Source organism: Cibotium barometz, chromosome 21, assembly GCF_041138505.1.
Source record: "Cibotium barometz isolate CiBa-2024 chromosome 21, ASM4113850v1, whole genome shotgun sequence".
NCBI classification, from domain to species: Eukaryota; Viridiplantae; Streptophyta; class Polypodiopsida; order Cyatheales; family Cibotiaceae; genus Cibotium; species Cibotium barometz.
The window spans coordinates 57,493,613-57,565,701 of NC_141066.1; the positions used below are offsets into that span (position 1 = coordinate 57,493,613).

Below are 72,089 nucleotides of genomic sequence, written 5' to 3' on the forward strand. Positions count from 1 at the left end.
GCCCTGATACTACTATCAGTGGGTTTGGCACAATATTTCTATTTAGGTGATCGTTGAGACTAACTTACCAAATTAGGTAGGTTTATCCCTACTACAAAAGAAAAAATTGCAACAGCTGTACAACTTACTTATTTGTTTATAGCTTGCAAATTGATAATGTCAGTGATGATCGAGATCCAAAGTTCATTGGACAATTCTCGCCCAAAGTATTCAAGAAATTGGATACTAAGTTGAGTGAATTCATCTAAGCATCTTGAGTCTGATGGCCAGACAGAATGTGTAAATCAGACCATGGAAGGTATGTTACGTGCATGTCTCTTTGAGGCAGTCTGATTGGGAAGATTATCTTCCATTAGTAGAGTTTGCTTGTAATAGTGCTAAGCATTCTGCGTTGCAGTTAATTTCTTAAAACGATAACAAGATATGCTGAAGTTTGTAAGAGCATAAAGAATGCACAGGATAGAGTGTAATTTTATGCTAACCAAAAGTGATCAACTAGAGTGTTGGAAGATGGTCAATGGGTTTACTTGATAATTCCAAAAGACTTTTAGGTAATAAGACTAGAAAAGTCTATAAGTTGTCTTCGAGACTTGCTGGAACTTTTATGATCTTGAAAAAGATTAATGAGCTTACCTATAGGTTGCATCTCCTGGATGGAGTATGTTTCCTCTCTTTCATGTTAGTAGACTGAAAAAGGTATTAGGTGCTAGACATTACTTAGTTTTTGATCGAGAACTCATGAGACTTGAGGATCCATTTATATATGTTCCCCATGAACCAATGGCTTTTATAGATCGTAGGGATCGTACCCTAATGAATTGGAATATTCATGAGTGGTTGATTAGATGGAGGGATAATTCTGATGAAGACAACACTTGGGAGAACCAGTGGCCATTGTAGATCATAGGGAGTGTACCCTTAGGAATCGAATTATTCATGAGCGGTTAATTAAATGGAGGGATCGTTCTGATCAAGACAACACTTGGGAGAATGTTGCTTCAGTTCGATGCCAATATTATCTAGACTTTGCCTCCTAGTCTCCCTATTGTTAGAAGGGAGAGAATGTTATATCCCATATAGTCAAGTAATGGATGAGTTTCATGGATGGTAAATAGTGAGAGTTGGTCATGGGCAAGCACACAAGTAAGTGGAATCTTATGTTAACATGTTTCATTATCCCCTCTGGACTCTGCAATAACCTCTCATCTTACCAGTTGTGGCCTCCATTTCGCTAGTGAAGAAAATATAAATAGGTCCTCATCAACTTTGTCTGTGGGGTATGTACCAAGGACCTCATCAACTCTATCTAGATCTATACCAAGGACTTAGAGTCCCCCTCTTTTAAAGAAAATGTTCGATTGTTTGGACTATCAAGATTCGACATACCAAAACCTTGGGAGACACTTCCCCCTTTCTTTGAGCAAAACTGAGCAATCCAATTCCTAAATGTTATGAGGCTGACAAGAAACATTAAGGTAAGACTAGGAAAGATTATTTATTTCTAAAAGGTTGCATATAAATAAGGTTCAGGGGATTTCAAACATGTAAGCAATGGTTAATAGGCATTAAAGTTAAAGTAAAAAGGAAAGTAGATGGTGCACAATGGAAGCCCAAGGGACACAGAAGTAGCCGCCCCCTTCTAGGGGTAGTTGAAGAGGCATTGGACAAGAAAAAGGCAATGTCTAACCAATGAAAGGTCAAGGTGCTGAAGTTGGAAGGTCATGCACCACTTAGGTCTATATAACCATGAGTTTATGAACTATTTAGGATATGGTTGGGTGGAGAATCAAAGAACTAGTCTTACAAGTCCTTAAGCTTATAATGCAAGGAGCATTACATTGGTATCAGAGCCAAGTTCTTTCTCTTCCATGTTTCCATTGAGCTACTCATTGTTGCTAACTCTAATCTCTACTTCTTATTCTCTTTTCTATTCATTTCCATAAGCCAATCTCTATATTTCTTAAAAATTCTCCATGCAAGTACCTCTTGCCTAATAAATAAGGCATACTTTGGAGTTTTACATGGAGGAGCAAGTGGAGTACAAGACAACCTTGAAGGATCTTTGAAGCGAATATCAACAAGGAGGAATCAACAGAATTGTTCTTCACATCATTTGCGGACAATTCATAATTACCCAACCAAGTAAGGTCATTGTGTTGCATTTTTTTTTGCTTTGGAAGAATTTTCCATTTTTGCTTAGTGTTAGAGTAAATAGCTTCTCAAGGTGGGAAAGATGAAATTGGTGAGAAGGGGGAAAACCCAATGTCCTCTTTCCACATGGAAGAGGATATTACAAAACCAAATAAATAGATATGCAAGATTTAGACCTTAATGATTATGAGGATATATAAATCAAGGAAGTGAAAGAAAAAATCTCTAATATAGAAAATAAACTTGAGAAAATGATGGGTCTTCTTAGCTCCTTGATGGGAGGGGAAGGATTGGGAGTTTAGAAATATTGGTGAGAGAAGGGAAAAAACTCTAGAAAAAGGGTTGAATGAAACCATAATTGAATAAGGTCCCAAAACTAGAGGCTAGGATATGGTATTCAAAGATTTAAAGGCACACACTTTTAGTGGAGAATAGAAGGAGAGATAAAGATGAGGTCCATATTTTTCTACAAAAATGACAAGATTTGCATCTTTTAAAAAATGTGCCTGATCATAACTACCCTATTGAAGCTAGCCTATCCTTACAAGGCAAAGCTTATAAGTGGTGGATGAGTTTAGCATAATGTAGTGGATGAGTTTAGCATAATGTAGACAAGTACCTGATTCTTGGGATTCATTCAAGGAATTATTATTAAATGAATATCTTCCTGAAAATAAAGAAGATCGAAATTGGGAGGAGTGGGATAAATGTTCTATGGAATAAAAGAATTTAAATCTCACTCAATATATAGCTTGATATAGAGAAATTGTCCTAAAGCTTAAGGGAATAGACAATTTTCAAAAAGTAAGAGGCTTTATTACAAGCCTAAAAAGGAATTACAAGAAGGAAGTTTGCTCCAAAGAGCCAAAAAAATTAGATGATACTATAATATTTGCAAAAAAAATTGACGATACCATGGATAATGGTAATCGTAATGAAAAAGATAAGAATTTTTCATATGTCTCATGGAGAAAATTTTGGCTCTCAAAAAAGAAAGGGTTTTTTCTTTAAAAAGAAAGAATCTTCAAAAAAGCAAAAATCCAATCCTAGTAAGTTTCAAAAAAAGCAAGATTTTGAGAGAGTAGTTAAAGAAAAACCGGAGAATCAGTGCACACTATTCATGCATTAACACTTAAGGATTCTCCTAAATATAAATCAGTCAAGGTTTGTCATTTGGATGAAAAACATTGTTGTATGGTGGCAAAATCTATGTGGGAACCATCATTTGGACATGATTTGGTTTGAGTACATGGAAATATTAAAGATAAAAAAGTTAGAATCCTCATATGTGATACGGCCACAAAAAACTTTTTAAATAACAACTGGTTGTGGTAAACCAAGTTGGGATAAAAATTCAAGAGTATGAAGCACTTTTGGATTTTCAAGTACATCAATGCGTCTGTCGACCGCCCCCGTAGATGTAATTCTTGGGAGAAAATGGTTATTTTCATTGGGGGAAACACTTTCGAGAAGCTATTTGCATAATACACTAACATTTGAGCATAAAGGAAAATTTATCACATTGCAAGGAGAGCACAAATGTACCATCTTCTCCTTTGATCTGTAGTATTGAGCTCCAAAAGCTTCATCAAGATAATGAAATAGAACAAATGTTTTTCTGTTATACAATGCCTCAATTTAAAAACCATTGTGAAAAGCTTGATTCAAGTATTTTTTATTAATTCTTCTTTCAACAATTTATTAGAAGAATTATCGTTTTTCAAAAAGAATTGCCAAAAGATTTACCTTTGGATAGAGGGATAAATCATCCCATAAAAGTTTTAAAGGATTCAAAGCCAATTAGTAAGCCATCTTATAGAGTAAGTTTGACTGAAAGATAAGAAGTTGAAAAATAATTCGCTGAATATTTAGAACAAGGCTTTATTAGGCCAAGTAAGTCTCCCTGGGTGCTTGTGGATAAATTATCGTGGATTGAATACAATCACAATAAAAATAAATTTCCTATTCCCATGATAGATAAGTTGTTTGATCAACTCAAAGGTGCTAAATATTTTAGTAAGATAGATTCAAGGTCTGGATATCATCAAGTAAGAATTAGAATTGAAGATGTTCCAAAAATAGCATTTAGGACATCTTTTGGACAATATGAGTTTTTAGTTATGCCTTTTAGTTTAACTAATGCTCTTGCTACTATTATGACCATGATGAACACTATACTTCATCCTTATTTAGGAAAATTTAGGATAGTTTTTAATGATGATATACCAATCTTAATTATTGAGAAAAAATAAATTATTTACTGAAAAGTCTAAATGTGATTTCTTCAAAAAAGAAGTGCAATATCTTGGACACATAGTGTCCGAGGAAGGGATTTGTGTGGATCTTGATAAAGTTGAAGCTATATTGAGATGGAAGGCCCCATCTAATATAGATGAGTTACAAACCTTTTTAGGGCTTGCAGGGTTCTATCGAAAGTTTATAAGGAATTATATCAAGATAGCTATTCCAATGATGAATCGGCTTAAAGGAAAAGGAAAACAATTTAGTTGGACTCAAGCTAGTTTTGAAAAATTGAAAGTAGCAATAGCTACTGCTCCTATTTTGTAAATAGTGGATCCAAATGAACCATTTTGTATTGGAAATGGATGCTATTTTGTAAATAGTGGATCCAAATGAACCATTTTGTATTGGAAATGGATGCTAGTAATTTTGATGTAGGTGCAGTATTATTGTAAAAGGGAAGGCCAATTGCATTTAAAAGTAAAAAGTTGGACAAAGCTCAAAGTGACTATTCAACTTATGAAAAAAGACAATTTGCAATTGTGCATACTCTTAAAAAGTGACATCATTATTTGTATGGTGCCAATTTTCAAGTACTATTTGACCATGAAAGTCTTAAATGGTTAAATACTCAAAAGAAGTTAAAAGGTAGGAAGGCTAGATGGTCTGAAATCCTACAAGAGTTTGATTTTTAAATCAAATATAGAAAAGAAAATTTAATGCCATGGCAAATGCTCTAAGTCAAGTGCCCATGATAAATGAGTTGAGTTTTACTCAACTAGAAAGTGAGTTGCTTGCTCACTTAAAAGGAAAATATACTAATGACCCTAGCTATTTGGAATTACTTGATTAAAAAAGATAACTCTCAAATAGAGAGTAAAGAAAATGCAACTGGTGATAAAAGGGTGTCACTTAGAAAATGCAGCTGGTGATAAAAGGGTGTCACTTAGAAAAGATAGTGGTTCAAAGGAATCACTTAAAGAAGGGTCAATAAGTGAAAAAGATCATTGAATTTTTTTTTTCCATCGACAATGGGTACTTGTTATATAAAGGTCATTTTTTTCCATCGATAAGGGTACTTGTTATATAAAGGTCACATTTGTGTACCCACATAAGAAAATATTCGTGAGAATATTTTACAAGAATGTCATGACAATCTAAGTGCGGGTTACCCGAGAATTTCTAAGACCTATGCACTTGTTTAAAAGACAGTTTTATTAGGCAAGTTTAAAGAAGGATGTCCATAATTATGTTATAAAATGCCCTAAGTGCCATGTCAATAAAGTTGAGCTCCTAATAGTAGGTAGAATATTACAACCACTAGAAATACCTGAGGATAAGTGGAAAAGTAATTCTATGGATTTCATAGTGGGACCACCCCGAACAAGTAGACGGCATGTCAGCCTGGGTAGTAGTAGATAGGTTAACCAAGTTGGTACAATTTATACCAACTAAAAAATAAGTAAAAACACTAAAATTGGCTAGAATATGTATCCATCATTTATATAGATTGTATGGATTGCCAATAGATATAGTAAGCGACTGAGATACAAAGTTTACAAACCATTTTTGGAAAGAAGTGTTCAAAAAATTTGGACACCAAACTTAGTATGAGTACGTCTAAACATCCACAAAGCGATGGACAGACATAAAAGGTTAACCAAGTCCTAGAAGATATGCTTCGAGCATATGTTAATCATAAGTAAAAACAATTAGGATGAGTACATTCCATTATTAGAATTTACGTAGAATAGTGCTAAACATTTTGCTACTGGTTTTAGTCCATTCATGCTAATGTATGGATTTCAACCTAGAGCACCCATAGCAGTTGGGTTACAAAAAGAAAAATTGCAGTGTAAAAAACTTTCTCAAAAATATGTAAGACATGCTAAACATTCTAAGAAGCAACGTTAAAAAAGCGCAGGATCGTTCTATTAGTTATGAGAAAGGTAAAAGAAGACGAATTAATTTTGAGGAAGGTGATTTAGTTTATGTAAAGGTTTTTGAAAAGTCAGAAAGTTTTAAAGGAGGAAAAGTTCTAAAGTTAAGTCCAAGGTATTGTGGTCCTTTAAAAAATTGGAAGTGTAGCTTACAAGGTATCTTTACCTGAAGGATCTAGAGTACATCCTGTGTTTTATGTTAGTAGACTAAAACGCAAGATGGGAAACAATGATAATATCATTGGAAAAGAAGCAATAGTTGATTTTATAGAACCACCTATTCTTCCACATGAGCTTGAAAAGATTCTCGAATATCAAGAAAAGAAAACTAGACATTCTCTGTTTAAATAATGTTTAGTAAAGTGAAAAGATAAACTAGAAGAAGGATAAACTTGGGAAAGAGTGGCTACACTAAAGAAAAGGTTTCCTGAGTTTGTTTTTGAGGACGAAAACTTATAAGACTGACATGAAACACTAAGGTACGACTAGGAAAGATTATTTATATGTAAAAGGTTACATATACATAATGTTCAGGGAATTTCAAATAGGAAATACCTAAGCAATGGTTAATAGGCATTAAGGTTAAAGTAAAAAGGGAAGTAGATGGTGCACAATAAAAGCCCAAGGGACACAGAAGTAGGCACCCCTTTCTAGGGGTAGTTGAAGAGGCATTGGACAAGGAAAAGGCAATGTCTAGCCAATGAAAGGTCAAGGGGCTGAAGATGGAAGGTCATGCACCACTTAGGCCTATATGTTTAAGAAGTAATTGGGATATGGTTGGGTGGATAATCAAAGTAATATTCTTACAACTCCTTAAGCTTATAATGCAAGGAGCATTACACTAAACATGAAGTCTACATACTTCCATATCTCAAAGTCTATAACCTACTCTTATATTAAGCGTTGCCCTAAAGCGTCAACCTTCTACACCTGTCCACATTTGTTAACCCATTCCTAGGGTTAACAAGAGCTACTACCATTATCTTACATCAAGGAGTCACACTAAATACACCAAAGGGTCATACATTCAAGATATGAAGCAATGGTGTCCAAAGCTACAACTTGGATGGGTGCCCGTAATGGTGTGACGGAGTATTTATGGCGATTCCCACGTCAAGAGCATGTGGTAGCAAGTTAGGATGAAGTCTTAAGTGATGTACTTCATGGATATATTACGAGAGTAGTCATTGTAATAGCATTAGGCCTCTTATGAGCCTAAAGTGCCCAGCTGGCCACAGTTTAAGTGAGTGTGAATACTTATGGCCATGTATATATTTGAATATCTCGTGAGGTGAGAGGAGGAACGAGTACTTGTAGTACAATGCGACGATGTGACAACGCTCACGAGAGGCAGTGGAATTTCTTCTCAAGGAGTTTTAGAGCTTAGAGACCTCAAGGTTTACGATCTCGGCCATCAAAAAGATCCTCACGATAGTTGCGGTTCACCAGGTAATCTCTCGTTGGATGTGTTTCAAGGAGAGTTCAGTTAAGCCTTAACATTTTTAGCGCCACTGCCGGCGGGGAGCCATCCCTTGGCTTTTTCCATCGTTTTTCCTTTAACCTACACATTAACCATTTTCCATTGTCTTAATTAACGGTTTTCCATGAAAAAGATGTGGATTTGATAGTGATTTATGTGTGATTTAGTGTAGAATAGCTCTCTTTTTTTGTTCTTGTAAAGAATGCTTTTTGCTTAATTTTTAGCTTAATTTGTTGTTTTTGTCTTTGTGGTTTTTCATGTTCTTAGGGCTTGCACATAGGTTGTATTAAACTTAGTTTGCATCCATTACATCAAACAATGCAATAGAATGCAATTTTTAGTTAATGTTAGCTCTTTTTATAGTGTTAAACATAGATTTAAAATCATTAATTTTAGCTAAATTATGTGTTTTTTGTTCGAGTTGTTTGCTTTAGAGTGTTAGCAAGCATTAGAAGTAGCTTAATCTTTTTAAAAAATTATTAAAATCATAAAAAATCCTTGAATTTGACTTATTTCTCTTAATGGATTGGTTTTTGTCATTAAGAGTGATTAATCTTGCTCAAGGGGATTAAAAATTAAAAAATGTGTTAATTGGTATCTTAATTAAGGTTTTTGAGTATTTTGAGAGCATCTAGATGCATCAAAACATTTCATCAATTGGAGGAATTGGACTCTCTTTGCTTAATTTTGCCTTAAAAGAGGAGACCAAAATTGGAGTCATTTATGAAGGGTGTAAGGGGTGTCATAAAAAGGTTGACTTTTTTGGGAAAATGTCCATATCTCCTTAATTTTAAATTCAAAAAATATATCCGCCAAAAAAGAAAATTTGTATTTTCCACTAAACTCCCAAAAAAAAATTTTCAAAAAATGATTCACGTCGTGAACCCTTTTTGCACTTTCACGGCCTAAGGTTTCACGCCCTAGGAGTCCGCACAAAAAATAAATAAAATTGAATTTACTTTTTCGTGAAGTCCGCTTCATGGCGTGAAACACTAAGATTTCACGGCATGAAACCCTCCGTTCACACGGTAAAATAAAATAAAATTGAATTTAAATTTTTCGTGAAGTCTGCTTCACGGCATGAAACACTAAGGTTTCATGGGGTGAAACCTTAGTGTAAATGGGGTGAAACCCTCCATTTACATGATAAAAAATAATAATCAAATTTATAAAAAATAAATAAAATCGAATTTAACTTTTTCGTGAAGTCCGCTTCACAGCGTGAAACGCTAAGGTTTCACGGTGTGAAACCCTTCGTTCACACAACAAAAAAAAGAATAAAATCAAATTTAACTTTTTCGTGAAGTCCGCTTCACGGCATGAAACACTAAGGTTTCACGGGGTGAAACCCTCTGTTTACGCGGTAAAAAATAATAATCAAATTTAACTTTTTCGTGAAGTTCGCTTCATGGTGTGAAACCCTCTGTTCGCGTGGCAAAAATAAAATAAAATCAAAATTGATAAAATTCGTGAAGTCCGCTTTACGCCGTGAACTGCACCCTGCTAGTTCACGACGTGAAAGGGGATTCGTCGGCCAAAAAAAAAAGACTCTGGAAAACACCCCTATTTAGAGGCTCGTATCTCCTAAACTGTATATCTGATGAAGGCTCTCTAGGGCTTATCGAAAAGACTTTGGAAAACACCCCTATTTGGAGGCTCGTATCTCCTAAACTGTATATCTGATGAAGGCTCTCTAGGGCTTATCGAAAAGCTAACATCAAGCTCTTCAACTTTGGAGGCCGTTTGAAGTCAAAATTGATCGTTTCGGCCTCCGACCAGTAGCCTCAAAATTCGACCCGAAAATTGAGGCAAAAAACAGCTCGAAAAGCATAAAAAATTGTTAAAAAACAGCGTGAAAACGACGTCGAACCATAGTCAAGCTACTATTTGAGGGTCTAAATGACAAAATCACGGATGACTTAGGTAAACAAAGCTGTAGTACTTCAAAAATACTACAACTCTCTCATATAGAGTTTTTCAAAATTCCTTTTTGGAACACCCTCAAAAACGTGCTACGAAACAAGGGAAAATTTTCCAGAGTTTTTTTTTTTGGTCTTGTTTGCTACTTTACATGCCTTGTAAAGAAGTGTTATATTTTATAGCACTTGAAGTTGCCACATTTTCTTTCCATGAACTTTTTTAAAGATCCTTCCATTAGTTAAAAATCAAGCCTCAATGGAGGTGAAGAGAATAGCTGGAGAATGTGGTTCCCTCAAAGATTGCCTGCTCTTAGAGGAGAGACTACATCATACAAGGAGGGGGGAGCTATATAGGAGGCCTGTAATGCCAAGTGACCTTGTCATCCCTCAATGGTGGTTGCTTGCTCTCAAAGGAGAGACTACATCATACAAGGAGGGGGGGAGGTATATAGGAGGCATGTAATGCCAAGTGACCTTGTCATCCATGCCAGAGAGAAAGGTACCTTGGTGCCATAGCACAAAAAAGCCTCTCACTGCCTATGCATGCAATCCAATCCTCTCTGAAGCTTCCCCCACTAGCTACATAGGGTATGAATGATACAAGGAGGGGGGGAGGTATATAGGAGGCATGTAATGCCAAATGCCAGAGAGAAAGGTACCTTGGTGCCATAGCACAAAAAAGCCTCTCACTGCCTATGCATGCAATCCAATCCTCTCTGAAGCTTCCCCCACTAGCTACATAGGGTATGAATGATATTAGTCCAAATGGAGTGGATGTACTCAGCTAGAGGGCGAGAATGCCCTCAATTGTACTCAGCTAGAGGGTGAGAATGCCCTCAATTGTACAGCGAGTCCAATTGTCTCGATCTTGCAATAGGATAGTCAGAGAGCTTGCTCCTCCTACCCTCCTTGTAGAAGAGGGTAGAGCTGGCCTTTACTATCACCCAAGTTACAGCCCCACAGATGATAACATGCGTAGAAAACCTCACTGTCATGTAGAGGTGAAGAATCTTCAACCAAACCTATTACGCATTGGGACAATCCCAAAGGCAATGCCACTATGCGACTCTAGGGGGTGGTTGCAACGCACACCCCTTGGAATGCGCACACCCCTTGGAATGCACACACCCCTTGGAATGCGCACACACTGTGCCGAGCGTTCTCTGATAGTCAACCAAGTGCCGTATGCGAGGCTGCTGTGGGCTAATTGCTAGAGTAAGGGTGTGACCTTCTATGGCCGATAGCTGCCCTAGAGACGCCCCACAAGTGATTTCATAAATCTCTGAGGAAATGCCCTACGAGGCCCAATGGTTTGCTACACTATAGGGGTGCTAGCACTCACATGCATCTGAACCCTGCGTGCCATTCTCACATGTGCTTTCGACACTTGAAAAAAAAAAAAAAGATTTGCATTGCACGTTGACAACTTCTTTGGGTGTATTGGAGCCCACTAGTTCATTGAGCGACTCTGGGTGGTTGCCATCCTCTCGAGCAAGTGCTATCATTATTGGATACTAGTGGGCTGACACGACCTGTGTGTCACAAGTACTATGGATTAACACTTCCAATGCATGTGCCTATGCACTGGCATATATATCGGGTTAATTCTTTGATTGTTAACTTGTGTAATGTAGTATGTGACCTTGCATCAATCATGATTATGAAGGTGTATAAGCTACCACTTTGGCGGGTTCATCTCCTCACTGTTCTGTTAAAGCTCTATCATCAGTTGCAACTATCCTTCTATAACCCCCATGCTCTTGGATTAGCATATTCTATATCCATTGTTTGAAACGCTATTTGAAGTATAATCACATAAGTGAGATCTCTAATCTATGCACTCCATTGATTAGTTCTCCACGAGGAAGCTTCTTAGCCATTTTATAGATTACATCATCATAATCTTGGATCTGGGGTAGGTGGGAACAGTCTCTTAGTATCTCTTCGGGTATTCTTTCCTCTACTTCAAAGAATAAGCCTACAAGGTTAAAGTGTCTAGGTAGAGGGTCACACACCTATAATGGTGTGGTTGTATGATCTGTGTTGCGTGTCTTCATCTTTATGTAACTCATTGATTACACATATTTTCTTAAAAACCTAACTCAGATCTATCTAATGGTGGCAATCTAGAATCTGTATCTATAGCATGAGCTAAAGGTTAAACTTGTTTATAAGAATTAAATGTAGAAAGTAAATAATGTGAATTTTTTGTCTTGTGCTTTGAATGTCTGGATTGAAGATTTTCTTCACTCTGCTTTGCATCATGTGGATGGTTACTCTGACCATATAGTCAGGTAACGGCACCTCTTCTCTATGTGAATGAGTTTGAGCTGATGAAGATCCTCTGAGAGCTGCTGGAGCTCTTGACTTCGAAGCACGATCTAGATTTTGCAGACAATCTTCCAGAGCATGGGGAGATGGTTTTACTGGTCCAGTGGAGGAACCTTCTTTGCTGAAGTGAGCTTCTATTACGCATTGGTCCGGACAATCCCAAAGGCAATGCCACTATGCGACTCTAGGGGGTGGTTGCAACGCACACCCCTTGGAATGCACACACCCCTTGAAATGCGCACACACTGTGCCGAGCGTTCTCTGATAGTCAATCAAGTGCCGTATGCGAGGCTGCTGTGGGCTAATTGCTAGAGTAAGGGTGTGACCTTCTATGGCCGATAGCTGCCCTAGAGGCGCCCCACAAGTGATTTCATAAATCTATGAGGAAATGCCTTACGAGGCCCAATGGTTTGCTACGCTATAGGGGTGCTAGCACTCACATAGGGGTGCTAGCACTCACATGCATCTGAACCCTGCGTGCCATTCTCACATGTGCTTTCGACACTTGAAAAGAAAAATAAGATTTGCATTGCACTTTGACAACTTCTTTGGGTGTGTTGGAGCCCACTAGTTCATTGAGCGACTCTGGGTGGTTGCCATCCTCTCGAGCAAGTGCTATCATTATTGGATACTAGTGGGCTGACACGACCTGTGTGTCACAAGTATATAATTCCCAACTTGATATTTTTCAAATTCTACCCTTAGTCAAACCTCTTCCTGGAACTTCCAAATTCTTACCACATGGTAACCTTCTAAAAGTCGTCCTTTATATATAACAATAACTTTCAACATTCCCATTTTTGCTAGCGAATGTTATTTTTCAGTTTCGCGAAATTACAAAATCCAAAACATACATTTTAGATCCAAAATTGCAAGTTCGTATTAAATGTTGTACAATTATGATTAGTGAGAATGTTGGGTAGACAAGGTGTTCGCTGTGGCAATGTTAGCACGGGCATTGTCTACTACTACATTGGTCTCTGCTCCACCTCTACTTCGCTTTCCTCTCTGTCTACAATGGGCTTCTTTTTACCTTGCAAAGAGGGCAAGGGCAACAACAACTACAGGAGGGAGGTGCAGTAGCTGTGCTTCTTCTTATTCTTCTTCTTCTCTACACAACGCGTGTTCCAGCTCGCCCTCCTGTGCGATGGCCCGCGGTGCGCAGCTCCAAGGCACCCTTTTCAGATACGGTCCCGATCCTGCCCAGGTAACGCTCTCACAGTGTGCAGTCGAAGTCTTGATCTCGTGCTGGCTATGGCTATGCTAAAAAAAGAAAAGTAATATACACTTTTTGGGTTAAAGTTAGTCTGCAAACCCCCTCCCTGACCTTGTAATCTACCATTGCTCAAGTGTCTCCGTGAGTTTCTTGATTCTCTATGGGAACACTAAACTTGCACAGATTTGGCTTTTGATCACAATGCCATCTTTGTCCTAATTTTTGTTGCGTGAGGTCAACATCGTCCTGCCTTCAGTTATAGATCTGGAGGGAGGCCTTAGCAATAAGGTTCTCACATGCACATGCTGTACTAGGTCTACACAGTTGTAGAGAGAACACAGTTAATTGACCTTTTGGATGAGAATTGAGCACGTTATGAAGACAATTGAATGGCTGAATTACTATGTTTTGGGCTGTGGGGGCAGCAGGACGACCGATTTCTGGTGCGTTTCTACATCAGGCAGGGTGTGCCGTTTCCTGGGCAGTTTGGGTAGCATATGGGCAGCTGGCAGGTGCCAAACAGGTCGGGTCCAAGGTTGGCCAGCAAAGGGGGATTTTTTCCATATTTCTAATTTTGCCCTACTTTGGGCAGAGCTATTTTTGTGGTCTTAGGTATGTAGAGCTGCCCTATTTTTGTGGTCATAGGTGTGCAGAGCTGGCACAACAAGCAGACCGTTCTGAGCATCTTCTGATAGTTAGTTCAGGATTCAGCAAATGCCCTTCCATACAGATTCAGACCCTCTATCAAGTCATCATTGTTGAAGCAATACTTTGTAGTCAGTTCAATCCAATAATAACATGCAACTACACTGCTTGTGGTGGGGGTCCTTGAGTGGGTGGATTGGGTGTTAGAGAGAGAGAGAGAGAGAGCGAGAGAGAGAGAGAGAGAGAAATGAAAATGAAATATTAATGTCTTCAGAAGGCCAAAATGACCTATGAGACCAAAAAGGTTACAACAATTGGTGGATATGATACAATGTCTGTGTAAGAAAAGCTAAAAACAACTAAACAACTAACTGAAACTGAAACAACTATGAGGAAAAGTACGGTACTAGGAGCTCCTAATGGATAACATCTGGGAGGAAAACTCCAGCAACAAAGGTAAGCATCATACACATCACTATCCAAAGATGTCTCTCATGGGTCGATGGCGGATATCCTCAATGTCCTCCATGGTGAGTACTCTGACTGGACGTCTCCCATGCCGTGCTAGTATGGTCCTAATCCTCTGTTGTAGTCTCCGCCGGTGTCGAGATGGGCCTCTCATCTTGGGGTGCCAAGACCGCCCCACAAGATAAACAATAATGACATAACATATCTTTGTACTACTAAAAAAGCTCTCTCTAATTGTTGATGATAATTCATTATATTGTGAGCTTGCACTTTGCGCTATATGATAATTGATAAAGATACAAAACGACACATATTGTTTCAATACGCCAGTTGATATATCTAAGTGCAAAAATAACGAGTAATGTGACTAAGGTTTTAATACTATGGATTAACACTTGGCACACCCGGTGGGTTGTTTGCCCTACGTGAATAAAGGCTAAACCCATATGAGAATCCTGCAGATAAGTGATAATATATCCAGATGGAGTAACTTCCTGATTTAAATCCTAATAAGAATATGCTAATCCGATTCTTTCTTGTTGGTAGATGTTAAATATGCACACCAATAACTTGTGCATCTAGCTATGTTCTAGAAAACATTTGAACTTGTCGGTAAAGATAAGGTTGAAAAGATTGTTGGCTCCTAGTAATAGCACCTGATTTTGCATCTACATTTTCTTCTTTAACTCTCTGAAATGCTAGATCGCTAAAAGTGTTGGCAGATGACCAACACATATGGTCTAACATGTTAATACATTACAATCAAGTGATAACATAAATAGATATGATTCTCATATATGTCTGCCAAGTCATGGGTGAAGTAGAAGGTTGTATGCGATGCCTGTGTGGGCTGTGTGGGTGCTGGTGTGGAACTCGCGAGTGACAGTAACGGCTGCAACGGACGCATGGAGGGTGGCTGCGAGTTGTGTGGTAAGCTCATCAAGTGGGATGTGGGGGTCGAGGTCGGAGAGGATGCGGTAGACGTGATCAGAATAGATGGAAGAGGTCTCTTTGGTGAAGTGGTATCTCGGGCGGTGATCAAGCAAAGCAGGTGGTTGGGTGGTTTATCGGCATGTGAGGGAGAAAGAAAGTTTGGTGGTGTATCTGCATGTGAGGAAAGAAAGAAAGTTGTATTAATGTCTTCAAAGGGCCAAAATGACCTATGAGACCAAAATGTTGCATCATATCCATGAGGTACATGATCTTGGGTACGAAATAGTAATAAAGAAAGATAACAAAAATCTAGAACTATAAAATCTGATCTAGGTACATGAGCAAAGAGCTCTCATATCACCATAATACATCCCTCATGGGTTGCTGTGACATGGTGCTCAAGGTAGTAAAACTGAGCTAGCGCGAGAAGGTCCTGTGATGATGGGAGATGATGGCCCGGATCCTGCTGTGGTGGTGTGGCCGTGGGCGAGGGCCATGGGGTCTGGGGCGTCGAGCTTTGCATAACTCAGTGGCTCTGTCGAGTGTCACACCTCTCGGCCGAGCTTCTGCACTAGCGTGTGGAATGAGAGGTTTTCCAGTATAATGCATTATGTACGTAGGAAAAGGTTACATGCTTGCTTGCCCATAGGCCATCCCAAAAGGGCTACTGACTACTTATGACCAATCTGCAAAAGGGAGAAAGATGAAATGATGCAAAAAATGCTACTTCTATATATATTATGTTTTGCTCCTGGTCGGCCAATTCTATTGCTGTCCCACGACTGAATAAAATGTCAAACAAAGTGTTATCGCTTCACATGTGTGGTCATAACTGCTACCGACTGATCAGGATATGCTGCCGAGTGGATGCTACATACCCAAAATGCACCTAATATTGCTGCATAATGAGGGATATGATTAGGGATTAGCCATGGCATTGCCTTTATTACACTTTTGTAGGGCTTGCAAAAGGTTGGACGACTTGTTGGTTGGACAGGAAATACCTTTAAATAGGTGCATTTGGACGCTCATTCACTCAACAAAAGTATGCACTCAAGGCTCTGCAAGCCTACACGTGATTGGTGAAGCAGAAGGATCTGGCAGCTAGCGTTTGCATCACGACAACAACGTTCATCACCAACTTGGATTGAGATCAGCAGATTGATCACATCTGTAATTTGAAGAATTAGTTGTACATCTTTTCAGTATATAATACAGGGATTAGGTTAGGGTTATTGTGTATGATTGTGTTTGTGAGTCTTCCGCTGCACCTCTCTCTTTGATCAGCAGTTTCACAGCAGTCGTAGTCTTACGGGCTTGAACAAACTGTGATGGAGGTCTAACACCCTCTGAAAGTAGGCGACAGTATCTCCCTCAAATCCCTTAGAAAACAGTGCATTGCTTTTTTGACTCCATTTCTACAACCTCACACAACTTGGAAATATTTCGAGCAACTTGTGCTTGTGGATCTTCCAACAAACTTGTTTCACATCTTAGGCTATTGGAGCGGGCTCTGATTTGACCAATGGCAAGCCTCATAGCATGTCGCATGCGTATGTGTGAGTATCTTGGTCTCTCAATGAAGCCTGCACAAGTGATATGCAAAAAATTGGTTCTGTAAAACTCCCATCTTTGTGGATATGAGGTGGCTTCATGTCACAAAGACATGGAGCTGAAGGATATTCATTTCTATAATAGGCTTGACATCTTGTTTGGTAAGATACTGATGATGATGCATGGATGATGTGGGAATTAATGTGGGGCCCACAAAAAATACTGATGTGGTAAGATACTGATGATGATGCATGGATGATGTGGGAATTAATGTGGAGCTGAAGGATATTCATTTCTATAATAGGCTTGACGTCTTGTTTGGTAAGATACTGATGATGATGCATGGATGATGTGCGAATTAATGTGGGGCCCACAAAAAACATGTTCATACCATTGAAAGCCCTTGACGAGTATATTACTGTGTCTGAGCCATCAATATCCAAAAGGAGCTGCATGTGTGGGATGAAGTAGTCGTCACGGTTCATGCTTCTTATGTATGGGTATTCCTTTGTGGTTCATATTTGTTAGGTATGGGTATTCCTTTACCTTGTGTGTATGCTAAGAGCTACCTACACATATGGTTGCAAGAAAGTAGAATTCAAGGGCTTTTCTGAAATCGTTATTAAATTAATGGCTTTTTAAAGAAATCATTTCTTAAATAATGCACTAACATTTTTGATGTGCAGGTTGCATTCCGGAGTGGTGATTTTAAAGCCCAAGTCATCTTTTTAGGAGGCCTCACTGATGGATTGCTTGCCACGGAGTAAATGCTTTGCCTTTTGTTGTAAAGTTTTAAACTTTGAAGTGTGCGATTCAAGTTGTTCAATATTGAGATTGCCATTGGTGGGTGTCTATGACCTGAAGCATATCAAAATCAATGATTTTCAGTTCTAACTGTTGGGCAGGTATATAGAGCCCCTTGCTCATGCATTGGAGGCTGAGAATTGGTCACTAGTTCAGCCTCTTCTTTCATCTTCATATGTAGGGTTCGGAACTTCAAGTCTGAAGCAGGTACACTCAAATGGCATGACTAAAGCTTTTGGAACTCAACCTTTTGCTACTTACCAATACATGGGTTTTAGCACTATTATGCCGCACCTCTTTGTGAGTTAACTCTAGTAAAAGGTATATGCTGCTTGAATAACCTATCCCACTCCGTATTGTTCACAACTGTTCATGAGTGGTAGGAAAACAGCTCAAGATGGATGTGAAATGAGCTTGTTTGTAATGCAAGTGAAGATGTGGAGAATCAAGGGAAGGCTTCTTTTTATAGCTGCCGCTGCCGCCCCCCCCCCCCCCCCCCCCCCCACGCGGCTGTAGCAGGACTGAGTGGCTGCTCTCTCCTAGCTGCTTTCATTATCTTTAAAGTCGCGGCCCTTCCCAGCCCTTTGGCCCCCTGCACCCTGCAAGGTCTTGCTCTGCCTGTGCTCGCCGGCAGCCATCAGTTTCTAGCGTGCACGTGTGTGTGTGTATGTGTGTAGACACTTTCTACATGTAAACTTGCAAGCACCGTGTTTAACCGCCCAACATCCTCTGCAAAGGGCACCCGGCCCGGAAAGAAGAGAATCACATCCTGTTCGGAGAACAACTTTACTTTGGGAAGAATTACATTCTTCGGGATATTGCACTTTAGTGTGGGTTTGGGCTTCTCCCACTTCGCACCCTGAAAATCCTGATGCAACACATCATAAAGAAACTACGCAGCAGGATCCTCATGCCTTGGCTTCTTGGAATTAGTGCCATCAACAGGTTACTCATGTCTTCTTTCATAGTGGATTACCTGTTCCTGTGGTCTCATAGTGTCAATAGAAAAGTAGTTGCATCCATAGCTGCAGAATTGAGAACCAGTGCTTACTAAGTAACCCTGGAAGCGAAACCCTAAAAGACAGAGATCAAAGAGAAAGAAAGGAAAAGAGCGGGTGAAAGGAAAGGGATGGCCAGAAAAAGCAGAGCTTGCAGAACGCTGCCTGCACCTGAAAAAACACAGACACACACACTCTCTCTCTCAGCTGCTTCCCCTAGCCTACCATTTTTCCAGTTCCACACTTTTATCAGATATGCCTTTTTCTGGCAGTTGTATTAGGCCACTAGTTCCTCTTTGGCCACATGTTATAGCTCGTTGTTTTTCAGTTTATGTTTTTTCATTTTCTACTTAGGACATTTAGTTTCTTTGAGTTTTGGATGTCTTGGTACTTTTGTCTCCTCTTGTAGACGTTAATATATCTTTCTTCCTTTCTTTCTCTCTCACACACACACAAGCCTAGAGGCAGATCAGGTGGCTATGAACAAGAAGTTGATGATGTGTTGGGGAAGACTTGCCTCTATAGCTCATCCGAACACACCACTGTGAGGAGGGAACAACCACCTAGCACCACAACACCAGCAAAGCACCAGATCAAAGTACCAATCCACTCTCTGACTTGACACAGTCCTTAGCTGAAACCTAGACCACTTCCAGTCCCAAACCTACCCGACTGATTTCCGACAGGTCTCTGATTGTCAGCCTAGACTTCACAAGTGTCAAACAAGACAAGACCATACTTCAACACTATCAGTTGACTAATCCAAACAAACAACTGACACCATTTGACTCTGTAAGACTGCTAACTCAAAATTAGAGCTTTTCTGACAAACTTGACCCAGCAAACTTCAGATCTTTACTCACACATGAATTCTCTCAACAATCTGAAACCAAACAACAAAAAAGCGCATAATCATTTCATCCATCCAAACACATAAGGAGCCTCTTGCATATAGATGATTAATGAGCCTATCTCAACAACCCTGAGACATGGAGTTCAAAAACAGTAGAGAGAGAGCCTCAAAAACAAACTATAGAAAATCCAACAAAACTCTTCATGTCTTTTTCTTCAATTCCACAAGAGCCAGTAACAAGGGCTCTGCAACCACACTCTACAAGCTGTCACCCTCAACCACAGCAAGAACAATTGAGCAAAGCCTTGGACCCACCCAAGTTCTAACAGAGATGCAACTCTTAGAGATCCTAGGGCACCAACCTCCTACAAGATCCTCTGTCACCTCTTGCACTCTCTTCTCTGACTAGACCCAAGCTCCTCAATCAAATCCCTCGTTGTTTTCTTCCCAAAACAAAAACTGAAACCGGCCTTCAGAAATGTGACGGGCGGTGAAACAAACACTCGCACATAAAACGCTTCAACGCCATTGAGGACCTAGAAAAGGAAAACAAACAGGGGGAGCTAGAGTGCTCCTGCAAACAATACACAGACACCGATTGGCCCCAAAACGCAGTGGCGCCCCTTGCGGTATTTCTTTAATTGATTATAAGAGCTTTGATTACAAGAAGGCTGGGAATTCAGCCGTCACAGTAGAACTCCTGAAGCCTGCAAAGACCTTGCATCATGGCTTCATATCCACTCGGCATCCACAAATAAGTCCAGCCATTGTTCACATCGAAAGACTCTCTCACATTGAGTCTGCATACATAAGCTTTCTCCTATGAGCAGGACTGCCACAACTATCCATAGCCTCTCACCCTATGAACAACATCACACCTTGACACATCCAGTGCTTCTGCATCACAACACAAACTCCCAAATTGTCTCTCAAAAGAGAACTCGTATCACAGCATAGCATACCATACAGTTGACACACTTGTACCAACCCTCTCTACCTTCCAAGGGTACTATCCATCTCTGTCATGGATTCCCTGTCCCCTGCCCAATCAGTAGCAAGGCTGTACCAAACATGTGTCCATTCCTGTACCTTTTGCCTACATGTGACCTATCTCCTGGAGAAACCCAAAAACATGTTTCCTCGAGAAACCTACGACCTGTTTCCACATGAAACCCTTAGGCCTGTTTCCCTTTGAAATTTCTGTCCTGTTTCCATACAGAACCATTCATGGCACCATTCAACAACAGTGCCAACAACGGCATACATCTAGTTACCTGTTCCCTCATGAAACATCTGGAAACATAGAGATGCCCATAACTGTAGGTCCCTCTGTTCCTTCCTAGCAGGAAGAAAACAATCTGCTCCATGAGCACGCAGCCATGCGAGCTTGCATCACTCCCATGCCAAGAAACATAACCAAGTGGCCTGTACTTGCAGCCAGAAACCCAAGTACATAGCTGAATTTGCAGCCAAACAAAAACAGCCCATAAACAGTCCTCAAACTGATCTCAAAACAGTCTCGAGCATTGCTCATGTTCATAGCCACATGCACTGCTACGAAACAGTCCATAAACCCTTTCCAAAACAGTCCCGAACCAAAGCAAATCTACCATCATCTGTTGCAATGTGGCCTTCCATCTGGATCAAATGCAAAAGGAGGGTGCAAGCCATGCAGCATATTCACATACTCCACCTCTCCTGAATCAAATGGCATGTCCATGGCCATGTCATGCATCATATTTTCATCAACACAGCTTACAACACCTCCTTGACTGCTCTGCAAGTCCAAGATACCACCTATAATCATTGATCTCACATCAAGCACTAATGGGCTCTCATAAAATCCCATGGAATCACCTTGCCTCAAAACATTCTAACTTTGGCATATTAGAGGAGTCCATAGGATCATCCACCACGTCCGCCACATCTTCATGAACATCATCATCAAGCAAAGGCAGACTAATACATTGGCTCCTTAACATAGCAATCCTAGTACATGCAGGCTGCACATTCCCTTGTACTTCTAGCTCAAGCTCCACGTCTAGCTTATTCTCACAGAAAGCATGCATGTCCTAGTCATCAGGCATACTTACCACCACATTCTTTAAGAAGCCAAAAACAAGGTTATCTTGTACATCACTCTCCACAAGCTCTTCAGGTGCATCCTCCACCGTTGCATATGCAGCACTCTCTAGGCCAATGGTGTAAAGAGTTCACAAACCCTTCCAATGCATCATCCAAAATATCCATTACTTCTTCAACAACCTCTGGCTCATCGCTATGGATATAAGACCCCACACACATACCTTGCTGCGTCTCAGTAGAGCCCAACACCTCATGGGCATCATCAAAATTACCTTCCTGGCATACACAAGGAGTAGAGACATGCTTGGTATCCATATCAAAATCGTTCAGATCATGATCCAAGATATCATCAAGCTCAGCATCAAACACATCATCAACACTTTGCACTGGGTCTACCACATTTTTATCACACATAATCCTATCCACATTTTTATCACACATAATCCTATCCATCTCCTCTCCAACTTTCTCACATGACTCATGGTTACTACTCCTCGATGAGCAATCTGACAACGTCACTTGGTTTGCCATCTCTATGGGCATCTCTTCTTGCAGACAAACATAAGGTTTCTCTGACCCGACCTCTGCACATAGCTGCATAGACAAGCCCAAAAGGTCTAGTTCCGTCTTTAGCAGTTGGACCTCGCCCCTATCATCTTCTGAGTTGACTTCCTCTGTTTCTGAATCCTCTGTAGAACTGGTTTCCTGATCTTCTTCTTCTAATGTACTACTCTCCTGAATCAGCTCCCTTCCCTTAGCCATATCATATCCAACTTGTCTTCTCACCGGCTGGTCCAACCCCAAAATCAGATGTCCTCTCCACCAGTCTCATCCTACCCTCATATCAATCAGCCATGGCCTCCAAAGAATTAGTGGGTATGCTTCTGACTCTGCTGGCATCACATGTACATCTAGTTCAACGTCTTGTCCCAAACAGTTACCTGCAACTTCTTTGTAATTCCCAAACATCTAACCTTTGCATGCACTGTTTGCCATTCTGACTCTAAATTCAGATGGTGCTCCAACCTTCAGTAGCAAGGTCTCCATTTTGTACTGGGTCATTACACATACCTGTGCACCACAATCAATATATACTTTAGGGACTGTGCTTGTTCACCCAGGCATCCATAACTGGGAGATAATCTTTATCTCCTTTTACTTGCACTACATTAATTTGACCTCTTTTTCTTTCTTGGACCTTCTTGTGCTGACCAACTTACTCCACGTCCTCCTAAGTCTAGGGCACAATTGCAAGAGTTGGGGCCAAGTTAGACTAGGTGCCTTCTGCTGAAGATCTCTCATCAGGTCATACTCCTCCTCATGAACACCTAAGGGAAAATCTTGCATGCCTATACGTCTCCTAGACATGGTCTTCTTCTTACCCTCCTTAGGATGATCTTTCACCTACTTTCCTTTCCTCCTAGATGGTCCTGGTTCATCCTCAACCATTGCACCTCTAGTCTTTTTATTGGCTAAAATTTCTGCTTCTTCATCCACTCCTATTAAGTTTACCTCCTTGTCTAGGTCCATTTCCTGATTGCTGTTGAACCTGTGGCACCTGCTGATTCGGCATCTCCTCCCCTCTCCTAGCATCCTGCCTTTCTTTCCTCCTAGGTGCCGAAGGATAAACAGGTAAAGTCACTGAGGAGATATATGACCCCTCTCCATATAGTGAAAACACTGAACATTCATGGTGGGTCCTCCTCTTCCCCTACCTCTCAAACCATCCCTGTCTCCTACCTTGGGGGCATTCTGGCCTCCTTGCAAAAGGTTCAAGTTCAGATTTTCCATCGGCTGAGTCAGATGATTGATACCTTGCATGAGTTGATCAATAACCACTGGGACTACTGGAGCAAATCCTTATGCCCTTCTCTACTCAGGCATAGCTGGCCTTCCTTCAGCATGTACTTCCCTTTGCTTCAGAGCCATCCTCTGCAGTTTTCACTCTTTCTCTCTAGCAATTCTCAAGGCTTCTTCAAAAGTTCCACTTTAGCTCCACTTTCTCCCTTAGATCTATGTGAAGGGACTAGATAAACATATCCTTGAGAAAAACAGGTGGGTGCTCTGTACCCAGGGAAGTGTCCCATCTTCCCTGCAGGTCTTCAAAATGATCCACAAACTTGTCAAACATATCATATAGATTATGCTTTAAATTCTGAATCGCTTGCCATAGTGCTAGCATCTCGGGATTCACTCTACTTGTAATGCTACACCAAAGCCACCTTAATGTCCTCATATGCTTGACCTTGATTTGGCTGGGCTCTCCATGCTTGCAACCACCTTTTAGCATCTCCCTTCAGCAACATAGACAACAATGTCAACTTATCTTCATTCCCATCCTTACCAAAGGTGAAGGCTGCCAATTCCATCCCTACCAAAAACTCCTCTGGATCTTCACCAACATGACGATGAAACACTGGCAATCCCTTGAGGGGGAGTGTTGGAATCAAGGTATTGCCTATATTCATATATGTGTGTCCCAACTCCCAATTGAGGGGGGTGTTGGAATATGTGCAATTGTGTGTTTGTGTATCCATGTGTGTGTGTGTGTGTGTGTGAACATCCTTAAAAAGCGTGTACACACTCATTTATATGGTTGTGTTTATGTGTGTGTGAACCACCTCTTATGGTGGTGGATAAGCATGCATTAAATAAGGTCAAATGGTTTGGTATTGGGAAAGGCCTTTATATACATGGGCTTGTACTTCATTTCATATCAATCAATCAATACAACATATCATTGAGTTCGTGCATCTACTTGGTCTCTCCCCCTACACTACACACAGCCAGCCATGTCTTTTATCTTTGAGCCCCCATAGGCTTGCACTTAAACCCTAACCTTAGTAGGCTTGAACCAACAGTCAACTTATCTTCATCCCTATCCTTACCAAAGGTGAAGGCTGCCAATTCTATCCCTGCCAAAAACTCCTCTGGATCTTCACCAACATGACCATTAAACAGCGGATATGTCATCATGGCAGCCATCTTCACTACTGACAACTTTGAGACTTGCAAACAGACTGAAGGGTGCTTCAAAGCCCTCCTCAGTGCGGGCACCAAAACAATGATGTGTCGGGGAAGACCTGCCTCTATAGCTCGTCCGAACACACCATCGTGAGGGGGGAAAAACCACCTAGCACCACAATACCAACAAAGCACCAAATCAAAGTACCAATCCACTCAGCTGATGTCCCCTAGTCGTCAGCTAACACAGGCGGGTACTTGGGCACTCTCCAAACTCTTCAAACTAATCCAGCTGACTACTCCAATTGTCCTCCCGAGTCAGTCCTCCCACAACCCTGGTCTTCACTCCCAAATCTTCAGCTGACTAGACCAAAAGCACTCCCATCTGACACAAACTGATCAGTTGTTGATTAAAAACTGAATCAGACGGTTGCTGATGATCCCAGTCAGAATTATGTCCGCCAAGCTTCCTCAAAGTTCCTCCAGCCTCAACTATCTTCAAAAACTTGCTTCAGAACCTCATAGGACCTGCCAACACACCCTTGCTGACTCCCTGCTGATCGAGATGTGACCTATCTGCTTCAGCTGACTCAATTCTGAGTCAAACTGCTGCCCCGCGATTTCGACAATGTAAAGGCCTTTGCTGGTGTGTATAGCTGCTGCTTTAGTCCGCTCAGTGTTGGTTCATGTCCCTTCCCCTGCTTCACCTCTGATTGAAGGCGAGCATTACTTGTTCCTAGGTGCTACCTCTGAAAAGCTGCTCAATAAACTGTTGTGCCAATTCAGTTGTTCTCATGGTTGTCCTTGTTGGTAAACATCTTGCCACCTTTGTCAACCTGTTTACCATCCCCAGATAGTATTGTGCCCTCTGTTGGTCCATGGTAATCTGAAAATAAAGTTCACGGAAATACTTTCCCGTTTATTCACATGACATTGATGACATTCTACCATGTAGTCGTGGACTTCTGCCTACATATGAGGCTAGTAAAACGTCTGTTTTACCAATTCATAAGTCTGTTGTATCCTCGGATGACCTGCTGTAGGAGTCATAAGGAATTCCTCTCCTAATCTCATCACAATCCGGCACACAGACTCAATCATCTTGTAACCATAACATGGAAAAGGCTTTTGCACAGGTAGACCCACAAACTAAAGGCTCCTATTGAGACTATTCAATTGTTCTGCTAATTTTTGCCAGCATATAGTCTTGGTTTTTTCACATATGTTTTCTTGCAGTGAACCTCCCTCTTTCTTTGTAGGATGCTATGGAGCTTGATCAGCTTATCACATACATGATAGATAAAGAGGGTTCAAATGGTGTAATGCTTCTGGGACATAGTACTGGCTGTCAAGTAAGGGATTTCTTGTGATTGAAAGAAACAATTCCTTAAGTTACCAGAATGTTTTCCGTTGATGACTTTGCATGCCTTTTGGTTACCTGGTGACGGGTCAGTGTCAGCATTTGGTTAACTCGATAAATGAAAAGAGCGTTGCACATGAAAGTATCACTGAATCAGATAAAATCTATTACACAAGTTGCAAAAACACTTTTTTAGAATAGGCAGCTCCCTGCCTGACTTTGTTTTTCTTGTAATAGGACATTGTACATTATATGCGGATGGGAACCCACTACTCCAGAGCTGTAAGAGGTGCAATTTTACAGGTGACAAAATGTCTCATTCTAACATGCTTCTTTTATGTATAGAAGTCTTCTTATCCTCCCACTTAAGTAGGTATATCAGGTTGATAGGGTGTGGTATGAGCAGTGAAGGTGTTTTTTCTTCTTGGGCAGGCTCCTGTTAGTGATAGAGAGTACAGGGCCACCTTTCCTGGAACTGCAGCCATGATTGATCTAGCTGCTGAGATGATCAAAGGAGGCAGATCCATGGACCTCATGCCTCGGGAAGCATCGCCAGAGGCTCCAATCACAGCATATAGGTAAGCGTTTGTACCATAAAATTCTCTTGCTTAAGGAAAAGTGAGGCTTCAAAGGATTCTTAATTCACACTTTATGAATGTCCCTAAGCTGACACAAAGATTAGGCTCGTTTTGGGTGGTGGTGCCTGGAACTTGGAGTTCCGATGTCTAACTTTTTGATAGTTTTGTTCTTCAATTGAGAGCTTGCCATATCTTTTGACATGGGCTAATTCTAGCATTGGATTTGAAGGTACCATTCTTTATGTGCCTTCTTGGGGGACGATGACATGTTCAGTTCTGATTTGACAGACCAACAACTCCGCTTGAGACTTGGACACATGGCACGAGTCCATTGCCAGGTTTGACTGTGAAATAGTGTAAAGAATACAACAAATTTGAATAGTTGGTTTTTTATGCCGTTTCTCATACACCTTGGTGGAATTCTAGAATTCCATTGCACAAGGGCTTTTTTTGTGTGTAAGTGCCTGTGTTGTGGTTGGCCATTGGTGAGCTGAAAATACATCTGAGAGGGGTGAGGGGGGAAAGGCCACAGGGGGTCGGTAATGCCAAAAAATGCCACATTCGTTTCTAGACAAGAAAGGACCAGGGTTCCAAGTACAAAGAGAGGCCAACTGCCTTTCTGCATGGGCCGGGAGCTGCCCTGCATGCATTCCGAGTGGCACAGAGAGTGTAGATGAGGTCAGTCCAGATTGCACTGATGACCCTTGCTGGAGGTGTTGCTGTGCCATTGATGTTCTTCTGGTAGCGATGTGCTATGCTGCAATGCTGCTGATCAGCCCCCAGTGAGAGTCAGGGGGAGCCATCGGGAGCCTTGGGCAGGCTGGAACCTGGGGTGCTGCCATGACAGAAAAGCGCTGGGCTAGACCCTTGCCGTCATCCTCGTAGTGACTGGCTCGGCCCATCTTCATCACCCATGCATGCCCCACATGATATATTGATTCTTAGAGAAGATGGGCGCCACTCTTACCATGACAGGTATGGTACTCGGAGGTAGGTGAATGGATTCATGCACATGGATTCTTTCCCCCCATCCCACCCCATTTTAGTACAGCCTAGACTCTCCGCACCTCGACCACTCATGACAGGAGATCAACTGAATCATCGCCCTCACAAAGAGAGACACACGCCTTAGTGTAGGTATTCTCTAGTAGGCCTAATGTCAAACGTTGAATGAGCCCGGCAGACCAAGTAGTTGGATCTACTCAGCCTACACATACACCAAATTCGGGTGTCATGTTCAGAGATTGGGACAAAACACGAGTTCTACTACATAGAGCATTTTTTGAGATTCTAGATCAATTTCCTGATGCCGTGCTTTTCTCAATTGAAATGATGGATCCAGTGTGGCAAGACATCATGGAATATCTCACCACGGAGATGTTTCCAAAAGTATTACAACAAGCATTGGTCTTGAAGGTTGATAGATACATGGTGGTCACAAGAGCACTATATCAACTTGGAGCAGACACAGTTCTAAGAAGATGCATTGTTGGAATGATCATCTCTAGCCCCGTTTGATCCCTTTTATGCCCCCTTTTATTCAGCATATTTATCTGATATTTTTGGGTATTTTTCCCACCTTTGTTTTTTCCTAGTCATGGACTTTGTCCATAGTCATGGGTTTTTATGTTGGCCGACCAGCCCCTTCATGATGTATATATAAGAACAGGCTTTGTTCCATATAATTCATTCATCATTTTTGCTCAAGTGTTGGATCATTGCTGGCTGCTCCAAGTCTCTCCTCTGCTTCGGCGTGTTGCCTTGAACTATTCTCTCATGGTATCAAAGCACTGAGGTTCTCAGGCTGTACAGGAAGGCTGTACACGAAGACTATTAGCAGTTGTTTTTTTTTCCAACCCTCCCTCTGTGCGTTTTTTTTTCCAACCCTTCCTCTGTGCAATTTAACGCAAATCGTAATTTGTTTTGCAATCCGTATTTTGTCCCTCCCCGGCCTAATATAATTCATTCATCATTTTTGCTGGAGTGTTGGATCATTGTTGGCTGCTCCAAGTCTCCTTTGCTTCGGCTTGCTGCCTTGAACTATTCTCTCATGGTATCAGAGCACTAAGGTTCTCTGGCTCTACAAGAAGATTTTTTTTTCCAACCCTCCCTCGTGCAGATTAATGCAAATCGCAATTTGTTTTGCAATCCGTATTCTGTCCCTACCCCGGACTAGTGGCAGGACGATACCTCCCTCCTTGCAGTCTAACACAAATCACAATTTGTTTTGCAATTTGTATTCTATCCTTACCCTGGACCAGTGGCAGCACTGTACAGTTGCTCCATTAGCCTCTCCCTTCCTTCGTCGCGCATCGGGCGGCTCCCGTCTTCACTCGTGTGCCTTGATCTCTGGAAGGAGTACAGTTCTACATCTTTCTTTCACCTCACCTAGCGTTTAGGGAGGGTGGCAGCCCCCGAGTACCTACTTTCAGCCTTTCTGTTGTAAATTCAAGAGGAGGATTCCATGTCTTCTACACCGACTGTCATCTCTTCATCTATTCCCCAACTCCCCAAGGAATCCATCCTAGATTGGACCAACTACCTTGATTGGTTTTTGCAGATGAAGACTTTACTCCGGTATCATTGGCTATGGGGTATTGTTACCAAGGCCAACACCCAGCCAACTGCAACTTCTCCTTGGGTTGAGATTGATGCGTGGCTTGATAAGGATGCTCAGGCACTTGCGTTTATCATCTTCAACATTAAACCCTCTGTTGCTCCTCAATTTGATGATGAGGAGACCGTAGAAGAACATTTATCTCCTCTCTACATTTGGATGAATCTTATTGGTCCATAGGAACCTTAATTTAAAATTTTGAAAAAATCTTGACCCCTAGGATAAGGCCTCTTAAACAGATTATATTTGATTTCTAATGCACCTTGTGAAAATCTTTTTGAACTTCTGTTTCGGGGGAACTTATTTAAATACAAAGAGATTTTTCCATCCAAAAATATCCAAAATCTGAATAACCTCTCTCTAGAATATTTTCTCTCTCTAGGCCAAACAAGGCAGAAACAAGATCTTTTATATTTCTGAAGAGGGATTTGACTACAGGGGAAGATACTGGACATTCTGAGAGGCTGGGGAGGAATCTTACAACCACTGATGACCCTGCAGAAGTTATGGCAAGGATAGATGAGCCATAGCTTGTGAGAGGACAGACAGAAGATCAAGGGTTTCCAACTGTGGAGCTGGGAGAATCAAGCTACCCCGTCTACTTCGTAAAAGATCATAGTGATGAAGAACCCCATTCAGAAGACCAGGATGCGAGGGTAGATGAACGGGAGAAAGCAGGTGTTCTTAGTCTAGTGTCCCTTTCTAAGCGACATGCTCGCCAGAGTCTCTCTGTTAAGAGGGATTTTGATTTCTCAACGGAGGCTAAGGAAGAGATGCCGAAGAGGAAGAAGCAGAAGAACAAGGAGCAACGTCTTAGCACTGACATGTCTTCACATATACAGTCACATCCATTTTCATCACATATCATCCACTCATATCCCATATCATTCATTTACGTCCTGATTCACATGACATCAACTCTACTCAAAAGATTGCCTTGGAGAATCAGCCTGCCAACCTGAAGACCTCCGATATTGCCAACATTACGGACTCCATCACGGAGTTTGTTACCATCCAGAGATAGTTGGTCTCTTCGGGGAGCAATACTACCGATGAAGACTTTGTTCATCGGCTCCTCACCAAATTGCCCGAAACTTTCTCATCTTCCTGTGATACCATTTTCCTTCTTCCCTCTACTGTTGATTTACATATTGTTGTTGGCATGCTTTAGGATAGAAGAAGCTGGGAATTGGAAAACAGCACGGAAAACAACACAAGAACCGGAATGAAAAAACCTGGAAATATGGAGGTTCAGATGAAGAACATAAAACAATCTCATCAAACCACATACAAATGTGGACAACATTGGGCAATCTTCTTTCTGGCAATAATTGACAAGCTTCCTTGGAAGATAATAGTCGAGAAAGTAGTATACCTAAAGAGCATCCGTGACATGGGCATAATTTCTACTAAGGCAAAACAAGGGAAGAAGAGGAAAGAAGAAAAGCTAGCTAAGAAGGAAAGGAAAAGGCAAAGGTTGGCCGAGAAAGAAGCAGAAAAAAGAAAAAAGTAGAAAAGGGAGTAGTAAAAAAAAATAAGAACGCTCCCGCACCTGAGGCCGAGAAGCATAAGAAAACTACAGTAGAAGCGCAAGGCGAGAAGACGGGAGAAAAGAGCCGAGTTTCAATTTGTGAGCAAGTGAGGTTAAGGAAAGAAGCCAGAGAAGAAGAGGAGGGAGCCAGAATGAATAAAGAAGACCAACAAACTGTTAGAAATTGTGCATCTCAGTGTATTTGGGGAAATGCCTATTTATGGGTTTTATCCTATTTTTCTTTCTTTTTTTTAGTTGGTCGTGGGCTATCGGCTAGCTCCTAGGGGCAGTCGGCCAACTTCCCAACATCACTATAAAAGGGGCCCTCCCATTTTCACTCGTTATCCATCTAACCTATTTGACAGGCACATGTTCTACACCATATGCTGGCTGATATTGCCATTGTAAAAGCCTCTTGCTACATAACATGACGTTCATTGTCTGATGTCTCTCTCTCTCCTTTGCTCTCCCTCTCTCCTATGTTTTGCTTCCGCATTGTGCAACTTTATCATGGTATCAATCGCTTCGGTGTTGGCATCCACATCTCATTCCCTCATCTGCTGAACTTGGCTTTTTTTGCTGGAAGAGGAGGCCTGTGTTTTCTTGCATCTACAGCAGTAGGAGGCTGCATTTTTACTTCTTCACAGGTGGCTCCGTTCTCTTCATCTACTGGTGGTTACGTTTTACTGCTGTGTTTCCATCGAGGTGGCTGCGTTTTCCCCTGGGTGCTGCGTTTTCAGCATTGCAGCTGTGTTTTGGTGGGTGGCCGCATTTTTCTCTCCTTTCGCCATCTTCTTCATCAGTGTTTTCAGTTGCTGGTGGCTGCGTTTTCAGTCATGGTCAGCAGTTGGTGGTCTTCTTCGAGTTTGGAGCACCCCCGACTAGTGGCATCTTCAGCTTGCCTCTTTTTCAATGGATCTACCTACTTTGTGGGTGCTTTCGGGCAAGATTTGTGGGCTTGTTTGCTGCAGTCCAGTCCCACTCTACCTCATTTCCTAGAGGGGGCTAATCGGTCCTTTCATTCCGTGGCATTGGAGTTTGTGGGAGAAGTGTGTTGGAGATTGGTTGTGGAGTGTTCAGATCATCAGTGGCACAAAGGCTTGCTTGTAGAGGTGTGTTATTGCCGTGAATATGGGTTCCCTCTTGGAGGAGGCATCTATCCTTGCTTCTCAAGAGCAGGTAAGGTTCCCTCCTAGTGGATAGGATCATGCACTTGCTATAGTGTAACAGACAAGACGGTGTCACTGCTACTCTTTTGTAAAGCAGGTTCATTTGGCCAGGGATTGCAAGACCAAAGGTACAACCCAGGCCAAGACCAAGTTTTCAAAGACATGCAATGATCATATACATGAGGATGACTTTGATACTTCTAGTGTCCCCAAGGCTGCACAAGCCAGGGAGGACTTGCATGGTCAGCTTCTATAGTTATACAGATAGTTCTCCCCCATGTGCTTCCAGCCAGAGGAGGCTTGTGGGCGGGAGAGGGGGTTGTTTGTAGCTCCATTTCTGGTACATGGGATCCATGAGTCGGAGTTCAAAGCATTAAAAATATCTGGCGAGACAAGTTCATTTTTTTGAGCTATGGACTGGATGTGTTCCAAGTCTATTGCTTGGTGTAGCAGAGATTATGGACTGGATGTGTTCTAAGTTCATTGTTCGAGGTTTTTGGGACGTGATGTGTTCACAGCATAGTAGCAGGGGAACGCCGTTTCCACCCCTTGGGAACGGTGGAACGCGTTCCCCCAAGGCTGAGATGCCTAAACCGGGTGGAACGTGCATGGGGGAACGATTTGGCATGGGAACGGCCAGGGGAACGTGGGGGAACGTGGGGGAACGGTTTCATGGAACGTTTGGCTGCCGTTCCCCCTTTGGGGAACGTTTTTTATGTTTGGCCAAGAAAAATAAAAGGAGAGAAAAAGTGTACCTGTTGTTGTGAGCCGCCTGTGGATATCCTTGAAAGACGTACCCTACTGTCGCCTGCCCGCATACTTCCTAGGCCCGTGCGGCGTGCGTTCTTGACAGCTCTGAGTCACGAGTGGGCTTCTCTCTCGAGTCTCTTTAGACTTTGACTCCTACTTTCTAAGGCAAGGCAGCAAGGCTACTTCCTTTCCCCTCTCTCTTTCTCTCTCGTTCCCCCTTACCGTTCCCCCTCGTTCTCGTTCCCCTTGTGGCCCGTTCCCGTTCCATTGATGGGGCTTTCGTTCCGTTCCCGTTCCCGTTCTGTTGCTACTATCGTTCACAGTCCACTGTTGGGGATTATGAGCGCGATGTGTCTAGCAACTCATCATTTTATTCTTGTAGTTCACCACACACTTGTGTGGAAATTCGGAGTCGAGCAAAGTTCATTGCTGTTCGTGGTGGCATTTTGTTTTGAGGAAACAGGTTGGCAGGTGCTCTTTCCGAGGTGTATCCGGTACTGCGCAATACTGGAGTGTCCATGGTTGCATCTTCATCAGCTTATCTTCTTCAAACTCTTGCACACTATGAGCTGCAGAGGGGGTGTTAGAAATTGTGCATCACAGTGTATTTGGGGAAATGCCTATTTATGGGTTTTATCCTAATTTTCTTCCTTTTTAGCTGGTCGTTGGCTGTCGCGGCCAGCTCCTAGGGGCAGTTGGGCAACTTCCTAGCATCACTATAAAAGGGGCCCTCCCATATTCACTTGTTATCCATCTAACCTATTTGACAGGCACATGTTGTACACCATATGCTGGTTGATATTGCCATTGTAAAAGCCTCTTGCTACATAACATGATGCTCATTGTCTGATGTCTCTCTCTCTCCTTTGCTTTCTCTCTCTCCTATGTTTTGCTTCCGCATTGTGCAACTTTATCACAAACTCTGGCAGAGCTCAAGAAAGAGCAAGCAAGAAAAGCAATTCTGGTTGAAGTTGAGAGGAGAGAAAGAGAACAAGAGATGAGGGCATAGGCACAACATAAAGCAAAAGTAGAGGAAGAAGCCCGAAATAAACAAAACGCGGTTGAGATTTCACATGGCAAGAAGCCAGTCCAATCAACGTAGGAGCTACAGCTACTGGTTAAATCAACATACAAGGATACCCTAGCTCGGCAATATGACCAAGTGAGTTAGAAGGTGGGAGGCGGCTACTTGAAAATAAGAATGATGCTACCTTAAGAAGGCATCGTGCCTTATAAGCATGTGCTAGTCATGAAATCGGTGGTGCAAGCCTTGCCACAAGAAGAACTAACCCCCAAGTAGCTCCGAGAAGCACATCTTGTGAGGGCTTGGATGACTAGCCTCAATACATTGGCTAGAGTAGTGGCAGAATCATGCTAGTGAATATCTACGAGCAAGTGTGAGAGGAAAAGATCATATTTGAAAAAGAAAATGAATACATCAGAGCACAATTGCGAGATGCTCAGGTGGCCACTGAGAAGGCAGAAAGCAGCGGGAAGAAAACCAAGGAGCTGACAAATGAGCATGTGCGAATCAATGAGAAGATACTGTAGGAGAGATGAATTAAAACATGCTTATTTGTAGCTACAGAGAAGAATAGCCAGAGCATATCCTGAGCAAGTGATAAAAACAATTAGCAAATAAGGGGCCCTATTTATAGATGTAGACTTGATGGAGTCATTGTTGCAGAACATGAAAGAATAATTATTAAAAATACTTAGCTCGTCATGGCAAGACCCTGAGCAGAATGTAATTGCTACAACAAAGGCAAATAATGCTTAACAGAAGACTGACGGTAGCTGGTGCTTTAATTGAAGACGATGACACAGCTGAAGGAGCAAAAGGGCCCATGAACTCCGAGAAAATTCTGGAAGGCTCCGAGTTTGAGTCAAAACTTCTGAGGAGAGAATTAGGACTCAGAAGTGACTGATATAGAGAGGAGGAAGATGATGGGGAGGATGGAGATCACAGTCATGAATGAAAAGAATCAGACTCGGAGGATGAGGATGATGATGATCAGGGTGGAGAAGCTGAGCAAGGCAAAGAAGCTGAAGGGGTAAGCAAGAATTAGCAAGAAGATACAGGAGCTGCTAACCCCGCGAATCGCAAGAACATTGTAGAAGCAAAGCAAGATGATGGGAACAAAAGTTCCGAGACTCTGAGAACACCGCCAGAGGAGAACAGAGGTGGAGAAACAGAAACACCTAGGGATACTTTTGCTACAATCGAGAAAAAATTGATACAACAAAGACCAAGCGTCCAGTTTCTTGTGGCTAAGCATTGCAGATCTAACCTTGGTGAAGAAAAATGTAGACCTCTAAGCAACAAGACGTTGATGTACGGGACAAATTGGCTAACATGCATCAATAGGTCTTGTGGATTTGGAAGAAGGAAAAGGAAGGAAGAAGAAAAAGAAATTGCATGAAATCAGCAAGAAGCCTTCAAAAAGTTTTGGCCCTGGAGTTCTATTGAAAAATGCAGTAGGAATGCAAGCAGGATTGGCTGAACTTTGAAAGATAATTGTGCAAGAAAATGATATTCTTGCTAGGATCATCAATACCTTTGTCATGTGCACGCTAGGGGCAGGCAGATTGGCGAGCTAGAGTGTGGATATGTTGTGGGTGGACATGTGCTTTTTGGTCCGCTATTGATAGCGTGTGCTTTTTGTGCGTTCCTTATTTATTGGGGGGTGGGGTACCAGTTGGGCCAACATTGACACTGTGGCTACACGGATATTTGATAGAGGGCATCTAGATTAAGTTTACATGTTGGGATTCATTGTCAGATTGTGTGACAAGACGGTTATGCGACAATACCCAATATGTACCTTTTTTGCCTTACAATCCTTAAGGTTTTGATGGTCCTCTAGTGTTATGTTCATAGCAAGAGTGTGTACAGATAGATATTCACGCTATTCCAAGTATACCCGCCTATTCTTATACCAAGACTAATGAATCATGGTTATTCAAGAATTTGCGATATGTGCATAAGTTTTTGGAACCAAGTTTTGGTTTCCAAGATTTTCTGGGATGCTTTGAGTGGGACGCTGGTCAAGGTTGTTCTTCTTTGCTGGACCGAGTTATGATCACTAGTCTCGTTTGGAGTTCTTCCTTTCAAGAACTTGTTTCAGTTTGTGGCACATGGTCAGCCATTGACATTTATTGTTTCTGATAGATCGCGACAGATCCACAAACTAGTGTTTTGTAGTAAATCATAGCACAAGTATGGGGTGTATCATGGTGGTATGGGACGCCATGATCCATCGCATGTTATGGGGCTATGCCAGATTGTCCAGACTTCATTCAGACTCTGTGCCTACAAATACAAGGCTATCTCAACATTTTTGAGGGATAGATACTTTACTTTTGATACAGACAGTTATGATAGATGCGCGGCACAACCAAGTCTGTTTGAACAATTGTTCTTTTCATGTCCAAGGTACTCATAGACTTTCCGAAGTTTGTTCGGGAAGTTAGACTTCTGAGGTGACGAAGTACAGATTGATGATCTTTTATAGAAGATCGGTTCTTCTCTTGTTTGGGAAGAGACTACTGTTGTGTTCCACTTGGTTCAGGCTTCAGTAGTAGGTTCTGGGTTTTCCCAGTTTTGTGGTTTTTTAGTCCTCCATGGTGAGTACTCTGACTGGACGTCTCCCGTGCCGTGCTAGTATGGTCCTTATCCTCTGTTGTAGTCTTCACCGGTGTCGAGATGGGCCTCTCATCTTGGGGCGCCTGGACCGCCCCAGCTCTATCGCTCGATCAATGAGTGTACCTCTCGTGCGGCTATACATTGGGGCTAGCTACAATGCCTGCTGCCCTGACTGCTCAATCTCTAGTCGAAAGAAGTCTGTAATCTGCCTCTGTAGGTGTCTCTCCCTCTTTGATCCGTGTCTCTCCCTCTTTGATCCCCTCCCTCTCAAGAGACCCTCTTTATGTCTACACAGCTCTAGCAAGTATAATCCGAGGCATCTCTGATCCTGGTATCTCATGACTCTGGAAAGTGGTCCGAAACCCTCTCTGAACAGGCAGTGAAAACGGCCTCGTATCTCATAATATACTGGACAGTGACATATGTAATGTAACTCTGTCTCTGGCTCCATTTGGCACAACTGACAAATCCTGGCCTCAGCTGGTACTTTTCTGAATCTGCCAGTCTCAATCTCTAGCTGGTGTGAGGATGTGTGCATCTGACCAATAGCACACCGTACCCCATGAGAAAGATGAGTATCCATGTAGCTGGGTCTAATCACAAACCCATCCTCCGTGAGATGGAGAAGATGATCTCTATAGAAAGCCATCTTCGTACCAAGCTCGTGTGTCGGCTGTATCCATGTCCTCCTAGTGTCTAGCTGAGTCAAGTCCTGCTTGATAAGTCTAGTAATCTTTGCCCGTGTGAGAGAGAAAGAAAGAAAGAAAGAAAGTTATATTAACGTCCACGGGAGGCCGAATCCGACCTATGGGACAGATCAGGTACATCCATTTACATTCCACTCTGGGTATCGATGCCAAAGAGGCATAAAACTGAAAAAAAAAAAACTCAAAATGAACTCTTAAGACTCTTAAGAGTTTAAATTACAATGGGTTCTATTGCATCTAGTTCGAAATTGAGGTTCAAAATAAAAATAGCTATATTTCATCCATGGATGGATTTGCTCTTGAGGGGGGTGGGGTACGGAATTCTTTAATGATTGCTTGTCCTCCTCTGTATATTGCCCATTTGCCATTCTTTCTTGCTTCTTTAACTTTATTCAGCTCTGCCGATTTGTTCTTGAGTTGTAGCGGGGTGAGTTCATTAGCTATTCATACCTTTGTCCCTTGGAGAGACCTTGTTTGCTTCATCACTGCTATTTTCTCATTGTTGTCCATATAGGAGACTTTTGCCTGTGTACCCTTTACTATAATAGAGATAGGGTCTCCTAAGTCCACGAAGGGGACTACTTTGCTCAGTTGTGCTGTAAGTACATCTGTATCTAATATGTAGTCTTCTCGAAGCTCTTGAGCTATGTCTGCCCTATCCCAGCCTTGAGGAAGACCACCGACTCTGATTACCTTTTTGTTACTTTCCATTCGTTTCTTTTCTTTGACCGCTGATATGACTTCTTTAACAAAATCTTGTGAGTTAACTGAATTTACCTTTGAAACATGGTTTGTCGTTTTTGTTTGTAGTGTTGTAGGTATGGGTCCTTCTCGTGCTTCCTCTTGCTTCGTCTTCATGGCTTGCACTTGCACTTTCAGTTCGTTGATTTGTTCATCTTTCTTGATAGTCTCGTGTTTCAGTGCTGCTAATTCTCCCTGGAGTTTCTTCAGTTCTTGCATGAGGTAGGCTTCCCATGGTGTCGGCTTGCTCACGGGTGGAGAAATGGGCGGTAATCGTGAAGCGGTGACTAAGGCAAAAGACTTCTTACTTTCCATGTGTTGCTGCTGATAAAGGAGAGGGCTGTTGGTGGAACGAGTCCCCCCTCAAGGGTACCCTCTCCCCTTTGGGGGAGACTCAAAAAATGCGACCTACAAGATGCTCAGCTACAGGTGCAGGGGAGAGTTATGTTGCTGCCTTGGGGGCCTGAGCAAGGGTGCAGGCGGGCGAAATGCAGAGAGAGAGAGAGAGAAGCGAAGAGAAAGGGGGCGAAGAGAGAGAAGGCGGGTGGGAAGAGAGAAGCGAAGAGAGAGAAGGCGGGCGAAATGCAGAGAGAGAGAGAGAGAAGCGAAGAGAAAGGGGAGAAGGCGGGTGGGAAGAGAGAAGCGAAGAGAGAGAAGGCGGGCGAAATGCAGGCAGAAAGAAAGAAAGAAAAGAAAGATATATTAACGTCTACGAGAGGCCAAAGTCGGCCTATGAGACAAAAAATAATACAACTGTGTTCTTCCGGTCATCGGAAGAAAAGAAACAAAAGAAAAAGTGTGCATGTGTCTGGATACAACTGTGAATCATCATGGATCGGTGGAGCCCATATACAAACAATATAAGGGGGGTGGGGATGTGGATGGAGTGCTAAGGCAAGATGCATCTCTATATGCTGAAGGGGTAGTACAAGCATGCTATGTAGATCTATGTCTAACTCCATCCAGTGCCATAAGAGGGATATAAGATATCATACATCGCCGATGCTGAGGCTGTGAATGGCATGAACATGTACCCTGAGTCTGAATGAAAGCGAGCTAGCCTCTCCTGTGTCTCCATCTGGTGTCTCATTCGGATAGCTGCTATCTCTCGGTGACGGAGTCGGGGTGCTCTATGTCCAGTCTGTCTAGGTCTCCTCCTGGCTCTCAATTCCTCTGCTCTATGTGCGGTCACCCCACGTGGTACATCAGCTGGCACTGGCATAGCTCTCTGGAAGAAATCTGTGAGCTGGGACTGTCTCCCACCCCTAGTGGGAGCGGGTGTCTGGAGGAGTCTCTCTCGAGAACTATGAAGCTCTAGTAGTAGTCTGCCAAGCTGTCGCTGGTCCGAGGCCTCCATCAACTGATGCTCCTCAAACAATCCTGCATATCTATCTCTGACCCCCTGGTGGGCTCTACATCTACATACAAAGTGATCCTCAGTCTCCACCTCCTCGCGGCACAATCTGCATATCCGCTCAGCTCTAGCCGCTCTCCCAGCCTCTATCTCTAGTTGATGTGATGAGACTCGTAGCTGTCCAATAGCAACACGAGAGCTGTGTGGCATGTATACATCCATGTACCGCGGTCGATGTATAAACCCATCCCCTGAGATGCTCATAAAGTGGTCTCTGTAATACAGCATCTTCGGTGGTAGTGGGCTCTCTGGTGCTGTCCATGTCTCCTGTATGTAGTGCTGCCATATGTCCTGTCTCATCACTCTGTTCCTCTCATTGAGAGAGAGGTAACCCCGTGGAGCAGACTGATCATACTGAAAAGGTGGCAACCGCTCAATGTCTATACCATGATGTGAGAACCACTGTAGCATCTGTGCATACCAAGATCCAGTGTCTCCAGCCTCGGCTAGCTGTCTGGATGCCTCAAAAGCTCGGCGGGATAATCTCCCCATGGGCATCTCCCTCATCCTGTATATAAAGGAGATCGTCTGGAACAATGCCTCCATTGCCATAGGTGGTGCAGCAAACTCAGCTCGAACAATGTCGTGCGGGACGGATGGTTTGCTGCGTATCATCCTCGAGAGCATCAAGATCTGTGGTCTCTCCAGCTGTACCCATGTGGAGGCTGCAAGCCCTGGTGCCCAAACCGCTGCTGCATACATCAAGGCTGGTGTCACTAATGTATCAAAGAGCCACCCCTTCGTGCGGGGTTCCTGAAAATGTGCCTGATGACACTGACGCTCAAGGCCAGCAAGAGCTGCATATCCCCGGGTCACTCTGTCTCGGACTGCCTGAGCCATGGAGAAGCGTCCAGCTGAGCTAGTAAATGTGATGCCAAGGTAAACATAAGAGCTCACCACCTCGACCCGCCCTCCTGCTAATGTGAGGGTAGTGTGGCTCCTGACTGCGGGTGAAGTGTGGAAGATCATAACCTTGGTTTTCCCAAGGTTCACTGTGAGCCCCTGCTGTGCGCAGAAGTCATCAAGAGCCACAAGGTGTCTTTGAAGCCCAACCTGCGTGTCGGATACCAAGACGATGTCATCAGCATAAAGCATAACATGGACAGTAATACCTGATAGCTCAACCCCAGAGCCTCCTCCCTGTGTGATGTAATCGACCACCTCATCAATATAGAGCCCAAAGAGCGTGGGGGAGAGCGGGCACCCCTGCTTCACACCAATGGTGCTAGCAACTGTGTCGGACAAGCCTCCTGGGCATCAGACTCTCCCAAAGACCTGCTCATATAGCCTGTATATGCCCCACATCATGTCTGAAGGTATGCCTAGTGTCTGTAGTCGCCGAAAGAGGCGCTCTCTGGGCACAGTATCAAATGCCTTGCGGAAATCCACAAAGCAACAATAGAGCCGTTGCCTCCGTGCCTTGGCCTGATCAATCAGGCACCTCAATGTAAAAATGTGGTCGATGGTCGAGAAGGCTCGACGGAAGCCTGCCTGGCCTGCTGCTCTCAATCCCCCAACCTCTGCATGAGTGCTCAGCTCTGCCTCCAAAACTGCCCCGTATAGTTTGGCCAATATATGGCCAATCATGATGGTCCTGTAGTTCCCGGGGTCTAGTACATCTCCCGCTTTATGGATCGGCACAATAGTGTGCATCGTCCACTCAGCCGGAAACCCCTCTGACAGAGCTCTGTTGAAGAGATGAGCAAGAAATGGTGCCAATGTATCAATAGCATAGATGAGATGCTCTCCCTGTAATCCTGTATGATCTGTCGCCCGTCCATGTTGGAGTCGGCATATGGCCCTCCTAACCATAGGTGGGGTGAAGAAGGTGGAGACTGTGGGGCATGGCTCTGTGGGCTGTGGTATAGGGGGCTGTGCAGGCACATCATAAAGTCTCTCTGCATATGTCTGCCAGGTCTGAGGATCGGCAATAGGTGTGGGAGGACGGGGCTCTCTGAGTCTCCTCCAAGCAGCAGCAGCATCTCTGCTCATGAGCATGTGATATGTGTCCCAGTACTGAGCCTCCTCATAAGCTCGCCACTTACGGCGGGTGAGAGTATGCATCCTCCTACCTGCCTGCCTCCGGGTGATCTCCCCGCGAGCCCTCTGCACTCGGAGACTGCGGTAAAGGTTTCTGCACTCATCATCATACCATCGGTTGGGGCATGCTCCCAGATGTAGGTGGCCGTCCTGTCTGTATGTGGTATGGGAAACTCCTCGCGGCTGCAAAGTGCAGTACATGTGAGAGCTGGGAGGTGAGCATGGCCATGGGTGCCGATGGATCTAAGGCAAATAGCTGATCATGAACATGATAGTCGTACACCTCGGCTAGGTCCTGAGTGAAGTGAAAAATAGTGCGTGGTGGCTGTATGATGGGTGGGTGGGTCTCCAATAAGCTCCTGAAAGTGAGGGATAGGTATGTATGATCTGCCCCAATGGGGCATGGTGGTACGGTGAAGTGAGACACCATATCTGCTGCCTCCCGAGATCCCATCACATAATCCACTGTACTACTACCGCCTCCCACTGGAAAGCAAGTCAACCCACCTGAATCTGGCCACTGAGTCATCCCGTTATAAATAACGAGATGGTGTCGGGCCCCAAGCTCCAGCAAATGTTGCCCATATCCAGTGCTGTCAGCTCCTCCATCAGCGGAGATTCGAGTGGTCCCTGTATCCTCTGTAGCTAGCGGCTCTAGTCTCAGGGGATCCTCAAAGTCATAGATCTCGCACTGTCTGCTCTGAGTCCGTGCATTGAAGTCCCCCATCAAGAAGACTTCTCCCAGTGTCGAATAGTGTAAGATCTCCTCAGATAAGACAGAGTATGGAGACTCACTAGCCTCTCCTCCACCCGGCTCCTCGGTGGTGGCAAACCGCGACCCCTTTGGAGGAAAGTAGCAAAGGGCGATATAAATCCATCTGGTCTCCGAGAGGCGTAAGCTAATCCACATGTATCTTGCCTCCGAGTCTCGTGCTACGACTCGAACATGCTCATGTAACCCATGCCTGAAAAGCACTGCAATACCTCCTGAACCTCGGGAGGTGGCCTGTCTCATCCCCTGTCGGTGAGCTGACTCCCACTGATAACCCTCAACCCGTGGTAAGCCCCTCTCCGGGCTCTCATGTGTCTCTGTCATCAAGATGATATCCCGGCCCTCCATCACCTCCTCAAGTCTCCCTGGATGTGTCCATAGGACTCCATTACAGTTCCAGATTGCTGTGTGTATCTCTTTGTCTTCATGTTGTTTCCTCCGTGTCTCATAGGCCAGATGGCGCTATTCGACCCTCTTCCCATCAATGTAGATGTGACCATCCCTATAATGTGCCTTCTTCCCTTCTTTGCGTGCTGCCTTGATCTTCGGCAGAGAGAGAGAGAAGCGAAGAGAAAGGGCGAAGAGAGAGGGAGGGTGCATCCAGGGAGTACTGAAATGGAGGTAGCCTGTCCATACTAAAGCTATGCAGTTGGAACCAAGCTGTCATCTGTGCATACCAACATGATCCGTCTCCCGGTGATGCCAACTGTCGTGACGACTGCAGGGCTAAGCGAGCATATCTGTGTATAAAAAAGACTGATCGAGTGAGTGCCTCTACTACCAATGGGGGGGCAGCCATCTCTGCACGGATAATATCATGTGGTACGGAGGCCTTGGCCCTAATCATCCGGGAAATCATAGAAACCAAGGGCCTCTCCATACATCTCCATCCATCAGTGCTACCAGCTCGGCTATGGTGATCCACTGAGGGTCCCTATATCTCCACTCCATAGAGCATGGTTGAAGTGACCAAAGTGTCAAAGAGCCAGAGCTTTGTTCGAGGTTCCTGAAACTGGGCCACTAAAAACCACACCAAGGTAAGTATATGCATCTGTATACTCCACTGTCTCCTGACCATATGTAAAGGTGGGTACCGACCTCCTAACCCACTGTGCTGTGGTGTTAAACACCATCACCTTGGTTTTACCAAGGTTAACAGACAATCCACTATCCTGTGCAAATGTGTGCAATGCATCCAAATGACGCTGCATCCGCTCTGCAATATCATCAGCATACAATAACAGCGGAATCCATGTCCCTGCTAGCTGTGCTCCTCTGTCACCCTCCCGCTCTACATAGTCCGAAACCTCATCCACATACATCCCAAATAAGGTGGGAGAAAGGGGGCAGCCCTGCTTCACCCCAATAGTGGAGTGAACCATCTCAGATATACCCTGAGTAGTACGTACCTGGCCTAGAATTGTCCTGTATAAAGCCATGATTTTCCAAATCAGCTCTGTGGGCACTCCTATCTCCTATAGTCTACGCATTAGTCTGGCTCTCGGTACTGTGTCAAAAGCTTTGCGGAAATCCAGAAAGCAACAATAAATCCTCCTGCCATATAATCTGCCCTTCTCAATAATAGCTCTGAGTGTCAAGATATGGTCAAAAGTGGAGAAACCTCTCCTGAACCCTACCTGCCTTGATGCACGTATGCCCTCTCTCTTTGCCCATCTACTCAACTCTACCAATACATGTGGGATGGTTGCCTTTTTCTGCATAGGCATTCTTGGTACGAGCCAAGTATGCACGTGCTGCATCCCTTGGTTGCATGTGCAACTTTTGAGCTATCATTGCCATAGCATGATCCATAAAAGATTCAGCTTTCTTGGCCTCCAAACGATCATGTGCCAATGGATTTTGGCGATAGAGCTTCAATTCTTCTTGTTGTGCATTAAGAAGAGCTTGCATACGAGTAAGTTCAGCCCTTAAGGCTATGGACTCTTCTTCCTGCATTTTCTCTTTACCATGGGACAGCTGTCCCGCATGTTCTTGTTCCCTGGAATGCACCACATGAGTTTGTTCTTCTTGTAAAGCATTGGAAGCATGCATTTTATTGTCCCCACCTCTTGTGTTGGCATCTTCAACACTCACTGTACGACTGTCCATAGTTCTAAGTACAGAGATAGCTAGTGTTCACGATGATGGTCTTTCACGATAGAAGTGAAAGAGAAACGTATGCTCGGATACCAATGTAATTCCATTGATCAGTGTGGAATGTTTGGTTGAATACAAAGCTAATCAATACACTTAAATACACCAAGCTTGAATGGACAAGAAGCACAACGGAAGATGTAATTTGTTGAATTGATAAGAGACGTACAATGAGCCCGGAACGGCCGGCCCCTCCCTCAAATAATGTTGATTGATCTTGGGAGAATGAAGTACATAGTGTCATGGGTATTTCTGGTGAGATTTCCATACTAGTGTATATGAGTACAATATTACAAACAATATGGTTGTTTGTGAAGATCTGCAACTCACACTTCCCTCTTAAGTGTCCATGTTTCCTACCATGTGCTCTCTATTATTCCACCAACACACAATAGAAATAATCTGCAAGAGAGCACGTAGGACAAGAGAACACTACATAGGGTATGTGAACATGGAGTCCTGCTCCTCCCTCTTGCTACTTGCTTCCATAATTGAGCATTAAAGCTTACCAATTGCAAGTAGAGTTGATGACAGTGGAAGTCTTCGTGATGGAACCATCTGGAGTGTTGAAATCTTCAATCTATCGCGATCCTTCGGGACAAAAGTCTTCAAGTGGATGAAGGGAACCCTGTGAAAGTTTTCCCTATGGTTTAAGTTGAGAAAGGCAGACTGAAATTAGGGTTTTTAGAAAGAAGACTAAAAGTTACAGCAAATATAAGAGCTATTTTGCTGAATTTCAGTCATTGGGAGTGTGTAGGAGTGTGAATACCACTTGGAAGCACTCTTGGAAGCTTGGAAAATATACTAGCAAGCTTGGATATGGTGTTGGGAAGGAGAATGTGCAGCAAATACAGCCAAAGAGCTTCATGAAGGAGGATGCCAACTTCTAGAGAGAGAAGGAAGAGAGAGATGATGAGATGTCTATCCTGGGTGTCAGGCAACGAGGGCAAATGAGTTGGGGGGCAAGCTGGGATGCACACATGGTTGGTTGCTCTCTTTGAACAAAGGAGATAAGGTCTGGGCAGTGGGCATTGAGCTTTGTTCACCTTGGGGCATTAATATGTGCGAACATAGGGCTGTTCATAATTTATAAGCGAGTTTTGGTCGCCCAAAACTTAATAAAGTGTGTACACATTCATAAATTAATGCTAATTCCTAAAGCTAGGTTTTGACCAATACTTACCACGTGTCACATGCCACATGACCATATCGTCAGGTAGTACGAAAAGTTCGATTCAGTACAGTACGTTCAAATACGGTCTTGGAACGCACCGCTAAATTTTAAAAATAAAAATACGGTGGAGGTACGGTCCATTAAAAATACGGTGGAGGGGACTCAAGGGAGAGGATAGACTTGAGCACTTGTGAGGGGAGGGTTGAGCAATGAGAACTTGTGAGGATGGGGTTGGGGGAGGGCCTATTATATAGATAATAGGGAGAGCCTAGAGGCTCAAGGCTCAATAGTCAAACCTCAAGCCTCAAGACAAGCAAGCAAGAGCCCCAAAAAACGCCCATCTCCAATCGGCCAGAACACGGCAAAAAAAACGGGCAGAAAAAAAAAACGGTCATCTCATGTTCGAGTCGCACCGGATCGAACCGGATCGAACCGAACTAATCGAATCGAACACCTTCGGTGGTGCGCGAACTGCGTGCAACTATGCACATGACCATGTTAGCGTGCAGTTTCACACGCACGGTCAAGCAAGCATGAAGACATCATGCAAATTCAATTTCCAAGCGAGCACATAAAGATGCTATGCAATGTAGCATTGGTATGGACAATCCCCGTTCATGAGACTATACCAAAATGGATGTGTTCCAGGCAATTACACGAGGTACAGACCCAATGGAACACCAACCTCGAAAGCCAAATCCACAGTACCACATGAGTGGCATCAATCCCCGGCATATGCAACTGCCATGGATGCCAGTCCAATGTACATACATAATAAGAAAGCACGGGTGGACCATTTGGGTGGCCAAATGGTGACACTCTATTTCACATTACAGGCTTGATGTATATGAAAGAGCTACACATGATGCACTTGCAATTGCTACCGCATCTAGAATGACAGATGCTGAGCTATGGCATGCTCAGTTTGGACATTTGAACTTTGATAGTCTAATTTCCCTTCAAAGGCATGATATGGTTTTTGCTTTGCGTCCGCTTGCAGCACGCATCAAACATGTATCTGAGGGTTGCATATTGGCAAAATGCATGAGACACCGTTTCCCAAAGATGGTTTAGAGATGGCTGTCCAGAAATTACAGCTTGTGCATAGTGATGTATGTGGCTAGATGAAACACCATCTATTGGAGGATGCCTCTATTTTGTTACATTCATTGTTGACCTTTCTAGATTTAGAAAAAATCAGAGGTGTTTCAGGCACTTTCAGCACATGGCTGAGAAGGTGTTAGGGTGCAAAGTGCAAACCCTACGTACGGATAGAGTGGGGGAGTGCATGTCAAAACAATTTAATGCATACTTGTCTGAGAGGGGCATTTAGTACCAATGTACCGTGCCATATACACCTCAATAGAATGGTGTAATGGGAAGGAAAATAGGTCTCTTATGGAGGTGGCATGATCTATGGTCAAAGGGCAAAATTTAGCTTCAGTTTGGATGGAAGCTGTTATGTTTGCAGCATATGAGCTTAACAGGGGTCCAACAAAAGCCTTAGAGTCTATCACTCCTTACGAAGCTTGGCATGACAAAAAGCCATCAGTGGCTCATATGCGTGTCTTTGGTTGCTTGGCTTATGCTCTTGTGCTTGAGCAACACCGCACGAAGCTTGATGACGGTAGTGAAATGTATCTTTATGGGCTATAGTTTGGAGAGTTAAGGGTATCGTCTCTACTATCTTGCATCTCAACAGGTTATGGTTAACCGAGATGCTGACAATCAGCAACCAGAAATGCCAAATCCCCCCACACTGAGGACAGACTTTATTCTTGCTCCAAGGCTGTTTCTGATCTTTATTTATTGCTGCAAAGAGGAGAACAATGGGATCTTTACCAATCTTTTATGGAGGATCAAGTGAGAATGTTTAAGACTTTTTGGATGAGCTAGAACTCTTCTATTGTCAGTCAATAAGGGATACAATTGAAGAGAAGCTAAGGACTATACACTTATTTTTGAAGGAGGATGAAACCAAAATATGGTTTAGAGCCTTGCCAGCTGATACTCGGAATAGTTGGCCCCTATTTTTAGAGCCTTTCATGACAAAGAATGGGAGAGGAGAAACTTCTAAAGCTAGTGGACTCAACTCCAACAACTCAAATAAAGGGATTTAGAATAGTATTACACATCTGAAGCTCAATTTTTTTAGGAACTATAGGGAAAGTGGGAAGTTCACTACAAGGAGTTGCACCTGTTTTTTTTTTAAAAAGACAGATTTACATAAGGACTAAATCCGATTCTGAGAAATAAGGTACAAGGTAAATGATGAAGCCATAACTTTAGCCAGGCAAAAGGAGAGGAAAATCAAATTTAAACAAGAAATAACTAGGAGTATCATCGGCTGTTGCAAACGTTGCGGATTATCAATGTAGTGGCTTCTTTGGTAGGTAGAACACGTGCTAGTTCTCACCATGCATGTGGGCATAATCATAGCATGCATCCAATTTTGATTCTCTTATGCTTCTTCAAATAAAACTGGTTCCTCTTCATTACACAAGTTGCTAATAAGAGCACGGTAGGTATATGATTCCATTTTGAAGAATGGCACTTGGGATTTAGTTGACTTGTCTTTTGGCAAGAAGGCTATTGGTACGGAGTGGGTCTGTAAGATCAAACAGAAGTCTGATGGTAGCATTGATCTCTACAAAGCCAGACCTGTGGCAAAAATTTATGCACATTAAAAGGGCATAGATTATGATGAGACCTTTGCACCCATATTTTGTATGACCACCATCAAGTATATCATTGCTATGGTAGCACATCATGGTTGGAAAATGTATCAGTTGGACATCAAAATTGCCTTCTTGAACGGTGATTTGTATGAGGAGATTTATGTTTCTTAGCCTCATGGTTTTGTTCAAAAGGGTTAGGAAGCCAAATTGTGCTAGTTATGGAAAGCTTTGTATGGCCTTAAGCAGGGTTTGAGAGCATGGTATGAGAAGATACATGCCTACTTGGTCACACATGGGTTTAATAGCAATTCAATAGGGAGCACTCTGTATGTTAGGAAGACTAAAGAGGATTCGGTGGTCATCGTGTTATATGTTGATGACATGCTACTCACAAGCCCGGATGTCGAGAAGATTTCAGCCTTACAAGCTTGTGGCTACACCAGTTGAAACGGGTGCCATGCTAAGCATTCAGGATTTTGGTGAGCCTTTCGATCAGACACTATATCAGTAGGGTGTTGGATGCTTGATCTAATTATGCAACATGTTGCCAGCCATTCAGTATGGGGTCTCACAGTTGAGTAGATTATGCATTGCCTAGGTACCAGGCATTTGACAGGATGTCAAGTGGGTTTACCTACAGGGCACTGTGTTCCTTGGATTATTGTATCGCGGGGGTGAGTCACAGCTGCATGCCTTAAGTGATTTGGATTGGTCAGGACATTATGACACCAGTGTCCACTAGCGGATTTTGTTTCTTTCTTGGTGGTTCATGCATATCATGGCTCAGCAAGAAACGACCGATAGTGGCCACATCTAGTTGTGAGGCTGGGTACAGGGCAACATTTACAACTACCATTGAGTGTGTACGGCTTAGACGCATTTTCGTAGATCCTATCTACACTGACAGACTCTTAGAGCACATTGGTAGTTGTGAGGGTCTGAATGTTTCATGCTCACACAAAGCACATTGAGGTGCTTTACCATTATGCCAAGGAAAGGCTCCATGCAGGAGACATCAACTTGGTGTATGTCTCTACACAATACAATGTGGCAGATTTGTTCACAAAGGCTCTTCCTCTTGAAAAGCTTAAAGCTTTCTGCAAAGCTTTACGCTTATTGCCTTTTGGGGATGGATCAGCCATATCTTTGTACATGTTGACGTCATCACTCTAGGGGCAGTTTGTAGACATCTCTGTCGTGGGCGGTGTGTGAACACTCTAGGACCAGTCGGGACACTCTCTCTCACTAGGAGGATATTTTCCGTGCGTAGGAACTCCCTCTTATTTCTCTTATGGCATGTCCTTATCTTTGTATTTGTTTTAGGGCACACTCACTAAAAGGAAATCTAATCGAGCTGTGTGCCATCTCTCCCTCATAGCTGCTTCACTACGCGCGCGCGCGCGTGTGTGTGTGTGTTGTGTATTGTAAAGGTATGGTGGAGTTCATCTACGACCCTGTTCGTCTGCGACCTTACTCGCATGCAACCTTGCTCGCCTGCGACCCTACTCATTTGCGAGCGTGTGACCCTACTAACCTGTGAGCCTGTGACTCTGCTTGCCTGCGACTCTACTCGCCTGTGACTTGCTTGTCTGCGAGTGCAATTTCGTCAATCCCTCCTCCATACTTGCTTTGTGTGTGTGTGTGTGTGTGTGTCTCTTTGGTGTGGTTCCTTTTCTCCTTCCTCGTTTGCCCTTTCTATTGCAAGCTGTGTTTGTGTGTGTGTGTGTGTGTGTGTGTGCGCGCGCGCGCGCGTGCGTGTGTGCAGCAGCAAGAGGTGTGCGTACAACAGTGACCGTGTGTGCGTGCAAGAGCAGTTTCTAAAAAGAAAAGTGTGCGCATAGGAGCAACTGTGTTTTCTTCCTTTTCGTAATGTCTTCCAGTTCTTCGTAGCCGACTGTAGTGTACAGCCGAGATAATGAGCGTCGTGCCCTCTCAACTGGTGTGGAACCTAAACGCCGACAGGTTATGGAGCAGGACAATTGCCCCGACACTATTGATGCTCAGATAGTCTATGATGCAATGCATGAGGGTTTTGCTGATATTCGCAAATTATGGGATAAGCCACTTCTTGAACACACTGTGTCGATTGCATTGCCCGATATTGTATCCCTTGTTAAGTGGAGAATGCAATCATTTTGTTTTTTCCGTGGAAAATGCCCAATGCAAATGATGTTGCTCAATGGTTAAACTTAGAGTTCGGTGTATGCGGCATTGAGGGTATTTACTTTGCAACATGAGGCTTTTATGATGTTTTGTGTTTTGAGCCTCGTTTTAAGCAAATGCTGTTGGAAAAATCACCATTGTACTTTGGGGCACAAATGACTCATGTATTGCCGTGGTCACCTACAAAGGATTATCAGATCTTGATGCGTCATAAATGCCCAATGTGGGTGGAGGTTGTGGATTTCCCCAAATGCTTGGGGGCTGCTTTGCCACAGATTGCTACCAGTTTGGGAAAAGTTATTTGTCCTCCGAGGCCTAATGGCAATGGGAATAGGTTTTGCATTCTCTGGGATACAGATGTACCCTCTCCTCCCTTGATTATGCTATAGATTGATGACCTTACCATGGGTCCTGCGTTTTTTGAGTTGAAATGGGGCACATTTGTGGGTGCTTGTTTTACATGCAAAAAATTTGGACACATGGCCTCGAAATGCCCTCAGACCCTCCTGCAACCTCCAGTTGCAACCATGCATCCTTCAAAAGTGGCTGAAATTACTCAAATGGAGCAGCAACAAAAGGGCAAACCGGTTGCTTCTGGGGATCTAATTCATGATAAAGGAAAAGGCAAGATGCCTGCAGTCCCACAGGTTATTTCTACTTAGGCCAAAAGTGCAGAGAAAGATCATGCATCAGCATGGCAACGGCCTAAAAAGCCAATCCATGCAAAACCGTGTGTGGTCCCCACTCGTAACTGGACCGCTTCAATACCCTCTAATGGTCAATCTAGTTGCTCTGCTGAAATTAGTGGTGTGGGAAGGCTATGGGCTGCGGTCGTTAAAGAGGGTTTGTTCTTTGTGAATAACATTTACGATGTGGGCAATGTTTCAATGGGCTTTGAGGTTCCTGTCCCCTCACATGGTGATGCAGGGAGTCAGGCACTTATGCAAATGGAATCATGAGCTTCGTCATCCTTCATCATTTCCATATGTATATACTGTTGAAATGCATTAGCTTTAACATACAGGGCCTTTGCGACCCCAATAAATGGAGGCTCTTTTGGGCATATGTAAATAGTATGCAACCGCATGTAGTGTGTGTGCAAGAACACAATCAACACCTGTTTGCTGGTAGAAATGGCGCTTTCTCAGGGTATCAAAATTTTTATGCTTGTAGAAGCAACTTTTCGGGTACTTTCATCATGGTTAAACACGATTTGCAGCCATGTGTCGCATACAATGACCCACATGGATGGTGGATGGTGGTGCAGTGTCTCATTGCTGGCGAGGTTTACGAGTTTGCTAGTATATATGCTTCACAGACATCGCTTCGTAGAGCGGAACTTTGGCGCTCCATCCGGTGTTACCCATGGGTTACAAATGCGTTTCTCATAGGGGATTTCAATAACTCACCTAGCCATGAGGATAACTCCTCACATCGTTTCCATATGTTGCGGGCTGAGCAAGCAGAATGGCCTTGAGGGTTTGCATGATTTGGATCTCTGGAGACGGCTCATGCCAGACACTCCTGGATTCACATTTCAGCATAATGCTCAGTCGCACTATTTTACCCGTCTTGATCATGGTATTTGTTAAATGCAAATCAGTATGATGCCTTTACATGCCGCATATGGATTGACCACACAATGTGTCTGTCTAATCATGCCCCGTTGTGGTTAGCTCTATACTTTGGAATGGGGGTTCATGACCCACCTCTGCCGCATAAACGATTACTTCTCATCAACAATAGTTACCTCACTCATGTACGCTCGGTTGTGCAATCCCTTTTGCTACAGTTGAATGAGGATGTTGACAATGCATGGCGTTGTTTTGTTTCACGCATGCAAATGTTGATAAGGGACTATGGCAAGTGGTACATGGGTGCTTTATGGGAGAGGGTGGCAGAGGCCAAAAGGATTGTGTAGTCTTACACTGAACTTAGTCATACAAGACCACTGACTGTTAAGGAAAATGTCACAGTAATGGATGCTGAATCTTGTATCAAGGACAATGATAAATGAAAGATTGCAAAGTGGCAAGTGTGTGCCCGGCAAAAATCAATGCTTGATAAGGGATGCTCTTCCAAGTCCTTTTTCAAAGGTGTCCATGCCTCTAGACAAAAGCAACGCATATCACGTGTTATGTTGTCTGATGGCACGTGGACCTCTACCAACCAACAACTTGCGGAAAAGTGTCACTCTCATTTGAGGGATTTGTTTACCCCCCCTATGCCACTTACATAGGATGCATTGGCTGCTCGCACTATGCTTTTGGATGAGGTTGCACCGATCCTATCACTTGCTGAGGCACGAGGCTTGGAAGGGTCCTTTATGGAGGAAGAACTACAGGCTGCACTTAGAGGTTTGGGCAAATGGAAATCTCCCGGGTGGGATGGTTTGACGATTGAATTCTTTCACACATTTTGGCTGGAATTGAAGCTTCCATTGCTATGCATGATTAATCAATGTTGGCGTGACGACATGTTGCCTCATTCTTGGAAGGAAGGCTTGCTGAAATTGCTCCCAAAAAAGCAACTCTGTGAGAATTTAGGCGACTTGAGGCCCATCTCTCTTATGCTAGTTGTTTATAAATTGGTCACAAAAATGATAGTTAATCGCATTAAGGGCTACCTTCACTCAGGATTGCACCCGGCACAATACCATAGTCACACAGAAACGCGTTTCTGGGCTGAGAAACTCCAAAACCCTGAAACGAATGAAACGCGTTTCAGAAACGGGGATTTCTTTTTGTTTCTAAAAAAAACAAATTGTTTTTTTTTTTGGTCTAAGTGTTTTTTTTAAATGTTGGGCTTTCACTCTCTCTCTCTCTCTCTCTCTCTCATCGGTGGATTAGAGCCACATCACCTGCCACAGGAGACGACTGCCCTGCCACTTTAGTTTCTCTATCTTACAGCACCCCATGAGAGAGATACTGAGATGAGCAGATTACACCAGCCTTATGCTAGTTGTAGATATTATACACTTTTGTTGTACCTCAGTAGGAGTATTTTCCTTTCATAGCTGTTTAGGAGTGTTTTAGGACTTTTTTTAGTCCTTTTTGTCTTACCTTTGATGAGACACCATCAGCTTTTGATGAGACACCATCAGCTGTGTACTATGTTTTGGTCTCATAGGCCACTTTGGTTTTTCGCAGACGTTAATATATCTTTCTTTCTTTCCTCTCTCTCTCTCTCTCTCTCTCTCTCTCTCTCTCTCTCTCTCTCCGCGTGCGACCTGCAGCCCAAACATCCTCTCTCTCTTTCTTGCACGTGATTTGCAGTCACCTCTTCTTCTTCTTCTTCTTCTCCTCCTCCTCCTCCTCCTCTCTCTCCCAATTTCTCACAAATTTCCCAATATTCCTAATTCCCTAAATTCTCAATTGCCCAATTTCTCATAAATCCCCAATTTCTCACTAGTCACAATTCCACAACTCCCCAATTGCCCAATTGTGACCACAATTGCCTAAGCTTTTACCGTATTTTTAGTGCCTAGCTAGCACTAGGTAGGCCTACAAATAATTCTACAAACTACAAGTTCTAAACCATTTTATTGTATTTATATAGAAATAACTATGAACTTCGCGTTTCTTAGCCGACAAGTGAAACGTTTTGTCCCGAAACCTCAAAAATCCCGAAACGTCAAAAACCTTGAAATGTTTCTGGTGACTATGCACAATACGGCTTTGTTCCCAGGCGGCAAATTATGGATAACATAGCAAATGCCTACATGGGTATTGAGTATGCCAAGTACAGTGACCAAGATGTCCTGATCATGCAAGTGAATATTGCTAAGGCATTTGACACTATCCACTGGGATTTCATAGCTGGGGTGATGGATCGGACAGGCTTTGGACCCAAAATGCGAAATGTGATTTATTGGCTATACCAAGGGGGTACTGCTAAATGCATTTTTGACCGGGAACTTTCAGCCACTTGGACTTTGGGTAAATCGGTACGTCAGGGTTGCCCACTTAGTGCACTGCTTTATGCCATTGCCACACACCACTTGCTATTATATATTGACAAGCTTACCTAGCAGGGCAGCTTGCATGGTATTTCGATTCCGGATGGTTCTCACTTTGTGGCACAGGCCTATGCTGATGACTCCTCCTTCCCTAGAAATACCCCTATGGATTTGCAATGGATTATGGATGCCCTTTTGCTTTATGGGTTGGCAGCTGGGTTGCATGTCAATTTTCGAAAGTCGAAGCTGTTATCAGTCTGCCACTATCTTTGGCATTCTAATCTTTGGCCAAGGCAGATTGTTCCACCCGGTTAGTTGGTCAAGCATTTGGGATACCTCATTGGCTGGGATGTTTCTTTGAAAAATGAGGTGGCATGGGTGCTTACTCGATTGGAGTGCAAAATTGATTACTGGAAGCTATCCACTTGGCCTTTGCATGTCCGCTTGCGAATTGTCCAGGCGATCGTCATGGCGTACATTCAGTTTCACCTTCCTTTGTTACCTTGGACTAGCAAGCACGTTGATACATTTATGTCTCATGCCATTGCCTGTCTCTGGCAAACACAATCGGATCGCAAAGGGCTTCATCTGCTCAAACGTGCTTATTTGTGCTCGCCCAAAATGCATGAAGGCTTGAACATTCTCGACATTCACTATCACATGTTGGTACGTAAAGCCACATTGCTTATTAACTGGACAAAGATGTTGGTAGCCATGTGTGCACACATGAAAGTAGATGCTTATGGCCACTGGGTTTTGGATCACTCGGATGTCATTTTTGGTCATATTACTAGGCGCATACCAGCTTGCCCTTATGCCACTTCCTTGATTACAGCTTGGCAGCAGATCTTATGTTTCATCCATTGGTCAGGTAGACCTCCACATATAGGGAACTCACTCCAATCCTAGAGCATTCATTGGAGTCAAGCCTTTCCTCGGCCTTTAGCGCTGGATCACCCAAGAAAGGCTTATCATCTATCGACTTTGGAAATATGTATGGTATAGGATGTGGTTGATGAGCATGGTATGGTTCTCTCTTTCCCCAGGGCCACCAGGCAATGGCATCTGGGCATGCATCATAGGTAGAAACAAGATGCACACCTGAGTGAGCTTAAACAATGCTCCGGATAGTTAATTGCACTGATGCAGGAGTGCCTAGATTTGCACTGAACTCTGGAGTGCCTAGGATGCCTAATCCAAAAAGTATCTATGAGAGAAAGCCCTAAAGCAAAAAACCCAATACCCAAAGTTTTGCCAGCGATGAACAGCTGATGATGATGGCGAAGTGGAACTACCGAGGAACGTGGAGGATGGAGTGTCAAGGCAAGGACAGAAGAACGAGTAGCACAAATGTCCGGGATGGAAAAAAAATTCGGGCTGCTGGTTCTTGGCGTGTGGTGGCAGAAGTGATCTGAGTGCCGCTGGGTTTGGGCGGAACCTCTGGTGGATGTGGCTTTATCTGCAGTAGTGCTGCCGGCAAGGTGGGCAGCTCTGCTCTTATGGCTGGATAGTGGTGGTGGCTTGCTAACCACTAGCTCCATCACAAATGGTGGCACACATGGGGCTCTGAGGCAGTGGCAGGCTCTCGACATGCGGCAGCGAAAATTGACAGAGGCGTAGTGGGAGGCGGGGTAGCTCTGATACCAGATGTTGGGATTAGGAGTTATGACAAAGGTTTAGAAGAGTGATTAAGCAAGAGGGCACGAGATTAACTTGAAAAGATTAGGCATACTCATAACATTATGATAATGGTCCTTTCATAGGAGAGACCCCCCTTTACAAGGTGTATACATATGCTGCCACCACATATGCCACAGGCCCACATGTCAAACTATGATGCCAAGTGTCCCTAAAAGTGTCACCTACATACATCGATGCTTACATAAGATCCTCTTAAGAGGTGGTTCCCACACACAAAGGAACCCACACAGTTGTGGATGTTCACACACACTAGAACTGCTTGATTTTAAACCTAGATATAGGTGCCAGTTTATTCCACCACCTAGCACCTGTTTATCCCCACATTTATCACTAGTAATATTTAACCTCTTACCATAATAAATCAGCAAGTAATGCACACCTAACCACGATTAACTTCTGCTACTCCTATCTATAGCTCTTTACAATGCCACACATCTTGGAACTCGCTGATTTCCTGAAACCTAGTCCTTCTGCATTCTCTTTCTTAGTGCATGTGATTTGAGGTTCAGGGCCCACTGCCTCCTTACACTAAAGGCATCTGAGGGCGGCTGTCAAAGCCTCGCTGCCGCAATCTTTATGCAATGCCGCAGGGTATTGAGCCACCTGAGGGTCCTGGCAAGTTGCACTCAACCCTCGCTTCCGTTAACTCATCAGCTTGCTGGCGGACTTCTTCGAATACAACAGCCAGAGGTCTGCTTAGTAAGAGGGAAGCTGAGGGTGGCCTCGTTTGGGAATCAGGAGCAATTTCCATGGAGTCATTAAAGGCAAGGGCTGTGGAATTAACGAAAACCCTAAAAAGGGAGCAGCTAACCAAATAACAGAAGTAGGAGGGGAAGGTAAGAATGTGGGCTGGGGGGGTGAGGAGAAAAGGAGGGAAAATGAAACCATTACGGGGGAGAAGCAGGAGGAGAAGAAGACAGAAAAGAAAAGATGGGGGCAAGCTGAAGAGCAGGGCCAGAGGTTTGCTGGTGGCAGAAGGTGTCAGGCTGGACAGGCTGAGGAGGTGGTCTTAGAAACAGGGAGTTTGCACCAAATGCACTCTAGCAAGGTAAAGAAAGGATGGAGCAGCTCGCAGCAGCACCCAGGCTAGCTGAGTGCACGCCCCCTTGGGGGGGGTGCGGGGGTCAGGGGGGTGGGGTTGCACTCCAGCTCCACTTCTTTGTGCGATGCGGTGTTTTCATCATCAAATCCCCCAAGTTTTCAAGGGTTAGTTTTTTAATGTCCAAGTTTGTATCTTTGAGGCATCATTTTGTAGGAGAAAGGAAGCTAGTGCAATTTGGATGCCTTTAGTGCTTAATGTGATATGAATCATGATTATTGAGTTCACACCTTCCTATTGGACTGGCAGCTGATTATATATGTTCTCTTTATGCAGGTTATCTTCTCCATGGCTGACGAGTATGTCCCAGAGTATGTGGACAAACACGCGTTAGTTGAGCGGTACATGATTTATCCAATCACATTTTCTCCGTTGTCCTTCTATGCATCATTCCGATACAGTATGATTACTGGGGAACACTATTTAAGGTTTAGCAGAGAGCACTGGGCATTGTGAGCTCCATTTGCAAAAGGATAGATGCCTGAGTGCAAGTGCAGTTTGGGGTGTGCATGGATAGTGTAGGTGCACATCAATAAGGGCATGTGGCTTAGGAAAGTGTCAGGCCGGGAGCAACACCAGAAAAATACAGACATTAAGTATTGGAACAAAATCCAACATGGACAGCAAAGGAGGAGCAGGGAGTACCTGTTTGGGCAGCCTTCACCCCACCTTGGGCATCCCCCCAAAACAGCTCCGGGGCGAATGCTCAACAAGGGGCTGCCAAGCATTAGGAAAAAAGGGGGAAGAGGGGGGTTTTTCATAAAATGCCCCCATAATCCTCCATTTGTGCATTCTTTGCATCCTTGAAGAGTGCCAGATTCATACTTTGGGAGCCGCACTAAATTGTATAATCCTAGTTTGAACACTTGTCCAGGGTTTTACCTTTAAAGTATGGCTTTGTATCTTTCCATTGTGATAACCAATGCATGAGTCTCATTTGGTTTCGCTAAGGTTGGTGGACATGTTGGCAAATACTACTAAAGCATAAGGTCTTTGCTTATGCTATTTTAGCATGTAGCTGAGCCATGGAGCTTGATTCACTCCTGCGTTGACATGTTGTGCAGGCTGTGCAAGGCGATGGGAGGAGCGGAGAAAGTGGAAATACAATGGGGCAATCATAGCTTATCAAACCGAGTTCAAGAAGCTGTCCATACCATCCTGGACTTCGTGAAAAGGGAAGGTCCAAAAGGCTGGGATGATCCATGGGGCTGATGGTTATGGCCCTGGGCCATCACTTTGGGGGAGCATAGCATGCGCTGGTGAGCAACTTGTTGTAAAGTAGCGTCTGTGGAGGAGGGTCAAAGCTTCTTCCAACCAGGTTCAAGGTTGTTATGTAGGCCATCCTATTTGTCGAAATTGGACCTTGAACGTTGAACAAATGAATACATGCATATATATGCTCAAGTGTGGTGTGTGGGGGTAGATTCTTTTTGGTAAGACATGAGAGTCTTCTGTTTGATGCCTTACCAAAAATATAGTACTTTTGAGAAAGGTATTCTAGAAGGCTTTAAGCACGGGGATTCAATCAGGGTGGCTTCACAAGAGGCTACCTCATCCAGGCCGCAATGAAGTTGGGTGGCACCCAGATTGTGTCCACCCTCCAAATGAAGAGGGAGGGATGTGAGCCAACAATGTTTTGTCAGGGAGCTTCATCCATCCACATCACCTGAAGCGGGCCTTACGTCTCTATGATCCAGAATTACTGATGAAGACTGGGTTCTTGCAAGCAAATTTGTAGGGGTATGTCATAGGAATATGATGCTACACGTGTGGTGGAGTCTCTTAGGTCTGAAATAAATTGTGAGGACACTTCAAGAGCACACATGCATCAGGACTATTGTTCCATCAGTAATGATCTCAATAGGATGTAAGCTGACTTCTCTTTGAAGAAGTCATGCACGGCAATTAATTTAATTCTTCGTTATTAAAACAAACTATACAGCTGCTTGGGTAGAGTTCCATGTGAGGAGAACCCATGAAGAGGATGTGAGCAACTTCCTAATTGATTAGAATAAAGGATTATTCAAAGCTTATGGTTGGCTTTTGTTGCATCATTGGGCCCATGGTCATGCATAATGTGAAACGTTTAGCAGGGATTCTAGATGTACATAATGCTTGAAGGAAGCTGTGAATGATAAGCTTTTAGCATAAAAAATCCAGCCTATGAATATCTTTGCATTAAAACATACCTTCACTGCTCACAAAATATGCTAAAGAGGAGAGCCCAGGAATGCTGATGCTCACAAAATCTGATGAAGATGATCACTCACAAATATATATTGATGCTCACAAATTCGGATGCAGAAGCCCCCAGCCCCACCCCCCCCACCCCCCCCCCCCTCCCCCCCCCGCCGCGGCGGCCCAAACGAATATTGATACACAAGTGCCCACGAATGTTGATGTTCACAAATCCGGTTAAAATGTGCACACAAAATCTGAGTCTAGAGGAGGACTGCATACAATATCAGATCTGAGAGATGGATTGTCCACAAATTTTGAGTTGAGAGGAGGGGCAACCATTAGGGGGCAGCCAAAAGATTTCCCACAAAAGATTATGTTCACATAGCCATAGGAGCAGTTCACACAAACATTTCCAATCACGCATCACTTATGCTTACATAGGAAACCCCACAAACTCCTTAGTTGAATGCAAGACCAACTACCTTGCTATGTAAACATGTGTATGGATAGTCTTTACCTGTGTGTATATTGAGAGGAGCTATGTCTATAGAGAAAGCATATACAATTCATTGTAACCACACACACACACACACACCCCTCTTGGTTCTAGCATCATGCAAACACACTAAAAACCTCTCGTTCTGTCACGCATTAAAGAGGAAGATGCAAACTCCTTGTTGGGTGAGTGGAGGAGCTAGAAATGGAGAGAGTAAGTAATGATGCTACCTATAACAAATGACGAGGAGTGGGAGGAAGTTGGAAATATAAAACTTGGCTTGGTCCCACTATGTTCTATGATGTTCACTTGCAGAAATATAACTTCGTTGTGTAGGGTCTCATCAAAGCTCTCAAGAGGAGCCATTTCATAAGGGCAATTATATTTATACTTTTTAGTTTAAAAGGAGTACTCTTCATAAATCTAACATATATCTTATAATAAGTGATATTCTTATAATTTATATTATTTTGATGAATCAAATACATGTTCTTATAATTTAAAATTTTGTGAAGGTGACATACAATTTATACTTATAATCATTTATTCTCATGCACAAGTTTTTTAAAGTCCAACTATAATTCTTCGATGCGTGTACTTTTGTAAATTCTATAACTTTTCATCTGACAGAAGACTACTAGTCGTATATTCTTATTGAAAGATATTTATTTCTATTTTTTCTTTGATAACAATTGTTTTTCCTAGCGGCTCCGGTAGGTGTTATCCGATTTATAGTGTCTTGCATGTTGCGCTAGGGTTTCTTTTCGCTGGAGCTAAGAATTATGTTACCTGAGAAGCTAGGGTTTCTTTACTCCTGGCATTCATTTTAAGCTAGGGTTTCTTTACTCAAGAGCTGAGGATTGCATTGCCTATTTAGCTAGGGTTCCTTTACTCTTAGCATTCTTTATATTATGTCGTGCAATTCTAGCTTTATAATGCCTCCATACGTGAATATTTCTTCAGGGAACAATGAGGTGACCTTGAAAGATCTTAAAGAACACTTTCAAATAAGAACAGAGATGGTAGTTCTCTTAGAGGATGTAGGATTTGATGATATAGAGTTGCCTTTTCCCACTGATGCAGCTAGAGGATGGAGGTATGGGTTTCAAGGTAGATGGTAGAAACAACACAGAATATAAAATAGCTATAATGCCATCTACTCCTATGGTTTTCTCAATAGAGGAGGTGAGTGTTTTGACTCTACTAGAAAAGCTCCCCTTATATAGTTCACTTCATGTTGCCTTCTCATCAACACAGCCAATACAAAAAGTGAAGGTGCTTCCATAAAATTACGATGACTACTGCTTGCTTGAGCTGCCACCATGCAAAGAGGGATCTACTATGCAAGGAATGGATAAAAAATTGATGGTCATGTTTAGACAACCTATATAACAAGTACACTAGACTCATTCAAAGGTTAAAGAGGAGGTTGAGATATCCATTTATTCATTGTGCATTATTTCCTTGTCAACTAGCCCAAGCAAGCCAACCCCATATTTTCAAGATGTCCACTATTGAATCTACATACACTTTGATCATGTCCACAGAGTAAAGTGCTGGTGTTGTACTGCGACACAAAGTTGGGGTTTTGACTTCGGTCACTTCTTAGAATAAAAACACACTTGTATAAAACCTCACAGCCTCCTCACCTCTCTCTCTCCTCCCTAGGTTAAGATAAAGATAAACACATCAAAGGTGAGATCATAATTCATGGAAGGAAAGATGAAAGGCTCAGGAGAAGCAAGAATTTCTGCCAGTCTTGCAGCTCCAAACAAGAGAGCAATTCTTTGTTGGAAGAAAATCTTCCGACTCAGGATTATGTGAATGAAAACATACGGGGAATGTTGATAAGGTTCATCCATTCGACTTGGGTGATTTGGACGGAACATCTTAAAGTAAAAGAATATAGCAATCACTTTACAAGAGGATAAGATACATGGGATTTGCTTTTTGATAACAGATTAAGAAGAATTAATCATTTATTAAGAAGAAATAATGGCCAAAAGTCTATAAAAATAGAGATACACAGAGAATTGCAGTTTTAAATCCATATAGACTGTACAAAAGAGGATTACATAAGTACGTAGAGCTTGAAGAGAGCTTCGCCCCTATATAAAAACTTTCGAAAACGGGCAACCAAGTGAAAAGTTATGAGCATTTTACTACAAGACTATAAAACTGTCAAAATTCGCCTGAAAGTTAGCAACTTTGAGAGAAATTCTGATCATCAATGAAGTAAATGATTAACAAATTAGTTACATGAGTGGAAAGAGCATATAAAGAGCTTCCTAGCCATATGATCAATTTTAGAAACCAATACCCGAGCGATGCGGTTGAAATTTGGGTATTAGACCACAAAAACTGCACTTCCCTCTCTTTGCATGAAACCTCAATTTTCACATAGCCTCTTGCCTTTCATCTCCTTCATGATTCAAGCTAGAGGGGAAGGGTTAACATTGCTCAGCGGACAATCGTAAACATTTACCTATGGTCCCCAAAGTCTTTCCACATGCTCATTACCGCTAAAACCATTGGTACCTCCAAAGGAGGGCGGCAATAAGGCAAGGGTTACCTTGAGAAGTCATAGGTCCACCAAGATAATAACTCCTTATCTCACTTATCATGAATCATCAAAGAGGTCCAAAATTGGGTTAAGCATGAGGAGCTAATGCTAAATGAGACATTCACATGTAAAGAGAGTGTTTGAATAAGGGTTTGAAGATAAGAGAATGGGAATGACACAAAATGCTCAATTTAGGAGGTTGGCTTCATTCATTCATTTGAAAGGGAGAGGAGGACTCCTTTTATAGGTGGAGAATCACCCTCTCTTCCATTGTTACAAATTACAACATAAAAATCTTCAACCCTTCAGTGACATAAGGGTAGATGTCACCATCAATTGTCCTCTTAGGCTAAGTCTTTTATTGATTATTAAATTGAAGACTTTTTGACTTTGAAAGTGTGATGAGATGATAGCCAAGTCTAAGTGGCATGTAGGTGGAGATCCCACTTACACATGGCGGAATTCTCCTCTTCCATCATGTACACATTCTAGAAGAATCTTTCCTAATTATACACCTACACACACTCCTCCACATGCCTTCCACACTCCCCAACTTGTAGCCTTATGGTGAATACTATATTAATAATACAATTAAAATCCATGTGAGCATAAAGGCCCACTTTTATTTTCCACATCACTAGCCTATCTACCATACCAAAGTATTTATCAAGCATACTTGTGGCATTTACAATATGTGCGTCCTAAATCAAGTAAAACCATTATATTTGAAGATAGAATGCTGTTATCAGGGTAGCCGCCAAGCCACCACATCACCACGCCGTTATTCCATTGTGGGCGCTGCAATCTTCTTGGAAAAGCTTCCACCTTATTACCATATAGAAACCATCAAAATATGTACAAAATTGAAAATGAAAGATATCAATTTTTCATGTAACATCTTTCCCCCCCCCCTCTCCATGCTTGTCTTAGGGGTCTGGTGGCCATGGTGCTCCAAGGGTAAAATATCTTTTGGCACGTCTGGGAACCTCCTGACCACTTGCATCCTCTAGAAGATAGGTGTTATATTTGAACTTTTGCTTTATCCTGAAGGGGCCTTCCCAGCGTCGAAGAAGCTTCTTATCTAGCCATTTCTCCACACGGTCATCATACCTCATGATGACTAAGCTTCCTTGCTTGAGTTCTGGCTTCTTCTTCTTCTTCGTGAGAGTGTCATACCATGCCTTGTGCCGTTGTTGTGTAGCCTCCAAATTTTGAAGTGCCTGAAGTCGCCTCTCATCCAAGGTCTCCAGTTGTATTAGGCGTTGGGCATGTGTTTCTTCTTCATTATTCAAGAATGCAAAAGATGTGCGAAGGCTTGTGATTGTTGAAATTAGGGCATTGTGATGAGCTATGGTGGATCAAACACTAGAATCAACATCATTAACAAAGTGATTAAGACGTAATTAGTGGGTAATTAGAAAATAGATTAATGTAGGCATGGATACTCAAAAACCAGCAAATTCTCATTGTGATGAGCTATGGTGGATCAAACACTAGAATCAACATCATTAACAACTAATTAAGACATAATTAGTGGATAATTAGAAAATAGATTAATGTAGGCATGGATACTCAAAAACCAGCAAATTCTCATTAGGGCAATGCCTCAATTTATAGAGTTTATATCAAGCATCAAATCCCACTAATTTCTCCATGATTCACTCCACCTCTTTTCCTTGATTCTCTCCACCTCTTCACTTTTCCCAGAATATCTCCACACTTCCCAGAATATCTCCTCACTTCCTAAATCTTCTCATGCTACCCTTTATTCTCTCCCAGTAGATTCTTCTCACCTTTTCACAGGTTCTTTCACATTTACTCATTCTCTTTTACAGCCTCTAACCAAGGGCTTGTTCTCGTACACACTCTATTCACTTGTATATTTCAACACCTCCTCTCAAGTGAATACTTCCTAGCACACCTAGACCCTATACCAAGTTTGCCTCCCCTTACTTGATAGTCCGCGACTAGTGTCTAGCACACCTCCCCTCAAGTTAACTTAGCACACATGGACCCTATATCAAATTTCTCTCTTACTTGATAGTCCGCGACCAGTGCCTCAAGTTCCTAAACTCCATAGTCCTTGACACACTCTCTCTCAATGTGTCCAAGGCTACTATAAGTGCCCGTGACCTTGACTAAAGTGCTCACACATACATCTATCTACCACGTGGCCTACATCATCGGTGGCTCAGAGGTGGTTTTACTTTGTTGGGGCAGGTTACATTGGGTTGTGGGGTCTCTCTCTCTCTCTCTCAGAGATTTTCACATGGCTCCTCACTCTTTGGAGCCTCACATCTTCTCTTGTCTTCAGTCTTCTTGTTGTGGCAGCTTCTCTCCACGCGTCCGTCTCTTCTTTCAGTCTTCTTGTGGCAGCTTCTCTTCTCGTGTCCATGTCTTCCTTCAATGCTTCCTTTAGATCTTCTTGGTTTGGATCCTCTTCTTGGAAAGAGTGGAAAGAGATATTCTTCTTCTTTCATGGCTAGGGCCATGAGCTTGTCCGTCAGGTCTTTTTGCTCCATGTGAGCAACATATTCCCAAATTTATGCGGGAGGTCTTACCTCTTGCCTTATTCTGGACAAGGGCAGTGTTTGTTCCCATTTTTGCACTGATGTAATGTGCCCAATACATAATGCGTATAGCATTCATTCTCATGCACATTCCCAAATGCAACTCTGGCTGTGAATAATCTTGATTTTGAGTGAGATTTATAGGCATTAACCAAGGGTTAAATATAAAATGATGATTATCACAAATTTATCAGTACGAAATTACATTAAATCAAGGGTAACCAATTTGTACGGGATGGTTGGGGTATCAAACCAACTCTGAATTGCAATCTAAAGTTATAGAGATCTGTATCAGATACCTAATAGTTAATTTGAACGCTCAATTGTACCAAAATATAGTGATTAGCATTGATTAATCATTGATTAGTAAATTAATCCACTATTTTATGTGTAAAAAATAGAGTATGCGGGGAGTCCAGATCTGGTGCCTTAGACTTCAAATGAGCTCAAATGCTTTCAAATCCATCAATAGCAATGAGTCTAGTAGAGGATTAAGCCAATAAACACAAGATTTGACTAAATATTGAAAGCTTAATCTCTGTTTTACCAAAGTCACCTGTAGATTTGATGAAGAGCTTGGATCTCACTGTAGACTTGATGAAATTGAATTCTGTCTTCACCAGCTTGTAGAGAAAACACCTTGGGCTAAGAGGAATTAGAGGCATTTGAATTGAGCAAGCAGAAATCTCAAATCTCCTTCATAAAAACGGCGCCTGGTAAAACGACATTTTTACTGCATCGTGGAGTTGATGAGCTTGAAGAGTATTGAGGTGGCTACCATGTTCTAGAAGGGTTTGACCTAATTGTGAGTGTACAAGGTGAATGAGTTCCTCCACTGGCTGGGGGTACAGAGGTGAGTTGAAAAAAGAGGAAAAATTATAATTTTCTACTAATCCTAATTAGCAAAATAATTAGCAAGATAATGGGCTCACAAATTAGCATGGCTCTGATACCATGTTGAAATTAGGGCATTGTGATGAGCTATGGTGGATCAAACACTATAATCAACATCTCATTAACAAAGTGATTTAGTAAATAATTAAGACGTAATTAGCAAGAAAATAGATTAATGTAGGTATGGATACTCAAAAACCAGCAAATTCTCATTAGGGCAATGCCTCAATTTATAGAGTTTACATCAAGCATCAAATCCCACTGATTTCTCCATGATTCACTCCACCTCTTTTCCCTGATTCTCTCCACCTCTTCACTTTTCCCAAAATATCTCCACACTTCCCAGAATATCTCCACACTTCCTAAATCTTCTCATGCTACCCTTTATTCTCTCTCCCAGTAGATTCTTCTCACCTTTTCACAGGTTCTTTCATATTTACTCACTCTCTTTTACAGCCTCTAACCAAGGGCTTGTTCCCGTACACACCCTATTCACTTGTATATTTCAACAGTGATTTCCAATTCTATTGGTAGCAAAATAGCCTCCATTCCATGAACTAACTGAAAAGGTGTGAAATCAAGAGAGAGTTTGTGAGTTGTTCTATTATAGGCCCATAGGACCTCTGGCAAATGCACATCCCACTTTCTCTTTATAGTATCCACTAGCTTAGACAAAGATCCACAAAGCAGTCCATTAGTTTTTTCTACTAAACCGTTACATTGGGGATCATAGGGAGTTGACATAGCATGCTTTATTTTTAATTTCTGCACCAAAGCTTCAATCAAGTCATTCCTGAAAGACCTCCCCCCATCCGTAAGGATTTCTAATGGACACCCAAATCAGGCACATATGTATTCCCTGAGAAAGGATGCCACAGCGCCATTGCTTTATTATTGACCATGGCCTTTGCTTCTGCCCACCTTGTTGCATAATCTGTGGTCACCAATATGTAATACTTCCTATGTGAGGAACAAGGAAGTGGGCCCACAAAATCTAATCCCCACCTTTCAAATGGACCATATGCTGGGATAGGGTTTAAGGGTCTGGGAACCAATTGCTTATGTCCATATGCCTGGCATACTCCACAGCTTCTGCACCACTCATAGACATCTTTGAGTCAAGGCCAATAATAACCTGTGTTAAGGATCCTCCGAGAGTTGTGCTGGCTAAGGCAAAGTGACCTGAACATTCATGACATAATTCCATAATCCTTTTAGATTCTTCTAGGCTCACTACCCTCCTAAGAATCTTATCCTTACCTTGCTTGTAAAGAACATCCTCTAGAATTGTGTAAGGATGAGCTTTCCTTATAAGCCTTTGCTTTTGTTGAGGATTCAATCCAGGAGGGAAGTATCCTGTATCTAAATAGTGTTGAACATCTTGGAGCTCAAGCCAACCTGTATCCATGCTAGAATAGCTACTTTGAAAGAAGCCAAAATTTTAGTAGCCAATTCATTAGCCTTTTAATTATCCTTCCTGTTAACATGCACAAATTTACAAAACTCAAAAGCTTCTTTTAACTCCATTGCCCTTTTATACAATTCTTGGAGATTAGGACTCCTTGCCTTATATTCTCCTCTCATTTGTCGGATGACCAATTGTGAATCCCCTTTAACCTCTACCTCTTTAATTCCATCTTTTATGCAATCTTCTAATCCCCAAATTAATGTCTTGTACTCAACCACATTATTTGATATAGCCTTTGGAAATTCCCTACTCTTGTCCCATACCTCTTTTCCTTCTGGATCAAATAAAACTATCCCCCCAGCCCCACATTGCCTGGAAGGGCTAAAGGCTCCATCAAAATGCATAGTGAAAGCAGTTGGTGGTGTCTCCAAATCTTCATATACTTCCTGTTCCTTCTTCCTCTTCCTTCCTGGGGTAAGCAAATCTGCAAGAGAGGCCCTAGTGGTGTTTTTTGTAATAAAAGTGAGAGAATTCTTGAAGCTCACAAATCCACTTTGCAAACTTCTCTCCTGCAGGATTGGGTTTGCGGACCAAGAATTGTAGAAGGTTGAGATGTGAGGAAAAAAAAGGGCGAGGTAACAAGTATGACCTGAACTTCTTTACTGCAAAAACAAGAGACAAACCACCTTTCTCCATTTCACTATACCTCTCCTCAGCAGCATCAGTGAGTTGTCGGCTTGCATAATACACTGGTTGCATACGCCCTTGCTCTCCCTTTTGCAAGAGTATAGCACCCACTGAATGTGATGAGACACTTGGGTTCACATAAAAGTCCTCCCCCCACCAAGGAGGCTGCACAATTGGAATTTGACTCATGCATTCCTTGTGAGCAAACAAAAAGATTGAATTTGATCGGGCCCCCATTGGAAAGAAACATTCTTCTTTGTCAACAAATTTATAGGATACATCTTCTCAGAGAGAGAACATGTCAACAAAGCGTTGGTAATACTTTGTTTTACCCAAAATCCTCCTTACCTCCCTTATACATTGGTAGGTGGTGGGAGGGCCACAATTGCCTGCACCTTCTCAGGATCCATCTCTATGCCTTCTTCTGAGATAACATGTCCCAAGAGAACCACCTTCCTTCGTGCCAAGCGGCATTTTCCAGGATTAAGACACTCTTTTGCATCATCAATACTTTGCAAGGCTAACCTCAACTTTTCCAAGTGATCCATGCGGCTTGAATAAATGCAAAAATCATCCAAAATGACCCTTATAAACTTTTCCAAGTAAGGTGCAAATACCTGACTCATGAAGCATTGAAAAGTTGCTGGTGCATTGGTCAAGCCAAATGGCATCACCCTATAGGCATACACTCCCCAAGGGGTGATAAATGAGGTTTTCCTTTGATCTTCTTCACAAATCTGGATTTGAAAGTATCAAAAGTATCAATCACACATTGAATACAACTCATGACTTGCAACTTGATCCAAAATCTCATCCTAAAAGGGTAGAGAATAATAATCCCTCTTTGTGCATACATTTAGAGGGCGAAAGTTCACACACACATAATAATCCTTCTTTGTGCATGCATTCAGAGGGCGAAAGTCCACACACACACACACACCATTTTCCACCCTTTTTGGGAGTGACTACAATTGGGGAAATCCACTCTGAATTCTCTACTGGAAAAATAAATCCAACTTCAAGCAAATTAGTTACCTCATTCTTAAGCACCTCCGCTTGCACTACTCCCAAATGCCTTAGCCACTGTACCACTGGCTTACTTTGGGGTTTGAGATCAATCTTGTGCTCTACTAGGGTAACTTGGCGTACTTGTGAGTAGCTGTTTGCAAAAAGGTTAGGAAATCCATCCAACATTTTTAAGTAATTCTTAAGGTTTTCACCCTAGTATTATGAGCAAGTTTAATGCGATTGGGAGAGTTAGTAGAAGACAACTTTAAATCGGCATCTTTCATTGTTTTTTCACTCATAACATTGATTGACGCACCTCCATCAATGTATGCATTAGAAATTGTTTGCCCCTCAATGATGACATCAATCATCACAGGCACATCATCTCCTACATCAATATCCACCTTTTGAGCCATAGGAGTCCCATTATGCCTCTTTTTCTTTTTCTTAGATTCCCTTGTGCTAGCCAACTTACCCCATTCCTTTTTCTGAGCTTTGGAGAGAGTGCCAAAAGCTGTCCAAATGTGATTTGTGCCGTTTTCTCCCTAAGATCTGTTAAGAGGTCATAACTAAGAGATTCTTGTCCAAGAGGAAAGTCAGATTGTCCAATTTTTCTCCTAGACGACTTCTTCTTCTTCTTATTTTTCTCCTCTTCTTCAGATTTATCTTCTTGTTCTTCTTCTTCTTGGCTCCTAGTTTTACAACTCCTTTTTGCAATTAATGGCATCAATGTTTCCTCTTCTTCTTATGAGCATGTTTCATCTAAAAGTGCTAAACTTTGGAAAAATTCAACCCGTGATTGTGATGGAAAAAAATGCAAACAAGATGTAGTAGAATTTTGGACAGATGAGGATGTCACAGTGAGATGGCAAGTTACAAATTTTGGAATTATGGCTTGCATGGTGGGATGTTTAAGTTGGCCACCATTAGGGTGACTAGTTCCTACAACAATATGCTAACTTGGGGTTTGTGCCCACAATAAATCTTTTGGAAAGTAAACATTCAAGCATGTAAGTAGCTCATGGACAATTAAAATACATCTCGCTTTTTGAGGCAACAACATATGATGTGAGCATGGTAGCTTTGCAAAGTGTTCACTACAAAGCCTTCATGGGAAGGAAAACACTTAGCATCTAGCCCTAACTTAAAGATGATGTTAGAGAAACTTTTGGATGGACACACAGGTAAAACAATAGAAAAAAGTGATTGATTTAACAAATGCTGCTTTAGAGGAGCTTGGTATTCGATCATCAGAGTTCTTAAGGCAATATACAGAGGAGACTAGCATTAGAAGAAAGAGGGGGTTTTAGCGATGAAAATGTCATCCACCAAGACACAAACAGCCATCGGCCAGAATAGAATGCTCTACAAACTACCAAGTGAGCTGTAGGGAAAAGGCATCGAGTGATATATGAAAGGCCTACTAAATGTAATGTGCATGATGCAAATTGGGCTATTGGGCATGCACCACCACATAGTGAGGTCACATGCTTCAGAAAATACTAGAGAAAGGTGGAAGTTATGTGGTAAGGAGATCAACCCACAGGGCAAAAGTCAAATCATAGGTGTTCCAGATCCATCTTTTAAGGCTAGAAGATCGTACACAAGTCAGACAAAAGAATAGTTTTATATGGTTTTGTCACCATACATGGAAGGTTCATGAGTCAATTATTGGGCAGCTTGGAGAAGCCCCAGGTGTATGGAAAGTTACTACTAGAACTAGTCTTACAGATGAGAGGCAAGCTACTTAGGGATGTTGGATTTGTGTTTGAAAGTGAAGGCACATGCTTGCTATGTTTAAAAAATGTCAATGCAACACCTCCACCAAGTAATGTGCATCCTACAAGAAGGGATGGAAAATTGGTGTGATGGAGAAGCAAAATAACTAAATAATTAGAGATAAACTAAATAGAGCCAAATCATTGGATGGTGGATTCTTCATGAAAATATCATAGTGCATGGTTTTAGCTTGGAGACCAAAGGATCAATTGGATGGTTTAGCTTGCAAACCAAATCATTGGATGGTGGATTCTTCATGAAAACCGTTTCGTACTAGTTCACGGCGTGAACCTTTTAAGAGCAATTCATGGCGTGAACCTTTTTGTGCCAGTTCACAGTGTGAAGCATTTTGGATCAGTTCACGGCAGCGTGAACCTTTTTGGATCCTGTGTGTGCAAGATTGATACCCTATATTTCTCTTTATGCTCAGGCATTCAAAGGTGCATTTAAAGGAGTGAATGATACCCAATTTTACCTTATATCCATTTTGTGACTAATGGATACCTTCATCTTTTTATTGCCATGGAAACCAAGGTGGTACTTTGGCACTTTTGGGTAGGTGTTGGCAAGTGTTTTATCTCCGTGTGGGAGTGCTTGATTCTTTCCTCCACCCAACTGAACAGTGTTTCTACTGAGTCCTATGGATTGGGGCTTGTATCAGTGTCCATTTGTTGAACCTTCCTTTCAAGGTCCTTGTCCAGCACCTTGATCCAGGTGGTTACAAGTATTGGTTTGGATATATTTAACCCATCTTGTTGGGTTGGTTGCTTCCTCCACACCAGTGTTTGTGCACTTTTAGCATTGGTTTTAGTTGGGAGTAGGTTCTGAATGCCTTTACTACCCTTTCCTTTGTATTTGGGGTGTTTACAAGTGGCCATTGGGTGGGGTTTGGGCACCCATACTATCGTATTGCCTTGGTAGTACCTTGTGCCATTAGCAAGTCCTTTTGGACCCATTGCTTATGAATATTTTGTGGAGTGTTGTTTTGTTTGGAGGAGTACTGCCAACTTACCTGCTGTGAAGAGCATTTCTGTCCCTTGTCTCCCTTTGGACCCCCTTCTCCTCCCTATAGAGTTGGTTTCCAAGTTGACCCTTAACACCCAATGATGTGTACCCTATGACTTGGGATGCTTTTTGTTGAGATATCGAGCTCGTCTAGTGAGGCGGTGGACACTGATGACCCGCCTGGGGGATAGGCCCCACACTTATACCACTGGCATGGTTGGTGAGATCTTGGGTGATTTGCGGCCAGTGGGATGACATGTTGTGTGACAGCCATTCTAGAGACTGGCATAGTTATAGCGCTAGCTCATTTAGTCAGATTCACACTATAGAGAACCCGTGTATGTATTTGGTTGAGTACCTTTCATATTGTGTGTACTCTTATTCTTGTATATGGTGTGTTGAGTGTTGAGTAGAGAAGAAGAAGATTTTCAGCCTCTCACCTTGTGTGTTCTCTATTAGGGTTTTGTGAGTGTGTGTGTGTGCTTGCAAGAGCTCAAGCTCTCTTCCCCCCTGCATCTTTTCATGGTATCAGAGCCTGGTTCGTGCTAAGGGCTGAGCTATAAGCAAGAGAACCACAGGAAGCGGTACGAGGGTAAGAGCTTCAACTACTCTTCCCTATTTGTGTTGGTGACTACACCCTTGTCGGGAGCTCTACGGGAGGCAC

At 42.8% G+C, this 72,089-nt stretch overlaps 1 protein-coding gene across 1 annotated transcript; it reads left to right on the plus strand.

The window, feature by feature from the left end:
- Nucleotides 1-12,953: 12,953 nt before the first annotated feature.
- LOC147627418 (alpha/beta-Hydrolases superfamily protein) lies at nt 12,954-58,862 on the plus strand. The gene is made up of 9 exons (XM_086816053.1): nt 12,954-13,269; nt 17,565-17,641; nt 17,784-17,889; nt 25,842-25,934; nt 26,180-26,245; nt 26,375-26,520; nt 26,750-26,858; nt 57,111-57,175; nt 57,899-58,862. Exons 1-9 carry the CDS (start codon nt 13,006-13,008, stop codon nt 58,044-58,046), a joined length of 1,074 nt encoding a protein of 357 aa, XP_086672179.1. The 5' UTR covers nt 12,954-13,005; the 3' UTR covers nt 58,047-58,862.
- The last annotated feature ends 13,227 nt before the right edge of the window (nt 58,863-72,089 follow it).

Coding starts and splice junctions, on each gene's coding strand:
- LOC147627418 (XM_086816053.1), top strand. CDS start 13,006: ATGTTAGCACGGGCATTGTCTACTACTACATTGGTCTCTGCTCCACCT. Junction 13,270..17,564: donor ACGGTCCCGATCCTGCCCAG/GTAACGCTCTCA, acceptor TTTGATGTGCAG/GTTGCATTCCGGAGTGGTGA. Junction 17,642..17,783: donor GATGGATTGCTTGCCACGGA/GTAAATGCTTTG, acceptor ACTGTTGGGCAG/GTATATAGAGCCCCTTGCTC.